This window comes from Sylvia atricapilla, chromosome 13 (genome assembly GCF_009819655.1).
Source record: "Sylvia atricapilla isolate bSylAtr1 chromosome 13, bSylAtr1.pri, whole genome shotgun sequence".
NCBI lineage: Eukaryota > Metazoa > Chordata > Aves > Passeriformes > Sylviidae > Sylvia > Sylvia atricapilla.
This window is the reverse complement of record NC_089152.1, coordinates 16986740-17047673: the sequence shown is the minus strand read 5'-3', so window position 1 is coordinate 17047673 and position 60934 is coordinate 16986740. Positions and strand designations below refer to the sequence as shown.

Below are 60934 nucleotides of genomic sequence, written 5' to 3'. Positions count from 1 at the left end.
CCATTTTGGTGGGTCAGAGCAAGGCACCCAGCCTGGAGCCTGCTGGGACTTCAGCATTCCAGGGAGGAATTGACACTGCAGTGCTTCTCCACCACTTGCTCTCTCCAGCTCCGCAGAGATTCACCTTCCCAACAGCTACCAGCCTCCAAGGGACTCTTCCCAGCTTACATAGCAAAAAAATTCTGTAGAAATTCTACTTTATAAATCAGTTTTGCTGGCAAAGGTCAGCACATCGACTTTCACAGGGGATGCAGGAGATGGGGCTGTTGGCAGCCCTAGAGGTGACCCCCTGGAAAATGGCAGGCTGACAATGGTTATGTCCTAGAGGCAGAGGGTCTGCACAGAGCTCCCCCTCCCCTCTCTGTAGGATTTACTCTCCGGGGCTGGGTGAGAGCAGCCCCACACAGCCCCACACCTTCCAGGAATGTTCCTTCCCACCCAAAACACCTCAAAGCTCCAGGGATCTTCAGCCTCCCCCGATGCCTGCAGCCAGAGGGAGCAGGGGTTGTTTTGTTCTGTTTTCCCCCAGCAATTGACACACACAGTTTACTCTGGATGGCTGCTGACCATAGAACTGACATTTTCACAGCACAATCTGTAACAACCCCGATGTTTCAGACAGTAACACTTAACTTGGAACCCGTTGTTTTATAAATAGAGTTAAAATTGGTTTTTCTCCCTGTGCACCGTTTTATATTTATGTGCATTTAAATTTCATCTTTTTTATTACCCAGTCTCTTCCCTCTTCCCTTCTCCCTTTTGTTCTTTACCTTTTAGCAAACAATATCCCCTGTAAGGATCTCGCCACCTGCCCCAGGGCTACTCCTTCCATCAGGAGCCTTTGCTGAGGGACCTTACCAAATACCTTTGGGAAATCCAGGTGCATGATCCCTGTGGGTTCACCTTGCCCATAAGCCTCCAAATTCCTTCAACAAGTTCCAAGTCTACTCTTAGGGTGTTCTGCTCCTTACCAAACTCCTGTCCAAGCAGGGATAAGATGAGCAATAACAGACCTGTGAAACAGGCACTAGTAGCAAATCCTCTAAATGCACCTAAAGATGAAGAAGGATTTCACCCGGTAAAGAAAGGAAAACACAACTAAGCAAAATAAATGATGCAGAAACTGCACAGCCAAAAGGGCCTTGCTAACAAATATAACAGACCAACCTGAAAATACCCTGGTTCAAAGGCTTTAAAGCAAGGTCCGTTCTGTTTTTTCTTTGCTTTGCATCCAGGTCTGGATTCCTCAGCACAAGAAAGGCATGGAGCAGTTGGAGCAAGTCCAGATATGGCCACAGAGATGCTCTGAGGGCTGGAGCCCCTCTGCTCTGGAACCAGGCTGGGAGAGCTGAGATGTTCACCTGGAGGAGAAAAGGCTCCAGGGAGAGCTCAGAGCCCATTCCAGTGCCTGGAGGGGTTCCAAGAGAAATGGAGAGGGACTGGGGACAAAGGCCTGGAGTGAAAAGACAAGGGGAAATAACTCCCCACTGCCTGAGGACATGGTTAGATTGCATATTGGGAAGATACTCTTCCCTGTGAGGTGGGTAAGGCCTTGCCCAGAGCAGCTGTGGCTGCCCCATCCCAGGAAATGTCCAAAGCCAGTGGAAGGTGTCCCTGCCCACAGCAGAAGTGGGACTGGCTGGGCTTTGAAGGTCCCTTCCAGTCCAAATCATTGTGAGATTTCATTTTTGTACCTTTGGCACTGACTCTGCAGCCCCAAGAAAGGTGGATAGGCTGGCAAGGGAGACTCCAAGCTGTGGAGCTCAGGCTTCCCAGGCCCTGCAAATATCCACCTGGGCAGGCAAATATGTGCTCAAACTGATGGCTCCAATAAAAAACAAATACAAAGAGCAAAAGGCCTCAAATGTCCCTATTTGTCTCCTTCACAGAGCTCCTGGTGCCAATAAAACTCTTAGTAGCAGTTAGGTTGCTTCAGCCTCTTCTTCACCATTTTTCCCAAGCCAGGTCCTGCCACATGCCTGAGGGTCTATTTCTCTTGTTTACAGAGATTAAATCCCTCTGTTACATCCATTCATCCATAGGCAATAACCGTTGTTTATAAAAGATAAAATTTGAAATCTTGCACATCTTGTTTTCAACTCATTTTCAATTTTCATTTAAGCTGTAAATGAGTTGTGGTTTTCCCTGAGGTCTCCCTTTCACTCCACACTGCTGGACATATACAAATAACTGCTCTGCAAGAAGACTTAAGAGAAGAAAATCGTGTTTTCTTCCAGGCAAATCCAGGCCCAGCTCAGAAGTGTCCCTGCCAGAATTATACAGCAGAAATCCGACATCCCAGTTTGAGTGAATCAAGGCTCAGAGAAGTTCATTTCCTCCATATTATTTTTCCTTCAGATCTGTTTCTATGGGGAAAGGGGAGGTTGGAAAACAAAGGTGATACCAAGACGTTCAGCAGAGAGAGATGTAAGTAGGGTTTTTGAATTGTTAAACAGGAGCACAAATAGTCAAAAGATGAGGAGCTGGGCAGAAGGAGCAAGAGACTGAGAGCTCCATCCTGGATCACAGAGGTTCTGAATCACAAAGAGTGAGTTTCTAGCCCATCTCTATTTAAACTGTTCCTCTGTGTGAAGATGTTTATTTCCCTCGAGGTTTAGGGAACTCTGCTAGATCAGGCATCCACAGGATTTGCTAAAACTGAACAAGTGTATGAATTTCCCCATGAGCTGGAGTAGGTTTAACACACAATGTGCTCAACCAGCAGGCCACCACACAGAGGCAGGTCCTGCTCCATGGGGAAGCAGGACTGTGTGAGATGGAGCTGGTGGGTTTTTTACAGAAACTGAGGGATAAGCAGGGATGAGCAAATATGAAGAGGGACTCCCACAGCTGGGCAGATTAAGAACCCACAGCAAAGCCACCCAATTAGGGCAAAATAGAGCCAGCAAGGCAGATTTCTCAGAAAAGCACCTGTGCTCCATAACAATCCAACATGCTCAGGCTGGTGGATCTCCTCTGGCAGAGACCTGTGGCTCCTGAAGGTGAGAATCTGGGTGCAGATGACAAAGGAATGGAAATGTTATGAGGCTGGGGAGATGTAAAAGGGGCAGGAGAATGTTCAACTGGCTCAAAGCACAGTGTGGGTGCTGTTTCTCTTCTCCCAAAGATGAGACAGTCAGATCAGTCACCCACCACACAACTCCCACCCTGAGCTGCTGACACTGCGGGAATACTGCAGGCTGGGCCCTTCTGGCATCACCCCAGTGCACCCTCCTGGAGGATGGAACCAGGACATTCCTCATGTGATTCAGCCACAGAGTCACTGGCACCCTGTGGGTCATACAAACAGCTGCTCTGGCACAGGAGCTATCCCCAAGGCATGTGCTCTAAGCACCTCCTCCCTTCCTTCTCTCCTTCTCTGTTTCCTCTTCTTCTCCTGGCCAACTTTTGGGGTCGTCCTGGGAGCTGCACACTTTGTTTGCATTGTGCATTTCTCCAGCAGAGTGGTCTTTATGCATGGAGCAGGTTTCATCTTGAAGATGCTTCTTGGAAAAAAAATACAGTTGATCTGCTCTGATTTTAAGGGCACGAAAATCACCATGAAATTACCCAATCTTATTAAAGACAGTGGGGAACTGACCATCTGACAAAACCTGAGCCCTGTGAACCCCTGCAAAGCAGTAAGCAGCAACAGAGCTGGATGAACCACCGTGATGCTCATTGCTGTTCAACCAACGACCGTGCATTAAAGCATCATAAATACACAGAAACAGCCTCTGTCTCACGGAGCTCCTGCTTGCAGCACATCACCCCTCACAGCTCACTTCCCAACCATCACGCTCTTGCTTATGCTTATTTAGCTTTGATACAAAAAGAAAATCACCCACCAGAATTCCAGCAGCCATCAGACACAGCCCAGCATGGCTTTGCTACATGAAACAGCTCCTGCCCGTGAAGGAATCCGTGCCCTGGACTGCAGATGTGACTGAACTATAATTAAGCACTGGAATTACTACCAGAAAACCTGCCCTGTCTGGCTGTAACCAACCACAACAGAGATAGGAACAATCAGCCCTGCCAGATTTTTTCCTTCATTTTTTTCTCCTTTATAAACCAGACCTTTCAACACCCACACACTCTACAAGCAAATCCCAATCCTGTGGTGACACAAAGATCTCCATCCATTTCCAAAGCCTCCAGTGTCACTCCCTTTGCTGGAGCTGCCCAGACAGTTTCACCTTTAAAAAAAAGTAGCATAAACTGAAATAAAATATAAACACATCACTTTCTACCATCAACCACCCTGGCTCTCTGGAAGCTCAGCAGTGCTCCAAAACACCTCAGCATCAGCACACAGCCAACCAGAGATCCTGCTCACTCCGTGGCTTTTCTGCTCAGCAAAGCAGAATAAATCTAGTGGGGACAGAGCCAGCAACAACTCTGTGTCATCCTGCCCCCATATCCCCAGTTTCCAGCCTGTGCAGGCTCATCCCCTACACTCCCTCATCCCACTGTGGCAGGAAAGGTGCTGCTGGAAGGCAGGAGGTGATGTGGGAGGTGGCACAGGAGCTGGTGGGTGCTGGAGCTCTGATAAGGTCGACTGCTGAATTATTCTCACCCTAATTGGAGTCAACATTTCACAACTGCAGGTAACGGAACCAAATTCTCAGCTGCACAGAGCTGAAAACAGGCAGAACAGGGCTGCAGAGATGAATTCCCAAATGCCACATGGCAGCCCCTGGTGGTGCCCCATGGTTTAGGGCAATTGTTCCTGTTCTTCAAGCACCTGCAGACCCTGGAGAGACGCCTCTGAAGCTGGGCTGGAGCAGGGGCTCCAGTCACCCTCGCCCAACCACCCTGCATTTTGTAAACACTTCCTGTTCAATTCCTTCACACAGCACCAGGAGAGAGCAGGGCACATCCTCCTGCAAGAGCTCATGTTGGCCCTGTGTCCCCCAGCCCAGGGACTCCTGACACCAGCTGCCACCCTCTGGACACATAATCCTGCCAAAGAGCTGCAGCCTCAGCAGTTTGAGAGCTAAACCATGCTCTGTAATCCTTTGTTTTAGCTTTTTTGGTTAAATTAACTCGGTGACAGGAACACAACTGCTTTTGCACACTCAGAATTTTGGAGAAGGCCTGAAAGGGAGAGGAGAACCTGGAGAGCAGCAGCACTATCAGCAAGTGTTTATGGGGAGGTGTTGATTAGCAGCTTTCAGACAAGCTCAACTCAGCCTTTTGTGTGAGCCCAGGTCTAAAACTCATTTATGCACAAAAGCTTTTTAGGCTCAAGGTGAAGCAGGGACAGACTCAGGCTCCACGTGCAAAGGCAGAAATGCCTCAGGAAGGTGCTCTACAGTGATAGCAGCTCTCAAAGACTCTTTTTTCTCTCAGTGCTGCCTGGGTTTGACTTTTGACAGAACATCCCATCCTTAACTCAAGAATTACAGACTAGCTTTATCCACATTCTCCTCTCAAGTGCTCTAACACTGGGGGCAAGAGATACAGATTTTATTACCATTTTTATTATGAAGTTATGATTACTCAGAGCTACAGGCCCGAGGCTCAGTGCTGGGGGTTGGACCTGTTCAGACTTTGCAGTGCCCTACAGGTGATGTTTGCTTTATCCTACACAGGGAACAAAGTGCCTGGTAACATCAAAACCAGCAAAATGGCACAGTTCACCTCCAGAGATGGGAGAGACCTGACAAACCCAATGAGAGACATATGCAAGAAACTGCAAACAGCCATAAACACCCCATTGGGTTTTGTCCTTGCTTTTCCTGACTGCTTTTGCTTTATACAAGCTGTGTGTGGCTGCAGTGACCATCTGCAATGATTCCTGGAGCAGCTATGGAGAAGAGCTCATAAACTGCAGCGTTGCTGCCTTGCACCTCTTCCCTGGGCTCTTTCTGGCAACACCTCCACCAGCAGGACCACAAGCCTGGATGAGAAGCTCAGAAAAAACAGCTGCTGTACATGGTGACAAGTGGGTTTTTTATTTCTGACCCCAGGGCAGTCTTTAGCTTTCAGGTGAGCTGTGAGATGTGGCCAACTCACAGGACACTTGAAACCCTTTTCCAAAACTAAGCAATTTTTATTATTACATCCTGCTAAATCATCCCTATTCCTCAGCTGTGGGTATTTCCATCTCTACTCCTCTGTTACCTAGTGCCACAATGCACACAGTAATCCTTTGCCATCTTCTACCCCAAACACTTTGCAGTCTTTAGGCAGATTATTTCAGTGTGATTTACAGAAACACAGAAATATTGAATGACCTACAGGTCAGGACAGATTATTCTCCAAAACAGAGGTGAGTGGAGCAGCTGCTACTGCTCTGTGAAGAGAGAACAAGTTAGATGGTGGCTCTAGGACTGAGTGTGTAACAGCAAAGCCCAGGTATCCCCTAGAACCTGGGCAAGGAGGCTGCTCTCATCAGAGCAATCACAAAAAACGTGGCAAGAGGCAAAATCTTTATTCCAGTTCTGAATTGGGAAAAAACCATCATGGCCACAACTCACCAGTGGACAGTCCAGTAAGCACAAGGGAGGGGACACCTGGCCCGGCCAGGCACACACTGAGGACACAGTCCCAGAGGCACTTGGAGAGGAAGCTCAGCTTCAAAGTACAAGCACTAAACATTTTGGCTCAAAATTTTAATATAAAAATTCACTAAAAAGGCTAAAATGTGACAAACCATTGGAAATACTGTGACAAACATTCGCCCTTACGCAGTAAAAACCAAAACAAACCCAAACTGGCAAGAAGCTTTGAAATGCATGCTTTCTTCTTTCTCCTGGTACAGCAGACCATCAGCTACTTTAAACGTTCCTCTAGAAAAATCCATGGCACCTTCACCTCGTAGTTCAGTGTAAGGGGCTACTCTCGATGGACCAGCACAAATAAACCCAGTAAAAAGAGGACTGCATACTGGAAGAGAGAGCAGAGGAGATACAGGAGTTCACACTGACATCTACAGCAGCAAATGTGCAGGGCACAGGGTTCTGCCCATGTTCTCATGGAGGAATTATAGCTGGGGTGGGAAAAGCAGGCAGGAAATAGAAGAGATCTTACCTTAAATTTTGGATAATCGTTCATTAAGATAGTCACTATTCCAATATAGGGCACAAATCTACAAGAATAAAGGTTTTCTTAAAACAAACTATTCCAGGGTACAGAGGAAGAGTCAAGCATCCTGAGGGCTGCAGTCAATGGGCTGGTCACTTCTGTCTCCCTGTCACAGTGGGGCTGAGCGACAACCAGCCCCAGAGTGTGTTTCAGCCTATGTCTGAGTCAGATTTCACTTGCTTGCAAAGGCTGAGCCTCCCAGGACAAATGTGATGACAATTCTGATCAAGTCTGAGCCCATGCTACCCTTACATCTGTGTCCATCCAGCCTCAACATCTCAGGACACAGCTCACAACTTGATGCCTTTGCTTAAGCCAAACTGAAGAACTGAACCCTCCACACTCTCAGGCAGGTCACAAAACCCAGCAGGGACTGCTCAGCACAAGGGGGGAATTTACCAGATGGCTTTTGGGGACAGCAGTGTGAAAAGCCCCACCATTTTCACCTTCACTTACCCTCTTGCTCTTCCTACTACATCCTTCTTCTCCAGCCAGTGCTGCCCCTGTTTGTAGAGCCCTCTGTCATCCACGGCATTGTTGTCTCCCTTTGTCAGAAATTTGATGTCTCCGTTTTGCCTGGGAAAGACAAGACAGCCAGGTAAGGCAGGACAGAAACTTGTTGAAAGCTGTTCTACAACAAGCATGGAGAGACCAGCACAAGGGCACTAGAAGCAACCATGTCCTACAATTCAAGGAGGATAAAAGAGGGAAATTGTGTCAAATGCAGCAGAAAGCAGACGGTTTGGAAAAAAACTGCCATGGGAAGAATGAATTCTGGCCCCAGCCAAGCTTTCCAGCAGAGTTTCAGAACAGAACCAGCACAAGCCATTTCTAGTGCAGGTGCAGCTATTGCCTCCCGGCTTCTGACCCATCTTGTGTTGATGCTTCTCCTGCTTCACACAAATGTTGGATTCTGGTCTCCTTACTACCACACGAAAGGGGAGGTTGGGATTGAAGCACACAGCTCTACTCAGCAGTGGGCAGAAGCAAGCTGAAACTCAGAACTGGTTAGGAAAAGGAGACAGAAAAAAAAATAACAAATAATACCATGATGACACTGCATGAACTCACGATGTGCCTACATCTGGAATGCCCTGGGCAGTGCTGAGCCCCCCAGATCCTTTTCTGCAACGGAGAGAAGAACTGGCTAAAGTTGAGAAATGGTTAACAAGGTCTGGAACTACTTCCATACAAGAAACTACAGACCAGGACTCTTCAACCTGGAAAAGACAGAACTGATGGGAGACAAGACACAGCCCACCACAAATGACAGCAACAATCAAACAGCTTTTCACTGTCTCTTCCAATGCAAGAGGGTAATGGGGCTCAGAAGTAATGGGTTAAAACCAGGCAGAGAAGGTGCTATGCAGAAATAGCCACAGCACAAACCAAACCATGTCTCTCTGAAAAGGTATTTTGGTTGGCAAAAAATTATGTTGGCTCAAAAATTGACCCAATACTCCATGTAAAAGAGGAAATTAAGACTATTCATAAAGAAATAGGCCTTTGTACTTGAAATTGTAACCTTCAGAAAGCAGGGAAATTATCACAACATACTCACTCTAGTCTTTAATTAATCCTGAGATGAATTAATTAGCTTGCCAGAAATGGGATCATGGAGCAGATGACTCTTTGTTTTGACCAGGAAAAAGCTTTACAGATTCTCTCCTAGCCATTCCCATTCAGATGCAGGACAGCAGCCTGTGGCACTGCTCAAGGATTTGCCACTGTCACCTTCCTGTGGCACCTGCAGCCAAGTGCTGAGCAGGAGCATCCTCAGTGCTTGAATCTCAGCTCTGACAGAAATGACAGACTGAATGCAGAACAGCAAATGAGGCAGTTCTTTGGAGCTCAGGCTGTTTTCATCAAGCCTGAACCAACAGGTTCCTTGACAGGAGAAGCTCAGAAAGGAAAAAGGGGAAAACCCCACAACTCTTTCTCCAAAGCACATCTGGCTTGTTGTGTGCAAACAAGAAACACTCCAGGAGCTTAGAGACACTGTCTGGGAAAAGATTAAGATCCCCAAAGGTGCAGATAATGTAGTTTAGCTCTGAAGAGTGATGGTGGAGGAGTGCAGCACCTTATTGAGCAGAGTCAAGGCTCTGTCAGTAACAGTGTGAGAAGCCCGTGGTGCACTTCTCTGCTGTCTGAGTGAAGTCTGGTCTGGCTGTCCTGCCCTAAAACCACTAAGTAAATTTTGACTGCAGACTCTGTGTTAGTAATAAAGAACTAATTCAATTTTGGGGAGAAAAGAAGAACAAAAGGCCAGCAAGTAAAAGACATTTTCTCACTGACATAATATTGATGTGAACTGGGGCCTGAGTTGCCCAAAAATCATACAGAACACTGTTTGTGTTTTCCTGCATTTTGACACTCCTGTCAGCTTCTGCAGAGACTTTTCACTTCCAAACTGGCACTAATAAATTATTCTTTAAGTAGTGAAAGAACTCAAATCCTGCCTTCAGCTCCCAGGTTCAGCCTGCATTATGGGTTTTTCAGTTTATCTCTCCTAATATAAAGACTAGGTTTGTGTTTGGTTGTTTCAGTTAAATGAAATCTGAAATACTGCAAAATGGTTTCACCTTCCCAGGATTGCCACTATGGCCCTGTTACATTTAAACAAAAAATGGTGTTGGATACCCTAATATCTAGAAATAGAACCAGGCAAAAAAAAGAAGGGTGGGCAACATCTGGAGAAAAAATGCTTCACAGAACAGGGGAGGAGAAAAATTGCATTTCACTTGAAAGAGTTCCCACAACATCACAAAAAACGCTTTTGCAACATTAGGTGTCAAATGCAGCCTGTAAACTGACCTTATTTTTAAATCAGTGGTATCAAAGAACAGCACTTTGAGAACTAACACTGCTCAGAGTTCTGGGTACAGAATAAATCTGAATAGCAAAGAATGTGCTTTGCCTACTGGGAGAGGCCTTGTCTGGTTACCTCAGAGCCGGGATTCCAGCTGTGTATTTACATGCACAAGGCTGGTCACCCTTGAGTTGGACCAGACAACTCAAGATATTCCAACAGCTTTGGGAAAGGGACTCTCTCCTCCACACTGATGTCTCGACTAGAGGAATCCTCAGATGTCACCTGGTACAGCTGCAGCTCACACCAGAAAACATTTACTCAGCAGAAACATGCTGGGACCTCAACCAGCTGTTGCTGCTCAGAGATGCTTTGAAGAATCAGGGATTCAGTTCAAGATTCAGTTTTCACTCAAACAACTCACACCGTTGGCTCATATCCCCACAGACTGGCCTGGAGAGGCCACAGGTCCATCCAGCAAAACAGGAAAGCTCATGACTGCAGTGGAAGCCTTGGCTGGAAAACTAAGCCCTGTTCAGCCATGAAACCAATGCCTGCTCCATTCCTTCAGACACACAACCTCCCCAGTGCTGAGAGAAAACAGACTCTGAGGATAACAACACAACTTTCTAGAGAGACAAGAGGCCCTGAGTCTGCATGACAGCAAAGACAGGATCACAGAGACAAGCTCTGAAATAACATGTGCTACACACAAAATACCCTTCTGCCACTGCTGTGCCCCACAAACAAGACTCACTTCCCACACAAACACAGCCATGCTACAGCAGCTTGGGACAGAGAGGATGGCACAAGAGACAGTCAGTGGTGTCAATCTTCCAGTGCCTAAAGGGGCTCCAAGAGAGATGGACAGGGACAAACAAGGGCCCTAAAGTAACAGGACAAGGGGGAATGGCTTCCCACTGCCAGGGTTAGATGGGATATAAGGATTAAATTCCTCCTTGTGAGAGTGGTGAGGCCCTGGCACAGTCTGCCCAGAGAAGTTGTGGCTGCCCCTGAATCCCTGGAAATGTCCAAGGGCAGGCTGGATGGGGCTTGGAGCAATCTGGGATAGTGGAATTTGTCCCTGCCCATGGCAGGGGGTGGAATGAGACTGGGTTTAAGATCCCTCTGTTCCAACCCTAACAACTTCATGATTCTACAGTTTTGAGTGTCCAGGGCACAGGCACAGGCTTGTGCCTTCTGCTGGATGATCTTTACAAGTTAACCAAGTAGGACAGATTTTGTCTGTCTGAAACTTCTGTGTTACTTCCTACAGCACCTGGATATCTACGACTGACATCCCACCCACTTGTTCACCCAAGCAGATGAAGAACACCAGTTAGAAAAACATCATCAGTAGAATCCCCAGAATCTTAACATACTTCTCATGGATTTTCAGGACACGATGGACTATAGGAATTTCCCTTCCTTCTATCCTAAAGACGACTATTTCTCCCACTCTGATTGGATCTTCAATTCGGTTCGTGAGGAACAGGAGATCTCCTCTGTGGAAAGCAGGCTCCATACTCCCACTGAAAAAGAGGAGAGGAACAACTGAACAACATTTAAACACTCGGTACCAGGTCTCAGAGTTCATGGCCCTCTAAGAAAAATCTCACAAGAACCTCATAAGAAAGAGAAGCTGTGGATACCCCATTCCTGGAAGTGTTCAAGGCCAGGCTGAAACCTTGATGAAGAGCTTCTGAGAACACCACCTTGGAGACTGGGCAACTGTGTAACCTCTATTGCAATCAGGTTTTCAATCATCATATTGCCAGCAGTTTGGATCTGTTAGGAAAAGAGCACTGTCTGTACCTGGTGTTACAAGCACATCCAAAAGGAAAAGCTTTTTTAATAAGCAAAAAGCTGATGATAAACACTGTCTTTTGATTTCGGAGCTCACCACTGGCAGGGCAATGCTGGCAGCTCTGTAATGATGGGAAGCTTTTTTTAAATTTAATTTACTTTTTAGAGATAGCTAGATAGATTATCCTCAGGAATAAAGCACTGAAAACATCAGGCTCTTGCATTCTCATCTGAAACAGACAAAGGGACATGCCAAAAATTTGTTACTGTGAGTCATTGCTTTGCCAAATTATCTCATTTCAGGCACCACGACTCAAGTTATTTTTCTTCTGTCTTGTAAATGGCAATTGTTACTAACTACTGATCCTTCCTAATTCCACATAAATAATGCAAAACAGAACAATGAGCTGTAAGTACCACGTGCATTTGTATTTTATCTTCACAGAGCACAGCAGATGCAGTTCAGAACAGCAGATCACATCACTGAAGAGGGGATGTGACCCTGTCCTACTCACTGAGAGGGGCAGAGGGAAACATCTGCCCTGTATTTCACATCAGGAGGGAGCTGTGGTAAGTGGCACTTGGTCATGGCATTGACACCATTTCTACATAATGAACATTGACACAGAAACACAAAGAAAAGGCCAGTGTGGCCTGGAGCAGGTGTAATATCCATGCCAGCATCCAATGGCAGCCCAGGGAATTTGTCCCAGGCAGCAGGAAGGTGGGAGTAACACTGCGGGTACCCACTGCAGAGCACTACTGTAAGGACGTGTGACGCCCAAAACACAGTGACAAAGTGACAACTCCTAAGCTCAGGACCCCCTCTGTAAGGGACAGCCATTAGATCATCACAAATGGTTGGAAGCGACCTTAAAGATCATCCCTTTCCACCCTCTGCCACAGGCTGGGACATCTTCCACTAGACCAGGGTGCTCCAAGCCCTGTTTAACCTGGCCTGGAACACTTCCAGCAATGGGGAGCCACAGCTTCTCTGGGCAACCTATACCAGGGCCTCGTTGCCCTCACAGGGAAGGCTTTCTTCACACTGACCCCTAGCAGTAGGAAAAGGGACATCCTATTGTCCCGTCATACCTGCCCGGGTATAAAGTCCATCTCCCTCTTTTTTACCAGCCCTCTACCAGGCGGCTGACGGAGTGAGGTGAGATGCTCTTTCTACCCACTCCCTCTTCCCTCGCTATTCCCGAGCCTGGATTCCTAAGGCGCCTCTCGCCCGCTGGGCCGTGGCAGGAGCCTCCGTCTGACCCATCCCTATGGAGATCCCCCTCGGGGTCCTGGCGATTCCGCAGCCACGTTAAACCCCCTGGGAGTTTAAGCCCCCGCCTCCCGGGACTGACCTCAGTACCACCACGATGGGACTCTCGCTGCCCGTCACCACCATGAGCCCCTTCCAGATCATGAGGGCTGAGGATACGATCATGCCGAAGTTCAACACCTGGTAGTACAGCTGCGGAGGAAGGGGGTCGGTCAGGCCCCGCCGCCAGAGCACGGCAAGGCGGACCGGCCCCGTCCGCCCGCTCGGCTTTCCCCCCCGGCCCCCCCGGCCCCTCCGGCACCTGCCGCTTGTTCATGCGCCGCACATCGTCCAGAAAATCCAGCGACAGCATCGCCGCCGCCGCCGCCGCCGCCCTCACGGCCCCACTTCCGCTTCCGCCTGTGCGGCCACGTCACCGCCGCTTCCGGCCCGCGCGCGCAGCCGGGGCTCCGGGGCCGGGAGCGCCCAAGGGAGGGCCCCGCGCTCCGACACCAGCTCAGCGCCCACACCCAACAAAACACCCCCTCCAACCGACAGAACACCCATCCGGCCCAAACGCCACATCCAAGCGGTGCCGCACTCGATCCAAAGCTATCCAACCAATGCCCGGTTCCGTCCATCGCTCTTCCAGCGAACACTCCATTCAGCCGACATCCATTGAGCCAAACCCCTCTCCAACCGACACCCATCCACCTGACAGCCCTGACACTTCACACCCCATTCAGCCATCTCATCTACACCCCCATGTGACACCCCACCCAACCAACCCCCCGTTCTACCGACACTGACACTCCCACACCCAACTTTCCTCATCCACCCAACACACCATCCACCATCCAGACGGCTCCAACAGGCCGTGTCCAAGCATCACGAGACCACATGGTGATGAGCCCAAGCAAGGAGATAAATAGTTCTTAAATTATTTAAACATCGTCAGAGTAAACAATAACAAGCGGAGTTCTGGCTCAATAGAATGAAAAAAAAAATAATGGTATAGAAGGTAATTGTATTACACAAAGCATGGGTGTGACAAGGAATGAGGGAGGGAAGAGAGAGTCAATGTGACTACATGGAAAGAAACATCTCCTAAAGGATGGGTAATGCCGAGCCACAGAAGGAGTTATGGAGCTACTGATGGAGCACCAGCCCCTGCTGTGCTGCACGACAGTGGCTCCCACTGGTTCCAACACCTCTGTGGCCTGTGCTCTGCTCCTCTCCCCTCAAAAGGAGCTGTCAGGGAGCCCTGGCACTGGTACATCGGGAGCTCTGGAATAGTTTCAGTCCAGCTGACCCCACTGACGGGATGGGGGATGTTATCCCTTTCTGGTAATGGTGCCAATCTGAGCTCCCCACTGGGATGAGCCACTGAGCACCGGGCCTGGCAACACCCCAGGATGGCTTCCAGCACTGCAACTCCACAGACAAATGGCCAATGTGACCCCAAGAGGACCAGGTCCTCCTAAACACTATACTCACCTAGGAGGACTGAGGCTACAAAATCCTCTTTCAAGGACGATTCAGGTCCAAGACATCTCATTCAACTGCGGTTTTCAAAAGAATGTTGTTATTTGGGCAACTAAAGAATAATCAGCGCAACTTAGAGCTCGAACCCATCCCATGTGACGCAGATCCCAGATCGGCCAGCACGGTCCTGACAAGTGCGTTTGGCTGAGCCAGCGTTATGAGTTAAAATGAGTAACACAAAGGCAGGATGGGGAGAGAAAAAATAAGCCATAAATAGGAGGAGAAAGAAAGGGAGATTGGGAAGGCGAGGCTGGGGCTCTGGGCAGAGGCTGAGGTGGTGGCAGTGCACACTCAAAGGAGGAGAGCTCGTCTGAAGGAAACTGCAGCTGCAAAGTGCTCCTGGATCCTCAGGAGTTGGCCAAGCCCCACTGAGGATTCTGGCCCTGCTTTCCCTTTTCACCTCTCTGGGCTGGCAGAGAGTTAGTGCTTCAGATGCAATGGCAGGGTTGGTTTTGTTTTTTTCTGTTTTAAATTTCCCTTACAAATAGGAGTTAACGGAAAGCAACGTCCATCCCAAGAAATCAACAGAACGTTTCAAAGATTTGCCCCATCCCCACCCTGTATTTTGAGTAGAAATCCCCCAACAAAAAACCCCCAATCAACCAAAAGGGCTTTTTTTTTTTGCTTTTAAGTCTTAAGAGACTTTGAATGATTGTTCTGTGAGGTGCTGTTGGGGCCTTCTGCGCCACACGTCTGACTGTGCTCACAAAAAGCTGAGTCACTTTTGCACTCTTTGTATTTGTTTTCCTCTTCCACTGTAGTGTTCAACTCGCCATTGTAGTCCTCGTGTCCATTCTTACCCATCTCTGTTTGTAACTTCTGCCTTTCATCTTCCTCCTCCTCCTCCTCCTCTTCTTCCTCCTCCTCCTCCTCATCTTTGACTTTATGAACAATGAAGAGGTGTCTGTTCAGAGAGATGTGGGAGGTGTAGCACAGGCCGCAGAACAAGCACTGGAAGGTGGAGCTGTCGGTCTTGTGCCGAGGTATGTGTTCCTGGAACTCAGTCCGGACGTCCGTCTCAAAGCCGCACTTAGCGCATTTCCAAGGCGCTTTCAGTTTTTTGGCTGGCGGTGCATCCAAACCCACAGTGCTCTCTGCCTGACCCAGATCATCTGTTGCCATCCTCTTTGGAGATTTTGCCTTAAAAAAAATAAGATTGAAAAGTTACTTTTTAATTTGAACTCACCGAAGACCAAGTGCTAAAATCCACATGCATGTCTGAAGATGCCTGAGGGCAAAGTCATACCTAGGGATTTCCTATAAACCCATACCTAGGCCATTCCCTTCCCTACCCATTCCCAAACACCTCACCCGGGGCACAGGATTCCAACTGCTGTCCTGTGATGTGAGATGGGAACTCTGGGAGAGGCTGGCTGAGCAGAAACATGATGGGGAAATAGTTTAGAATCAAGGAATCATGGAACGGTTTGCATTGGAAAGGACTTTAAAGCTCATCCAGTTCCACCCCCTGCCATGGGCAGGGACACCTTCCACTATCCCAGATTGCTTCAAGCCCTGTCCAGCCTGGCCTTGGACACTTCCAGGGATGGGGCAGCCATGACCTCTCTGGGTAAAATTTTGGTATGGTGTGGGAAGGAGGAGTCCACAGGAGAGGGACAGCTGAGGGACACGGGAGTGGTCATTAGCCCAGACACTTCTCAGATTGAACATTCTCCCCTCCACTCAGATTTTGTCTTAGTAACTCATCCCCTCCATCTTAGAATCCTGCAGCTTCTTCTCTCATGAGAGTAACTCAAATACGTCCCTGCAGTGATATCCAAAATGTGTATTTTTAAAATAAATGGAGCAAAGAAGCCCATGTAGCCAACCCTCCATCCAAACCAATCCAAAACAAAATCAGTAGAACAATTACATTTGCTACAAGAAATTACACATTCCTACTTAAGACAAATGCAATTCTCATAGGTAATGGATCTAGCAAGTATTTTAAAAGAGAAAATAAATCTTTTATAAACTAGCAGAAAAAATAAGGGAGAAAGAAGAAAAATGTGCCATGCTCATGAATGGGGTACCAGGGGAATACAAGGGTAATAACAAACTTAAATTACGAAACAGACTGAATAAATGTGAGTAAAACAAAGCAAGAAAATATTGAGAAATGCAAGATGCAAATGCATGTTGTCCTGGTGCTGGTGCAGCTGACCCTGACCCCACAAGAGGGAACCAGGCTGGATGGAATTGAGGAAATGAAATCTACTCTATGGATGGGAGGGTTTGACTGGCACAAGGCCACAGCTCAACGTAACACCCCAAATGAACAGCTACTCGCCAAGTACATTTAATTGTACATTTAATTTTCCATGAAAATAGGTATCAGTTACTTCTGCTCTGCTTCTCTCTGGAGCTTTCGCTTTGGCCATCTGGGATAAGTCTGGGTTTTTGATGCCGTGCATGAGGCTGATGTGGTTCTCCAGCATGAATGCATGCGGAAATGTCTGATTTTCATCTGTGCAGTACCTTGGAAATAAAAAAAGGAAGAAAATTTATTAGAGGATTTGCTCTTTGGATTGTGCCAAACCAAGAGGTGTCATTGGAGACAGACTCTGGTGAGTAACGTACCATTAGATTACCAAAGTACACAGCAAAGCATTGTTTTAATAATAAAAGGTTACCATGAGAGAAATCTAGAACAGTTTGGAGTTTGTCACAGTGCTCACGAATGACAGTAGGGCATGTCTTCTTTACAGTGCTGAATAAAAGCAGGGACTAGTGGGGGTCAGGCACCTTGTGACAAATGTCAAAGAGGATAAATGAACAGCATGGAAAATATATGGGAGGACAAGAAAAACCGACTCTGCAATGAGAGAACTATACAGAGAGCTGGTGACTCGTGTGACACCCAGGAGGCCTGTGGCACAACCCAGCCCTGCACCCAGCACTCCCAAGTACCAGGGAGAACCAGCATTACATCCACCAGACTGTATCACAATACAGTTAAAATTCTTGCCAAACTGCTGAAATTCCAACTTTTATACCAACAACCTAGGCAGAAACACCCATGAACATGTCACTTATATGTAACTCTTCATGTTTGAACCTGGCAGGACTCCAGAGCTGCTACAGAGCTGGCTGATACCTCAAAAAGGAGCCATACAGATGTGCCATCTGTACCTTCACCCCTGGATGACTGAGATCTACTGGAATAAGTGCCAGGCCTTGCAGACATATAAACCAGCCCCCCTGAAGTGCACAGAGGGCTCATTAGCAATTGAGAAAGCCAAAGTTGAGTATCTGTGCTCTTCTGGTGCTTGCCAGCACAACATGGTGAAGGTCAGTCAGCTACACATGGACCTGAGCACAGACAAGTGACACCAGAGTCCTCTGAAGTGCCTTAATTGCATCTGAGACAGAGGCAGCATGAGATTAAGGGCAGAGAGGAGCTGCTCTGGGTAACAAAGACATCTTCTAAAAGGATAGAAGAAGATTCCTACTGATCTTCCAGTAACTAGAGGGAAATTAAATAACAGTCAGCAATGATGTTAAAACGCAGACATGCTCATTGAATACTTCTGGGTTTTAACAGGAATTGCTCAGAGGATAAATCAATATTTTATGATGATGGAATTTTTCTTCTGCGTGGAGGAAAGCTGAGGGGTTATTAAGTGCTATTTATCAAAAATAAACATGTTGAAAATCAAGTGTTTCAGACACTTTGTACTTAAGACTTGGAAAAGAAGAGTAACACAATAGTAACTAAGTGAATTATGAAACAAAATACACAATACATCACAATATTCTGCAATTTGCCCTAATTTAGAATTCTTTTCACGTGAGCAGGGAAAGATGCTTGCCTAATCTGAATTACTCCAGTGACAAACATGGCAGGAGGGTGCTCAAGTAAGTCCTCCATCACTGGTTTCTGCCTACAATTTTATCCAAAGCCAGAGACCTAAGCAGGGCAGGGGGAGAAAGGGGAAATCACAGCTGGCAATGTTAGAAGCCAGAGGATGGTCACCTACAAGCAAACATGCTGGAGTGACAAAAATTGTCAGTAATCAGATCCATAACAGATTTTATTCATGCTTCACATGGAAACTCAGGAGGAGAGGGTGACATGAAGTTAAGGCATCAAAACCCCTGAAGAGAGTAACAGGTCAGAGCGGTACAAAATGCCAAACAGGAGGAAGGAAAAGAGACACCAGAACCAGAAGAAACAAGGAGCAGTGGACATGTGATGCCTTACAGAGCACTGAAAAGAGTCAAGGAGGAAGTCAGAGACTGGAGGGTAAGATTTTTAGAGCAGCACTCACAAGCTAAGAGGGATCAAATGGGAGACAAGACAGGAGACCCCAGATCCAAACAAAGAGCAGCTCTTGGAGATGCTGGGACAGTATTTCAAGGAAGAGGTTCCATCTGCAGAGAGCTGTGATTTCAGTGAGTCTACCACTACAATGACTGAAGAGAGCACAACCGCTGTCCAATTAAGACTTCATCACCAGATTATGTGAAGGAGCAACTACAAGCTAGAGAATTAAATGCAACCACAATTTCCTTGGACTGCTAGCTGTGTTTTCTCTGCTGGCATCATCATTGCCCCTGGGGTGAACCAGTGGATCTGCAGCTCTGTGTTGCTCTGAAAAGTAACAAGGTAATGCACAGCAGGCTGGCATAGCCTAAGCTATCAGAAATTTCCACAAAAATCCTTCTTCCCAATAATATCTTATGCTCATTTTGATCCTGAAACATTCCACTTTAAAAACAACTGATCCAGAGAGAACAGATTTACACAGATCAGGTGAATGTAACACCCAAGACCATCACTCACAAACTTAAAGATGAATGAAAGACAACAGGAGCCAACATTCCGTCTCCTCCAGAGGTTCTAAGTCAGAGCAGTTACAAGAAATGGAAAGCTTAGAAGTCCTGGATGAAAAAATGTCTCAGGAATGTATTCTCAGTGGTAATGCCTATGCTGTATCCATTTACTGAAAGCTACTGTGGCTCACTAGATAGTCCAAAGAAATACAGTACTTGAGGAATGTACTTGTACTCTTCAGATGAGGTTTTAGTAACCTGAGTGCAATGAAGTCACAACACATGTCAGAAATGCTTGCATTAAACCAGAATTTTAGATAAATTAGAAAAATCCCCCAACCTACATCACTGCAAACTTCTTTTCCAAGCCAAATGTGCTTTAATCCTGTTTCAAAAAGATGTCTCGAAACGAGATAGGAAGGAATTTTGCACAGTCACTCAGCATACAACTTTCTCTGCAGCACTTACAGAGGTAGATTCATAAGCACTGGGCTTTGTCCTGAACTGAGATTGTATCCACAGTTAAAGTATGTTGACGAGCAAAGATTTCCATTCACCACTGATTTCCATAATTTATCTGAAGTCTCCACATCCATTTTCCAACTTTGAGGTGTGACTTCCCAAGCAATTCCAGCAAGTTCAACTCCATTGCCCTGCAGCCTGTACAGTCAATTCTGCCCTTCTAAAGCAGTGGCAAAATCTGGTTTCTTATTAGGGCTTTACACATCTTTTGCACCCAAGGAGAAGGTGCAAGAGTGATGCATGACCACACCACAAAGCAGTGAAAGACTGGCCCAATATTTTATTGGCTGCTTCACAACAATGCAAAACGTAGATCTTATTTACCCCCTGCAGATATTAAATCACACTTGCCCTTACATTTGCAAAAGACATTCATTGCACAGTCAAAAGCCAAGTCTTATTTTAGCCCCTAAGTCTCTTGTATTTAACGCATTCCTCTCCTCACCTTCCTTCAGTAACTAACAATCTGGAGTAGACAGGAGCAGCAGACAGGAGTTATCACAACTTCCAGAGCTGAAGGATTAGACTGCTGCTGAACAGCAGTTAGCAGAGAGGCGTGGGGTACGTACCAGCAAGTGTAGACTTTCTTTGCTGTGTCGTGGTTGTTGCGGATGTGTCTGCGCAGGCTGTTGGAGGCATTGAACGAGCGCTCACACTGGCGACAGGGGTATCTCTTCATGGACTGGCAGGGCAAGAGAAACAGATTTGAACAGCAGGGACATGGAAGGCACTGACTGGATTCTAATTGTCATGCTCTTCACCTGGACATTATCTCTCAGATGCAAAAAAAAAAACAACAATCCCTTACGTAATATGTAATTCTAGGGATAGAGATCACTGAGATTTTGAGATCCCACTTAGTTTCAGCCCAACAGTTGGGGAATACCAGCACTCATCTTATAAAACTAGGACTACTTCAAGCACATGCTTGATTTTATTGATGTTTTTATCAGGAATTGCATATATGCTTCTCCTGGGGGCTCACTTCACTATTGGACTCTGTGCAGAATTCACTCACTGGAAGGTCCTTTTGGCCCCAGAACCCAGTTAAATACAAGTCCACTTACCCTTCTCACTCCTTGTAATTCAGCACAAGAAAAGGGCAAGACACTAAAAAGCATCACACAGACCCTTCTGTTATCCATGTATGACATCCACATCCTCCTAAAAAAGTCTGTCCTGTAACCAGCTTCCTCCAAAATTTTCCTACAACCCTTTATATAACTTGCATGCACATTCCAGTTAACATCTTCTTAGACTTGTTTAATGAATACATATATGTATTAAACTGAAATATTCGGCCAATTTCCTACTTCTGTGACATCCGAATGGGAAAATCCAGCACGCAGCCTGCCCTCATCCTTATCTCTTGAAGTGAGGACATCATCAAGTGAGACAACCCAGCCCTCCCCAAATCAAGCTAGAAGGACTCAAACACCATGATCCAGATTTCCATTCATGGCTGGGTGACTCAGGATATCAAACAAGAAATTCTGACGCCAAAGTACTGAGAAATCTGGCTGCATACAGCATCTTGGCCCATGTTCTGCCAGCGACAAGGATTAGCTTGACAAAAGTAGGTCATAGCAATGCAAGGCTTGAGCTGGATGAAACACACAAAAAATTGAGATTTGCAGTTCCTGTAACGACAGCCCTGCAAAGGGGCCTGGAATGCAGGAGACTGTCGTTCTTCCCCAGTTCACTAGCTCAAGTATTTCATCCCAGTCCTTACCCTTCCATGATTTCTCTTCATGTGGGACACGTAGGTTTCCCGATCAGGGATCCACTGCGAACATTCCTTGCAAGTCCAACCAGTTCTTCTCAGTCTGGACTTGGATTCAGGATTGTGTCCTTCCACCCTCATATCTTTCCTCGTCAGAGGAGAGGGGGAACTCCCATTGGCTACCAAAAGCTCCTTTGGTGAGGTATGAACCTGGTTCCTTGAAGCCTTCTCAGACTTCTGCCGAAAGTTTGAGAGCTCTTCAGGATTACGGGGGACTCCATGAACACCCTGTATAACAGTAACAGTGAAAATGGATGTAACATTTACATGTAATTAATATTTCGCACCTTTATTTATAAAGAAATACCATCTACTATTTAAATACATAATTTAAATCCCCACTGGCCAAACAACACGTTGTTGTCTTGCTCCTGTATGTTTTCCCATTTCTTCTAGAAGCTGCTGCAGTGCTTCCCCCAACAAGAGATCTTCTCAAGAAACACGAAGCTTCTATTTCTATTTCCTGCATGACAACAGCCACTCCTTGGTGCTGCCTGTTTAGCATTTTGGATGAGCCATGGGAACTCTGGTTAAACAGGGAAGATGTAATGGAAGAGAAATTTCAATTGTCATTATTTCAAGAGCCTAAGCTCTAAAAACACAGAGCTTTGGTAAGCTCTGAATGAAATATTTGCTGGTATCCCAGAGGCTCCAAAGCTGCTTTGTCTTTGCTCAAGGGATGGGAAGAGAAAATGTTTAAGTTTCTCCAAGTCTATTTCCTTCAATTCCTCTCGATCTATTGATATTTACATTTTTCATGGTTCAAAACTTTGCCCCTGACATATAAAATCAAGCATAAAGCCAAGAACCAGCCTTATAAGGAATATGGCTCTAGGCTCTTCAGTTATTCAAGAGGCCAAAATCCAAAAGTCCCCCAAAAGTTATTTTAACAAATAAAATCGAACATAAGGAAAATAATCTAAAAATGAAGAGCTGTGGGAAAGCAAAAGCAAGTAAAACAGCAACATACCAAAGAAACCTCAAGAAACTCCCCCAGGAACAACAACAGTTCATCCACACAAAAGGCTAATTTAGAGGTTTAACTGTGCACAGTAATTAATAATGGGTAAAGTTTCAACACATGAAAGCCCCAGGCGTTTGGAAGTCTTTCTGTGGGTTAGACACCAAACAAACCTCCAAACACAAGGTCTCAGCTGAGAAGTCTGTGTGCTTTCCACCTGGCCAGCTGATGACCACAGAAGCCACGGCACTGCCAACTCCTCAAGAACACAGACACATGACCTTTCTCCTCATCTGGAAATCTCTGGAGTGTTTCAGTGCCCATTGCTCCATTGTTACACCACTGGGGTAAAACAAATGAGGAGCACGGAAAAATGAAGTGATCTCTCTGCAGAATCAACACCACAAAACAGAGCTAACTCCTGCTCTGCAGCACTCTGAACCTGAGGAAGATGAGGAGGCACACAGAGCCTTTATTTTGCATGTAGGCACCCACTAGACAGCACCTCCTAAAAACTCTAGGGCATGAAGGTGACCTCAGAGGAGATGGGGGAGTGCAATTACTACCCTGCCACAACCAGAAAGCCTTCAATTACCTCAGAGGTTAAAGGACAAAGTTTTGGGGTTAAGATCTCGGGGTGCTGATGCACAAAATGCTGCAGGCGGGACCCTGGGATGGGATCTGACAATGACCACAAGGTATCTCAGCTCCAGTTTTTTAGCACTGGGGATGAACAGCTCTTTGAAGGTCCTAACCTTAATCTCAATTTTCCTAGCTATAACACACCAAGATTAGCAATCATCGACTTTGCAGGAGGGCTTCAAATTGTAATTTATTACTGCATGCAAAGCATTTGCAGATTTGCAACATAAAGGCATGGGGGAGAGAGCAAAGAAGGAGTTTTGAATGGGTCTTGCTTTCAGGAATCTAACAAATCTTCTGGCTTTCTCAGTGTTAGTATAAACAAAATAAAGTCACTGATTAAAAAAAAAAATCTTTTTTTTTTTCCTTATCAAAGAGAAAGAAGACTGGAAGCTCTTTCTTCAGAATGCCACTGACAAATTTTCTGAAAGGATTTTCCTGGAGTGTTGTTAGACACTGAACATAAAAACATCCTGAGTAAGATAACAGAAAAATGTAGCCCTTTTACATTTATGAAATAATCAGATCTGTAAGGCTGGTACCTCCAGGGCAATCACTTCTGCCTCTCTCAGTCCCCTCTTGCAGCCTGGTGTGGTTCAGAGCAGCAGGGAATCAGGCTGTTAAATGCCATGTAACCTCCCTCTGAGGTTACAGCTGCAAAGGGGCCAAAGCTCTCCAGGTGAGCCCCCAAAACGGTAGATTCAGTTTTCCCTATATAAATTCAGTAACACTGTAGGCAGAGAATAATTGTTTCTGTCTCCCAACCAAATAAAAGGCTGCCACATGAATGTAATTACTTTCTTTGAGTTTAAGAGGCTAGGGACTCCCCACCCCTGGAAGTGTTCAAGGCCACAATGAACACTGACAGTGCCCCCAGCAACCTGGGACAGTGGAAGGTGGCCCTGCAGGGGGTAGAATGAGATGGGCTTTAGGGTCCCTCCAAACCCAAACCAGTCTGTGACTCTGTGGTTCCATGAAAATAGAAGAGTTAAAAATCAAAGAGATTTACCTGTAAAAGCAAGTTGTCATACAGCTAAAATGCATCTAGATGAAAGGAATGACCTGTATTAAGACCAACTAACACAAACCACTCCACTGACATTTCCAGACCCTGTAAATCACCATAGTCTATATTTTCCACTAAGATATTCCTCAAGAATCTTCCACTTGAACCACTTGCCTCACATGGTTGATGTAAATTCCCCATGAACTCAAAAAACAAGATCTTGTACCAGTAAGGGAGAGAGTTACCTACCTTAACATGCTGCATTAGCTGCTGCTTCTGCATATACACCAGCTGACACTGTGGGCACTTAAACACTCCCACTAACAACTTGCTGGTGTTCTGCTGGAAGTGCTCTTGGAGCAGCTTCTTCTTGTTAAAGACCATCTCGCAAGAGCATTTGTAGATCACCCTTAAACAATTAAAGAAAGTCAATTCAGTCTCTCTGCCTCAAGAAGACAATGTAAAAAGTTATCTCAGCAACTGCAGAAAGGGATGGACTTCTGAGGAGGGCTGAGCTCTCCATGTATTGTCAACACACACCCACGTGGGCAACTGAACCAGTAACTCAGCTGGGAAGAACATCAAAATGCCTCAGGCACATACCACAGCTTGCTAAAAATAAGTTTACTTCTATGCATATGCATAACACTGTGTGTGTGTGAGCACAGACAGATGGGAGCAAACACAAAGCATACCAGCCAGCTACACACTGTTTTCAATCCCACCTTTCCATAGTTCCTCCCTTAAAGCACAGATTTTTGGCACTAGCTCAAGCCTTGGAGGAAAAAGCTACAGAGTGGAAAAATCAGGAGGCTTCTCTAGAGTGATTTTTGGGGGTAACACTGCCTGGGACAACTCTCCTCTTCCCTTCAAGTGCCAGATGCAGCAGTTGCCCTGGAGCCATCTACCAAGAGGTGCCACTGAGGGTCCTGCTGGACAAAGAGGTGACAATTAAGTTCCTTTTATGGATGTTTAGCTCTTGCCTGACCAAACTCCTCTCTTCCTACCCAAGAGACTGTGCTTGTACCAAGGCATGCTCTGGTTTGGAACAGACCCCTGCTGGCAGACAAAGCAGCAGATCATCTTATACAAGGACAGAAACCAAAAATAGAAAAATAAACTGTGAGGGAAAGGGGGAATCCTGGAACCACCCAGTGAAGGAGAAGAAGAGATAAAGCCAAAACACTTACTGAGTAGTCTTGTGAGGCTCTGCTGGGTGCTGGCTGGCCACGTGAGCCATGGTGCTGTCAGCAGACTTGAAGGCCTTCGGGCAAAAAGAACACTTGTGGAAGACTTCGCAGTGTTTCTCGTGGATGTGCACTTTGAGCATGGCCAGGGTCATGAAGACAACTCCACAATGGATGCACCTGGAGAGGAATGACAAAGAGCTGAGTTACAGCCACAGCACCACTTCCATCACACCCATGGATTGGCACAGGTGGAAGGACCAGGCTCTGGTGGGTCCTTCATTTGAGCAGATAAATCTCTTCTATATTAATGTGGAAGAGTCAAGGAGGAATATGATACAGGAATTCCGGCCAGAACTCATAGCTAAATGTTAGCAACAAGCAAACAAGATCTATAAAAGAAACCTTCAGAGACTAAAACAATCCAAAAAAGAATAAAGATGTGTCTCAACAGAATGTCAGCTCTGTACCCATGAAAGCCAATTCTAGCACAGGCACAAGTGAAAGACTGAAGTAGAATTACTTGATGAGATATCCCTGTGGCAAAAAGCAGCACAAATACCAATTAGTCCCCAGTACAAAACAAAGAGAAAGAATATCCAGTTGGAAATATTCAGCAATGGCTACTCCACTGTGCTCCAGAAAATCACAACAGCAAAGATACTGAAAACAGCAACAGAAACACCCAATAAACTGAAAAAGCTCATTAAAATCATTAAGATAGAGGTGCTGCCTAGAAAGTGCTTGTCTGGAAGGGCTGGCTGGGTGCTCAGGTAAGAGAGAGGGAGAAGCAGAAAAGTATTCTCAACAGCTGAAAACAAGGCCAAGAGAGCAGAGCCACCCTGCTGTCCCCAGCCTGCCTCTCCTCCAGACACACACCTGGGACAGGTCTCGCCTAATATTCCCACAAGATGGCAACAATCAGCAGCCTTACTACATTTAACTTCAACACTCCTCCCCAGATCTGCCTGCTGTGCTCTGAGAGATGCCACACTCCGACTTACAAGGGCATGTGAGGATGCAGCCATGTGTCCTCACCTGCCTCGAGCACAGCAGCTGCAGGGTTTGCCATCCCATAGGAGGACCTCTGCTAATATGGGACCAGAACAGCCTCTCCCAAAAGACAACTCCTGTCATTCCATCAAAATGACACCAGTGGAACTCTGCTTAAGCCAGCACTGCATGTGCAGATGTTAGAGCAGGGCCTGGCAATGCAAGGGCCAACCTCGTATTCGTGGGACGTTGGAAATGCACCAGGGATAACCTCACCTTAAAAAGAGGTTTTCCCTTTTTTTCTCTCCTTTCCCTGGGGGCTGTGTCTGCCCACAGCGCTGTTTGGGGCCATGTGCTCAGTGCTGCCACGGCACTGCTGGCACAGATGGACCCCAGCTATCGTGCACTGGAACAACTCCAAGCTTGTATCAAAAACAAACAAGCTGCTGGAATATCCTTCCCTCCGAACCAGCCTCCCAACAGCGTTTAGGAAACAAGCCCAGGCTTTGAAGTTGCACTTCAAAAGATCATTAGGCAGAAGCCAGCCTGAAGGAGCCAAACCCTCTCCCCCAGACTTTTAAGAAAACACAGAATTGCTGTTGCCTTAAATTTCAAGAGGGAAGCAGTGAAGCTGGTGTCACCTTTGGGGAAGCATTAAGACATTCTGCTGGAGTAGTTCTGCCTTCAAGCCTGATCCTCAACCACATGAGGCAGGGGGAGAGAGACTTTCTAGTACAGTAACACCAGGAACCACATTGTTATGGAAGAATAAATACCCCAAGTATAAATGGAAGAACAGATACTAATCCTGGCAGTAAGGAATGACTGGTACATCCAGGAATTTCCAACAGGCTTCCTCCACAAATACTCCCTTGAACTAAAAAGAGATGGTTCTGCCTGATGCTTGATTTTGGGAAGTACTTCATTAAGAATGAGGAATTAAACAAGCACCAACTCAGGGTCAAACGATCACAGGTTAATTTAATTTACAGTAAATGGAAGTCTAAACAACAGCCACACTGTAATTAAGAATCCCAGTGCCAGAAGGACAAGGTCTGATAAACTAATTAGCTGAACGAAGTGGATGAAGGATGTCAAGGGGCTTGCCATGTAATTCCTGCAAATTGCAAATCCTGCTATCATCCCCACCACTGTTGGATCCCTCAGGGCAGGGAGGGTTGGCTGGAAGTTTTGGAAAGCATTCTGTAAGAGGAGATAACAGCTACAAGATGTTGTCTTAACCCTCTGAACGCTTCCTAGGCCATCACCTTCCAGCCCCTCAATTCTCCAAACGGCACAAGCAGAAAAATGAGTCCCAAACGGGTGGAGACAGTTGAAAGGGGCTTGGAAAAAGTGGAGAAGGTGACCCTTGGAGCCAAGAAGAAAGGAGCATTAAGGACAATCTTGTTGAGTATCATTTTTAATTGGAGAAAACCATTCTCATTTTCAGTGCAATCACTAGCTGTGACTCAACTCCAAATGTTGTAGGGCACACAACCATACCCCAAATTTAATTGAAAGCATAAGGGTACGAGCAGAAAAGGAGACAGAATAAGGACTTATTGTAAAACCAAACCCAAACCTATGCTCCAGAAATTCAAGAAAAACAAGGACGTAAAGAGAAGCAGTGAATGTCAAGCTGATCCTTGGAGGGATTAAAAGAATTCCTCAGCTTTTCAGCTCTGCAAGTAAGAAATGTGAAAGAAAAGAATGAAGTCGCTCCGTGACTACAGGGCAGATGCCACAGATTATCTAGATATGGTTCTGCAACCAGTATTTATCTCTTCTGTTTTCAACAATGTCAGTGACATCAGCCCTGCAGCAGAGACAGGCAGGATAACAAGGACAGCACAGCCAGACCTGTCTGGTGGACTCAGCTTTCACAGATGAGCCTCAGTAGATGTGAACTAGAGGAGAAGTTAAAGAAATTCAGCTTTTAGAGTAGCTGGGTAAAGCTAAAAAATCCGTAAGTATAATTTGTGAGCTTTGCCTTTATTTAGATCTTCATTAATGTCCCTGGCAGAGAGAGGAGGTATCTGCTAACAACATCTGTAGTCAGATGGAAGCTCTTGTTGATAGATTCCCAGGTGCCACTCAAGTCCCAAGAACTGCACCAAACCCAAGTTCATTTTCTGACATCTCCATTCCCGTTTTTTCCATCTCAGGGAAAACATTTCTTCCTCCAGCTTTCCTCCTTCCCAGATAAACTCATTTTCAAACAACCCCAGTGTCAAAGCCATTTGATATGTGATGGAATTAATTCTTTGTTGTGGGCTGGGTCTCCTCAAATCAGATCCCACATTAAAAAAAACTTATCTGCATATAATTAAACTCAGAATCAGTTTGTTATGTGTCTCTTGTCTTTACAGTTGAAAGAAAAAGCCCTTGAAAACCTCAGTGTGATTCAGACCAAACCACACAGCAGAGCTTCCTGAATTTGCAGACATCTTAAAAGAACATCTCCATGAGCAGAAATTGCCCTGTTTGTTTGAAATCTCAAGAGTAATGGCAACCAAGAGAAAAAACAGAACTTTAAGGAAACATCACGTGTTAAGAGCTGTGCTACAGCTCGGGTAACCTAAACATGCCAAGGAGGGAAGGCTTGCAGGGAAAAGAAATGTCTTACTACAGCAAGCTGTTTAGTTGGAGAAAAGATATTGTACCACATCTAGAACCTTAGGAGCCTTCTCCACTGTCTCAGCTCATGAGAAATGTTTGGAGAGTTGCAGGGGCATAGAAGGAAATAATCTATGCCCTTCTCATAAAGGCACACATTCTCAGCCCATTACAACTGACATAAATATAAATTCAAGCCTTAAGGAGATTTAAAGGATTAAGATCTGCAATCTTTTTGCTGTAAGTATCAATCCTGAGACATCCAGCTGCAACATGAATTCAATACAAGAGCTTTTCAGCTCAAAGATGCAACAAAATAATGTCTGCTCTCAGAAACCTCCCTTAAATCCAGTTAGTAATTATTTCCCATTTCAAATGTGTTTTGTCATGCAGAAAACCATGCCAGGCTCCAGCTACATCCACTTTCATTTCTGCTGTAAGTAAGACACAGTTCACAGGCACAGAATGTTTTGGGTTGGTTGAAAAGGCTTAAAACTCATCCCACTCACGCCCTGCCAAGAGCAGGGACATCTCCCATTATACCAGGTTGCTCCAAGCCCTGTTCAACCTGGCCTTGAACACTTTCAGGGATGGGTGTCCTGGTTTCAGATGGGACAGAGTTAACTTCTTCTCAGTAGCTGCAGCAGTGCTGTGTTTTGGATTCAGAATGAGAATAACATTGATAACACACTGATGTTTTGGTTTTTTGCTAAGTTGTGTTTATCTCAAGTCAAGGACCTGTTTTTGTGTCTCCTGCTCCGCCAGTGAGAAGGCACACAAAACAAACTGGGAGGGAGCACAGCCAGGACAGAGACAGCCACAACCTCACAAGCACAACCCAACTGCAGAGGTGTAAATCCCAGCTTCCCAGGGAGCCTGAGCTGCACACACCTGAAGCCAACCTTGCGGGAGTAGTGCAGGCAGTTCTCCTTGACGTGGGTCTGGAAGTAGGCGGAGCGGCACACGGCCCCGCACTCGGGGCAGCAGTACGGGGACTTGTGAGCATGGATCCTCTGGTGGGCACAGAAACTGCACTGGTTGGGCAGCATCATCTGGCACACTTGACAGGTCTGATGGAAGAAAGGTCACATTGGTTAGTTATTCTCTGCTTGGGGTTTTTTTCCCCCTCCCAAATTCACCCTAGAAAATTTTCAGGTTTAAGGGAAGCACAGGCATATTCCTCTAACAGCAGCACCACAATGCTCTTTAACTAGTCTCCTTATCATCTTTTCCCAATATGTTCCACAGTTAACCATTCCAAATAAAAGTTCCATATTTAAACCACATCTTCTATGGTTTATTTTATTTATTTTTTTCCCCATAAAAAGAAAAGCAAACTCTTTCTTCTTAGCTCCGATGACGTTCTGAATGCTCAGCACTTTCATTTCCTGACTTAAGGAGAGCACTTTTCTCAACAAGCACCCACCCCACACCAAAACATCACAAAAAAGCAGGAAAATTATAGCCCAACTCCAAACACCTGCTGCTGAAGGCAATCCTGATGCACCTTTCCCATCAAAACCACTGCCATGTCTCTTGCAAAATTTCTTAGTATCAGATGAAATTTTAACTTTCCAAGACCACAGACTTTGTGTTTCCCTTACAGGAACTTCCTGATGACTAGAAATAATGCAAAGTCTCTTTCTCTCCTGTTTCATCCTTAACGAAATCGATTTTTACCCACATGCTTACTATCAAAACCTCTTTGCAGAAGCATCCTTTATTTGACCTGTAAAGTTTTTATGTGAATGTATCATCCCAGTTTCAACAGCTGTCAAACCACTGCTCCCTTTCACAGATGTCTCAACTCTCTGTACTCCTTCAAAGCCCAGGAGCAGCTATTCATCCTCTGTAGGATGCACATTACTGGATGCTTGAGCAGGAGCAGAGCTGGAGCAGATCCCAGCCCACTCTGAGCCCTCCAGGAGCAAAAACTCTTTTCTGATATTTATAATCCTACGCACAATCACTCTTCTGACTTAAGAATGAACAAGAGCACACAGCTAATTATGGATTATCAAATCAAGTAATTTAACTAAATAACTTCTGTGGACTTCACTGCTGGCAGCCAGGGTAGAAACATGGGACAGAAGAGGTCCTAAATCTGACAAAAAAATAGAATAAAATTTATGGCAAATCTCCTTTTCTGTATCATTGCTATTTCCTGCAGCACTTCTGTGATGTTCCACTACATAACATCCATCAGGGAACTGTAAAAACACCTGCAGGTAAGAGAAACCATCACTTACAATGAAATGCAAAGCTATGACAAATTTGAAAAGTTCATGAGGTGGAAGGGAATAAAAAATTAGGCACTCAAAAGTGAAAACTGCAGAAATTGCCAAATACATGAAAAGCTTCAGATGTGATCTGTGATGGGCTGCAACTTAAGTTTAGAGGAGAAACGATTTCTCCAGGAAGGAGAGAAATGAGTGGAAAAACCACGTGGCAGGACCCCCATGTACAAACCCACAGAGAATTAAAGGAAACTCAAGAGCATTTCAAATGCTGCAGAAGTTCCCTAATTTCAGCAAAGAAAAACAGTGCAAATGGGCCGTGGGAATGGGAAATGCCCCCAGGATCTCTCTGCAAGGAGCTGAGCACGACCTTTAATTCTCCAATGCACTCTCAAATCCCCAAGTAAGAGCTACAAGAAGTAAGTAATAGGCAATAAATTAATAGTAAATAAGAGCCGTAATTAATAAGTAAGTAATAAGTAAAAGCAGTTGTATTGTGGTTAAGACATTTTTTTCTAACTGGCTTGAGATTTGCAATGGAAAATTTATCTCCCTGGCTTTGTTAAAATGGGATTCTTCTTGCTGTGATCTCAACTAGTATGCAAGGCAGAGTCAGCACAACCACAAGCTGAAAGCACCTTTGCCCTAGTAACTCAGTGAGAAACACTCTCTCCAGATCCTGCCTTGTCAAAGCCAATTTAGTTTTGATTTTAAGTCAGTTTGAGGCTCACCTCTTCCTCCCCCTCATGTCATACCCACTGCTCTCAAAATCAATCAGCACATGTTTGAAAACCCGAATTTTCACCACTCGGTTTCTTGTGCTGCATCTAAAATATGCCAAACCCACTCAGTATTGGATGAGCTCCACACCTGGGCACTGCTGCCTGGGGATGTCAGAGCAGCAGCTAGCTCCTGTCACCTCCTGTGTTATGTGAAGGGCTCCACAGGGACCAAAACCATGCTAACACACAGCAGAAAAGTTTGGGGACTGTGAGCACGATTGTGGTTATCTACTTTAGCCCTGGCAGAAAGCCTGCCAGAAAGCGTGGACACATGATACAGGAATAAAAAGCGAGACTCGGTGAGGATAAGGCTAAATTAATTCATTGCTCCTGCAGACACCATGGAAGGAGCTGGAAGGATTCCCATACTGCCACCACACATCACAGCAGGGACAGAAACCAGGCCAAGCCTCCAAATTCTGACTGTCACAAAGAAGAGAGATGACACACAAGGATAAACAAGTAAGAACAAGGAAACTCTCATCCTTCAGTTGCATTTCTTCTGGACTTGGGAAAAGTCAATGCAGCTTCTCCCTTCTGGTCACATGGAATAATCTGGGCTCTCCAGAGGAGTCAACAACCACAAGGGTGAGGAAGATCTGAACTGCAACGAGTCAGGCTACCTGGATTTCCAAACAGCTTTGCAACATCCTTCACTACAGGATTTTAAGGAAACTAAGATACCACCACAAAAGAGAAGGAGTTTGCTCGGATAAATAAGTGGTTAGAAGAAAAAAATAAGCAGTCCTTTGACAAAGCAAGGTCCTCAGGAAGTTCTGCTGGCATTTGGGCTCTTCAAAATGACCTCAAAGCATCTGGGAAAGTTAAACAGCAAAGACTGATGATCATAACCCAGTAACTCAGTATGTTACAGATAAGGGCTGACCACGAGGGCTGGCTGCAAAAAGAACATGCAGGGCTGAGGGTAATAAAATGAACCAAGCAAGGAGCATACTAGAGCTGAGGAAGGTTCTAGCAAGAGAAAAAAAATACGTAACTGGTATCTTCCTGCTCACACTCATCCTTTTCTCAACACCTGCAGAAGACACGAGGCCAGACATCCTGCCCAGGAGGATTACAGGAAGTTGGTTCTGCTCTTCCCTTTTGTACCAGGAGCTGCAGCACTTGTCAGGAGCCAACGTGCAGCCACACTGGGCTCCCCACCAAACACTTCATCTTGGACAGGGAGTGGTTCTTCCTTTTGCAACTCTTCTGCTTCATATGAGAAATTATAACTTGGTTCCAGATGTCACATTTTTATCTCTCTCCTAGTTTTCCATGACTTTTCAAAGAAGTCTGGCAGCAATTTGAGACAGTCATTAGTCAGTTATTTCTAAAACATGTTACCAGGACAGGATTGAGTTGTGTAATGTCTGTGTTTTTCATATACTCCCATAGCCTATGCTTTAATCAAGAGTTATTTATTACAAATTTTCTTTAATTCTGGTTTGCCTGCCACATTTCATTTGGGCTTTTCTTCCACAAGTCACATTCACACACAGACAAATGCTCAGAAGCTCAGCCGTTTTGGAATACTTGAGCTGATTCCCATTTTTACTTATTAGCTTCTTCAAAAGGGGGAAAAAATTAAATATTCACAGAGATACAGTGCAGATTGAACAAACACACTACTCAAGAAAAGTTTGTCTGTTGAACCCAACCCTGTGGTCAGAGAGGTGTTTGAAAATCAGGGCATTTATAGTAACACACGGTTTTGCCCCAGACAATGCCTGTGGAAAGGGAACTGGCATGAGCAAAGAAACATTCCAGCAGTTTTAGTCTCTTTGCCTTTCCAGAGCTAAGTGATGGTGAAGAAATCATCATCTACTTAAGAGCTGCCCCCAGACCAAAAGGGTCTACCTTGACATGATCATCGTGGAGCTACAGTTAAAAACCTTTAGGCACCAACCCTATGGCATGGAACCAGGCCTAGGAAAAAGATTCATAAGCCAAATTCTCTCTCAAAAAAAAAAAAAAATTACTAAGGACTCAAAGTTAAACAATCATAGGGGAACAGAAATTGTATTTGCAAACTGTTAATATTTTAAAGAATGCTTGCCCATAACATATTCAAATCAAAATTTACCAGCAGCGCCCTAAAGCCCCAGTTCTTCCCAAATCCAGCCTTTTGCAAGGTATAATTTTTCTGCTTCAGGCAGAGCTGCAGGGGCAGCCAAGGGACCACAGAGATTAGCAGGATCCTCTTGCCATAAAAAAAATAGTGACCAATTACTACTTAAAGTTAACCTTTAACTTCTCAGTAGCTCTCCCTTAGTGCCTGGCTGGGATCAATGCCAGCAACCTGTATCCCTCAGCAGGGATGCTTTGACTGCAGTGGTGCTATGTGCTGACACACCTACATCTCTGCCCCCCTGTGCTCCCCTTCCTGCATCCCTCTGGGATGACTGTTTGTGGGCCACGTTACAGTCAAGCTCCAGATGCTTGGAGGGTTATTTTTTCTTATTTCAGGTTACAGCACTGCTACAGAAGGTTTTACCAAACGTGAGGAGAAGCGGCAGGCAGAGAACTGAATCTGCTGTCGCTGTGATAACTGAACTATACTCCTTCCCAGGTTCTCTCTAAATGAACATGCATCATTGCATTTACATGTTCAATGCATGGGTGAAAAACATCCCCTTCAACAGAAACTCAAGATTATTCATTTCAAGAAGAAAAATCTAAAACCCTCATGTAGAGATTTTATTCTATTTAACCATACCCAAGCACAACAGCTATTGTTATTTCCCTAATTATAGCTGCCTATTTTGTCAGCCTAAGGAGCCAATGCCTCTGAGTGAGCCTGCCTGACCTTCAGCCAAAGGACATGATCACAAGACACCCTTCAATCCCAAACTTCTCCCATCCATTCTCTCTTCTACCTTCAGCTCACCCCCCCCTCATGTCAATTCATCCTCAGTCTCATTGTTGCATCCCACCTCCTGTCATCGACCTTTTGTATCCTTGAACCTCACTAACTCTTCAACGCTCCCAAATCCAGTGTCCTTCCTCAGACCTGCAGCAAGACCAACTCCTACACACGTCTCAGTCATCCCAACACACCAGAATGTTTAAGCTGCAGGCTTCAGTAAGGTGCTCCAGTAAAAACTTATCTCTGGAAACTAAGGCTGTTAAATAAACACAAAATGCATTTTTTGTACATGGAAAAATCCCTGGTTAAAGCATCAGTGTAAATCTAGAAAGTCGACAGCTTAGAGAAACAAAGTGGAATTGCAATGGAAAAATCCACTAGCATCACAGATCTTAGACAATATTGCATCAAATCAGCTTACTTCTGAATTTGCGAAATCTGTAACTCTTTTCTCTTTATGATCTCAGCTGTCATTTCAAGAATTTCAGTTTCCACATCTTTTCTTTTGACCCACTTTACCAGATTTATGTGGCAAGGTTTTGGTTGGGAGGGGCTGTGGGGGTGGCCTCTGTGAGAAGACACCAAAAGCTGCCCCCATGTCAGACACAGAGCTCTGTGATGGACCTGTCACTGGCCAAGACTGAGCCCTTGAGCAGCTCCTTTGGGATAACAGGTTAGGAAAAGGTAAAAAATGCTGTGCAGCACCTGGGAAAGAGGAGTGAGAAGATGTGAAACAGCCCAGATGCCAGAGCAGGCTCCCCTGCACACTGTCATGAATCCATGGTGACACAGGTTGTCCCCTTTTAATCCAAGGAGGATCACACTGGATGTGCCCTGAAGGACACTGCAGCCCATGGAGAGAGCCCTTGCTGGAGCAGGTTTTCTGGCAGGATCTGTGACTCCATGGGAAGCCCACGTTCTTCCAGCCTGTTCCTGAAGGACTGCACCCCACGCAAAGGACCCATCCCAGAGCAGATCCTGAAGAACTTGCAGGACTCATGATGAAGCTGTTCATGACAGACTGTCTCCCACAGGAAGGACCCCATGAAGGAGCAGGGAAGAGTGTGAGGAGGAAGGCTGGGTGGGCATTTGGTTCCAACTAGAAATCTGAACTCCCACTTGCTAAAATGATCACGTAGTGTATTAACTGAGTTTTCACATCCACACTTTCTAGTCACCAGTGTGATCCCATATGCTACATGGGACATGTCTCTTTTCTTACAGCGGTGATGTTAAAGCCTCTACTCTTTCACCCTGCAGGGTTGATTCCTGCCTATCCATGATCACCTCACAGCCTCTCACCTCTGCCTTTTTCTTCTCACCTTGCACCCCAATTTATCTTTCTGGCCTGTCCTTCCCAGAGAGGCAGTGTCCCTCCACACTCACAGCACTCCAGTCATGCAACACATCTCTTTCCTGTGATGCTAACACAACCAGAGTCCTGTACACAGATCATAGAATGGTCTGGGCTGAATGGGACCTTGAAGCTCATCTCATTCCACCCCCTACCATGGGCAGGACACTTTGCACAAGACCAGGTTGCTTCAAGCCCTGTCCAGCCTGGCCTTGAACACCTTCAGGGATGCAGCAGTCTAGATCTTCTCTGGATTGGAGATTGTGTTTATTGCCCGTGGTGTTTGCATCAGCTTCAGACACTTCAGAGAGCACCTTCTCCTCACAGCAGGACTGAGCAGACCATCACCACTACCTGGGCTCTCATTCCCCTGCCTGTCACCCCCAGAGCTCTCCAGTCACAACTCCAGGTTGCCTGGGACAGCATCATAGGTGCCCAGCTGGAAGAAGAATGCAGGAGCAAGGTGAAAGCATACTGGAGAACTTCCTTTTAGTGCCAGCAGACACACCAGCTTCCCAGCCTCATTTCCATCCTACCCAGGACAAGCTCCCTGACTCCAGTTGTCCCCTCCTCCTCACTCTCAGCCCTGGCCCCCAGTTCACAGCCCTGCTCCTTATCCTCTTCCCTCCAGCTGCTCTCAGTCCTCTGGGGGCTGCAGGACCACCAGGGCCGGGCATGGGTCAGTGGGGAAGGAGGAGAGGGTGGGATTCTTGCCTCATGGGTGCCTCAATGGATTTAAGCGGACCATGGAGCCACACCCTGGCTTTTCTTCCTCTCCAGCCTCTCCTCATCCTGATGTTCTGGTTTGCCTTGGGTGCAGGCTCTGCTACCCTGCCACTTTGTCTTCAGTCCCAGCAATCCCTGCCCGGAGCTCCGTTTCCCCAATATGCTTCCATCATAACATCTTCCAACCCTTTGCTCCTACAAAATCCACAGGGAAAAATTCCATATAAAACAAAATCCATCCTCGCTAGTATCTAAGGACTGCATTAATCACTCTTGTTTTGGGACAGGGAGAAAACAGTGTTTTATGGGGCCAAGAGAATTTTTTGCTGATTTTCAACCCTCTTGTTTTCTAAATTAAAACATGAACTTGGAGGGGGGAAGGAAGAGAAAAATAGGAAAAATACAGCTGCTGTCTTTCTTATTTTACTGCTGGGAAATTATCAGGGCAGCATGTGGTTCTACTAGCTCCTGGCAAGTTTTATCCAATAAATTATAAAGCATTGATTTAAGAGAGGGAAGGAAGAAGAACAAGAAAAGGCAGCAATAAAATTGCTTTTAAATTACTCATGTAGGTGGTACATAAACAGGACCCATCACAACTCATTGAAAAATTCTTATTGGACAAAGAAACCCAGAAAAGAACAAAAAAAAAAGTAAGGAGAACAAAAGGTTCAAGAAAATTCAGAGGTCCCGAGTTTATATTTTGTACTTTATTCAAGTTGTTAAGCTACCTTGGTGGATTTTGGGTGGTCAAGTCAAATAAGAAAGGAAAAGAAAAAAAGGATGAAATATCTCTGGTTACCAGTAGATAGACAATTATGCCTGAGAGGGTTAGGAAGTACTTTTAATTCTTGCATATGTTATTGTGCACTGGTCTGTCTTTACCAAGAAAGCAAATAAGCTCTGTCTCAAAACCAGTTTGTGTCTTTTGTTCCGTTACTTCTGCTGCAAAGCTCTTCCAGAATTCATTCCCCTGATGATTACAGACTGTCCTCTGATTTTCTATGTAAATCTATTTCAGTCTGTTCTTGCATCATTATTGCCCCTAAATTTAAAAGCTCTTTTCTACAAAGATCGTATCAGATACAGGATGAGAGTGGATACAGAGGACACTGTAACGGAAAGCACATCCTAAATGCAGGCACCAGGAGCTGCATGGGCTTTGTTCCTCTCCTGTAATTTGAGCCCTGAAAACTGTTGGATGCTGATGAATTGCCCAGAGCAATTCCTGTGAGTACAGGAAGTACTTCTTGTGGGCAGATTTAGTTTCTGGTGGGGGAAAAAAGTGTACTATACTCCATACTCACCTTAATCCTTTGTCTGCTTCAATGGTGAAGGAGACCCACCCTCATTTACCAGGCCTTTTCCAAGCTAAACTCATAAAGGGGTTTTAATTTCCCCTTAAGAGATCATATTTCCATTTCTGGCCATTCTTCCCTCACTTACTCCAGTCTATCCTGATAAACAAAACAATACACTCCTCTCCAGCTCGGTTATTTCTAACAAGAAGGGAGCATTATCACAGCCCTGGCTGGTGCTGCAGATTGACTTAAATCTCCTGCACAATTGTGTCACTTCAGTCATTCAAAGACTTCTCAAGACCAAAAATCCTGCCTTTGGTTTCTTTTCATGCCACTCCTACTCGGTCTTCAAGTTCATCTAGATCCTCCTGTTAAATATCCCTCACTTTCCAATGACTGCTTACTTGATTAGTTTGGTTCAGCAAATTTTTTAACACAGTCATCCTCCAAGGTCTCCTTAACACAATTATTAACTCCACAGATACCCAAAACAGTCCCTGAGGAGACTCATAAAAACCTGATCCCTGTTGCAATTATTTCTGGGAGTTTACCTGATTCTGCTCCAACCTCACAATCCAACTTCTCCAGTATATCCATTCTTCATGCAGTAGTCTAAAACCATCTCAATGAACATCAAGGAGATGAGGATAAACTCATTTCTCTATTCCAAAAATAAAGATTAATTTGGCATAAACTACATCTACTTAAATATCCTTCCCCCCATTGCCCCCCAAAACCTTGCTCTATAATACACCACTCCATCAGATAAAACAGATCTGAAGTTACATGAAACATCTGGTACCATCTCTTCAGCATCTGGACAAGTATAATGCCTACATAGAGAACAGCTTCTGGTTTGAACAAATTCAACCTACCAGCAATTCAAATTCCCATACTGCTTCCTTCTTGCAATTCAGCCATGGAAAAGCAGCACACAAGTCCCATTGAGCAATTTGATTCACAAACTTGTAAAAATTGCAGAATTGGCCTCACTAGTTGCAAAAAAAATGCAAAGTCACTCTGATCCATTAAGATGATCCGTTCAAAACATACATCTAATAAATCCAGTCCTTTATGTTTTTGAAGTGGATTATTCAAGCCTGTAGCCTCCCTGCAAGCCATGGAGATCCCATCCCACCACGGTATTCAGCTGGGAGGAACTGCCTTCATCCTACACATATTCTGCACCAAAATAAACCCTGCCTACTCTGAGCAACTGCAATCATGTACATGTCTAAAAATACAACATTAAGGTCAAGCTCTCCATCATTTTTTTAAAGGTCTTTCCTTTAGAAAACCACAGCACCTTCTCAACCACATCATCATCACCCTCTCTTCCTCCCACTTGCTCCAAATCTCCTCCTTTCCCTGCTGTCCAGACCACATCCCTATCTTTCTTTCTTCCTGCAACAGAACTGTGACCCAGCCATGCCATTCACATTTTGGCCACACCTAGGAAAGTAATTTACCCATTATCCATCCTATTTATGTGGGATTTACCCACAGCCATGTAGGAATGTAGCATCATGTATTTCCCAAGCCATCACCTGGAAGAAAGAGAAAACACAACAATCCCCTTTCAAGCAGCTCTGGGAAACCTGAAAATGTCAGAGTAATTCACAAAGTCATGGTAAGAAATTCCAATTAAAGTCAAAAGTCTTAAGTATCAACACAGGGTAAGTTCTGTCATGGAGCAGAGCCAGCTTAGGCTCTTCCCCCTCTCCAATCCAATCATTCCTGCCTCTTATCACAGGGTGCTCGTCCTTCAGCTTCTGAGTAACTGAAAACATCATACCGAAAAATAAGTCTTTTTCCTGCTATTTCTTTTCTCCATCAACCCTGTTGGATTAGCCCTTCCTTCTTAGCAAAGTGTCACACCAAAGCCACGTCCAAAACAGTTTTGATTTAAAAGCACCATAACTGAGCACTTCAAAGCCTGTTTGGTTTCACAAGTTTGGTTTTACATTGGATGTGCATCCAGATTTGGTGTCATTTAACAGAGAAGCTTCCAAGAACACGGATCAGGAATCACCTGGCTCATTTTCCACAGGTCTGCACCTTGTAGTACGAACCCAGGTGCTGCAGATAAATTGTTTTTACCCTTCTCCTTCAGCTGAAGTTGCTCTTTTCATTAAACATTCATCTACCCTTTCCAAGCATCCTCATTTTTAAGGGACAATCTGGTACCAAACATTTGAATAGTCACAGTTTAAAAGCTTTTGGCCATAATACAAAAGGCACCTGCCTCTGCTACTTCTTGAAGCTCCTCAGAAGGGATAAATGAAGCCATGTCTTTATGTGGAAAGCATCAGTACTTCCTAGTTTCTCAGTGAGGCACAGCAAAGAGTTTGTACCTGAATTTTGAGATGGAATAAGGAATTAAAAAATACAAAAAATTTCGAAATTATCAGAGGGCAGGTTTTTGCTCTCTTTAAGAAAGACGATTGTACCCCATACCACCACCTCTAAACCAGCATTTCAACACAGTGAGATAGACATCAGGTATGGAGGAAGAAATACACAGTATGCAGTTTTTTGTTCACAAAAACTGCACAGAATTATGATAAAACTTTAGATCATTAGTATTTTGAAATCTAGGGATGTGGTTCATAGCCAAGTTTGCCCACAACAATTCATACTACTTGTGCATCTTGACAGATTGTCCCACCACAGCAGTGTGCTGTGGATCAAGCGTGACAACTGGTGTGGACTGTGGTTTTAATTAAATGTACCAGGATGTAAATCAACACCTTCTGCCCTGTGGACATAGTGGTTTTGAACCACTACCAGGGCATTAAAATATGTTCACTACAGGCCATCAATGCCCTCCTCAGCAACGCAATTTCAGAGAATCAGAGAATCCCAGACTGGTTTGGGTTGGAAGGGACCTTGAAGACAATCTTGTTCCACCCCTGCCATGGACAGGGGCACCTTCCACCAGACCAGGTTGTTCTAAGCCCATCCAACCTTACCTTGAACATTATGGGGATGGAGCAGCCACAGCTCCTATGGGCATTCCATGCCAGGGCCTCACTCCATCACAGGGAAGAATTTCTCTACACCCAATTTCTACCAGTGCACCAAAAAAAACAAGTGTCTTGGCACAACTCTGCAGATGGAAACCAGAATTTTTAAACATTTCTACCACGTAAGAAAAGTTTACAAAATCAGTCACTTGATCCTCTCCTGCTTATACCAAAATTTCTTTTTTTTCTGACTAAAACAGAAAGAACAACCCCAGGAATTAACTTAATGCAAGGCAACAGATATTGTCTCGGAAAGGGGTGGCCATGTTCTCCTGTTCCAGGAGTTTATGACACACATTCCAACAGCTTCACCTATGACCTTCTCACACCATGATTAGTAGTATTACATTAATTAATACCCTATATACAAAGCCTTCAGCTTCTCAGATCTGGATACTGCTGGGAGCTACACTGTATTATCTACATGAGACACATGATATGAAGGTCATCCATCCTTTTTCCCTTGGCCAGCTCAGAGAATCAGGGACCCCTATGAGACCACTGAATTCCACCCATCTTTTACCTCTCAGCCCAGTGACACCAAACACCTGGGATCTGGTAAAAGGCAGTGGGATGGTTTCCATCAGCTACTGCTAAATCCAGACACACAATTACAGGCATGGGGCACAAATGCTTATTTCCTTTAGAAATGTAGTAACTTTATTGAAACAGATGTTCTGGGAACAGCATGGAACACCACTGGGCAGCCTGGAGGATAGCAGATATAGTGGAAAAGGACTCTCAGAGCAGTGCATGCATCTTGTGGAGTGTAAGCATGGGAAGATCTAACAGGGAGGAACTGGTTTCAGAAGCTCAAAAGTAGCCTCTTTTTCCAGTGCTTCTCTTCAGAAAAATACCACAAAAATAATCTCACATCTAGCAGAATTACTTGAAATGAGAGGCGTAAACTCTATTCTTGGTTAAGTTACAGAATAAATTATTTGATTACAAGCTAAAAATACTTACTATCACACATTCTTTTCCTCTTTAAGGAGCCCTTGAATTGATAATCCCACAACAGAAATAGGAAGTACATTTTTAATGCCACTGATTAACATTTTAGCTCACTTTGGTGCACTCACTGTATCCCTTCTCCTGGAAGTTTTAATGCCAGACTGCTGACATTTCCTAAAAAAGCATTATAGTTGAAAAATAAGTTCAGGTGTTGACAGAGTGCAGTGCTCACTGACCTGCCTCAGGCAAGAAACCTGATTACATGGTCACACTGATCCCTTTTGGCCTTGCCATTTTTTACGACATCAAAACCATTCAGCCGTAATCAATTTTTTTTGGTGGCTGATCAGTTTAAGATAACAAAGCATCTAAATGGGACCACAGCAACCTCAATACTCCTGCAAGCCATTCAAGTGGCACAGGGAGGCTCTGGAGAGTGCAGGTGCTCTGACAACCACAGCAGAGATGTGGTCATCTTCCCAAAAGATGACATGGAGTCCTGGTTTTTGCAGCCCTTGCATTGGGAGCCAGCTCTTCTGGCAGACACACCGACCTGGAAAACTTTCACCTCATCCAAAGAGATAAGGAGAAAGGAGGCCTCCTCCTCCTCAACTGCTGGTTGGTTAGCACTTAAACAAGACTGATCATGTCTGCCAAAGTAAAAGCCATAAACAAAGCGTATGGTCCTGGTACACAGCAACAATCATTTTTCCTTCACCAGGAGAAACCTAAGCTGGAGTTTAATTTAAGGGGATTCCAACCAGGTCCATAAAGGTGCTGGAGGCCTGAGCAGGGCAGCAGAGGAGGAAGGCAAGAAGCCACTAACAAGACTCTTGAACCCTGCTATGCAATCATGGCACCCACTCACCCTGTACCACCCAAAGGGCAGAAGCAGCCAGAACCAGCCTTTCACCCCACATACCACAGCAGGCCTGTCCAACACACAGCTGACCACACCAACAGAAACAGTAACACCTGATGCACAACGCCTTACACAGAACGTTCTGGCACCAGTTCCAGGAAAGGCAACATTAAACTGTGTCAGATGTCCTCCAGCCACGCTTACAGCACAAAAACCTGATTCAGGTAACGCTCCACTGATCTTCCCCTACAGCTCTTTTGCACTCCTCATCCAAGCAATCTTTCATCTCCATCACCTTTCTTTGATACTCGTGGATCTCCATAGTCTCCTTATTGTGCTCTTTATACTGGCAAAGGGTAGAAAGAAGGCAAGCAAACAACACTAAACATCTCTTCACGCGCACCCGTCAGGGCTCATGTGCATCCCAAATCCTCCCCATAAGCAGTTTTTTAGGCAAAGCAACTCATTTGCCACCACGATGCCTACTTCTCCCCTTGAGGACAATCTCTTTAAACTCGGAGAGATTTAACTAATAACATTAAAATGATGACTTACCAGTCTCTCATTATCTTCTGAGGTTCTCTGGTAATGAGCTGCTAAAGAAGTGTAATCCTGCTCCTGCTTGTTACACTCCAAACACTTAAGTCCATGACGGATTAGCCTCTGTGGGTCCGTGTAGAGAGGCAAGGCTGGCTGAGCATTCGCAGAAATCCCTACCCCACCTCCTGAAGCAGCACTGGACTTAGGTGGAGGAGAGGACGAGAGCAAAGTCTGAGGAGCTGGAGAGACTGAAGAGCTTGTAGGAGAAGGTGAAAACATTTGGTCTACGGAAATCGGTTTCATGAGCAGCTGAGAACACTGCATGATAAATCCTTTGCTCTTATGATCTCGTGCATGTTTAAGCAAGCTACACTTATTAAAAAAAAGGAGCATAGTTGAACACTGAGTGCACATGACTTCGATGTGAACGCTTCGCCTACTATAGTGTTGAGTCAGGCTTTTCTCTAAGGCAAATGAGTCCCCACATTCCAGGCAACAGTACCCAGAGGCAGGTAAATTAATACTAGTGTCAGGCGGGGGGCTAAGGTTTGGAGTATATATCGGCACTGGATTGGCACTGTGTAGCACTTTCTGGAATGCCTCCATGACAATGGGAGCAGCTTTCTTGACTTGGTGCACCAGTGGCACTGACATCTGTGTCACCTGAGGCTGGTTTCGCCTCTGTGCCGACGTCTTCGCTGTAACAGAAGCAGCAACGCTGTGGGGGACCAAGTTGAGATTTGCCAAGTGCACAGCTTTGGGAAGAAGGCTGGAGGTGGTCGTGTTGGATGGCTGTGTCCCAGTACCCTGCTGCTGCCTCTTGACCCCCACTTTTATGGCGCCGCCGCCGCAGTTTGGCAGTGGAGATAAGGACACGGTACATGTGCTGTTTGCAATATCCATTTTCATACTGTCTGAGTAAGGACTCATTGCATTTGACAGCTGGATAGCCACAGCAGCCCCGTTTTTGGTTGAATTCCTGCCAGCCTCACTTTCTATAACTGCACTAGTGTCAGGGGATGGGAAAGATTTGATAAAATCATCGGCAGAAGAGGTTTCGGCAGGTGACTCTTCTGAAAATTTGACCAACTCATCATTTTCTGGCAAAATTCTAGTTACAGTCCTTTTAATTTCACCGGAAGATGTCTTGATAGTCTTTATTCTAACTTTGGGAATAGCTGGTGGAGAGCCAGCTGCCATGGAAGGGGAGCCTTTCCCACTGCTGTCGCTGCACACGCTCCGAGGACTCTCAGGCTGCTTGCCAGCTTTCCTCACCACCTCCAAGGGGCTTCGGGGACTCTTTGGCGACTTGGGCATTTTTGGACTTCCCTTCATCCCATCTTTAAAAGGACCAGGTTCCTTGGTAAAATTTGGCTGATCGCTTTTTGGAACACACACAACCTTTTTGGCCTGAAGAGCTACTAATGCTGCCACACAGGATGACAACTTGGAATGAGCTGGCTTTAGCCTCTGCCGAGGTGGTATTGATGAAGACACGTTTAGCTCAGACACAGATCCCTTGCCATCTCCTAAATTATTGTGAGGGAGGTCTCCAAACACCAAGCCTTCTCCAAGAAAGCTGTTGGTATCTAACAAGTCCTTGCTTGACTCTGCAAACCTGTCCACTGTTCTGTCTTGTTCTCTCCTGCTCATTTCCAGCCGATTCTCTGGCTGGCAGTGGATTTCCATCTTCTGTTCCTTTTTACAATACTGATCAAACATGCTTAACTCAGGCTCTGGCACCTTCCTAAGATGATCTAGGACTGAAGCCCCTGTTGGTACATATATTGAAGGTGGTGGAAAATAGGGAGTTTGGGCATGTTTGGGTTTATCTCCAATACTGTTCTCTTTGAATGTATCTTCTGGTTCAGGGCTGGAAATGGGGCTAAACTGACTAAATGTTGGCAAAGGCTCTGACTTGGACTCGTCCAATTTATCAGAGTAACCTCTCGAGCTGTCACCATTAATAAAAGTTGACTCAAACTTGCCATAATTATGGACTAAAGCATGAGCCTCAGCTGGCAGATCAGAGCCACGAAAGCCATTGTGTAACAGACCAGTTCCAAGGTGATTGCCCTCCTTTTCTGCCTCAAAAGACTCCTGACGACTTGTGTTCTTCACTATCACGCTCACAACCGGCGCATCAGAGGAAGGCAGAGAGTGGGATAAGGACACGTTCTCATCGATGCACATTCCTGATGACTTCAGGTGATTCTCACTCTCCTCCCCAGCTGATGGAATGGTCTCCTTAGCATCGAGACTAGTTGGATCAGGGATGTCAAAAGCGGCCAAGAGGTCATCAAAGTCGGGGGTTTTCATGTCCCCCATGATGAAAGCTACAATCGAAAGCACAAAAAATACTTTGTCAAGTATATTTCCCCCATGGACAAACCTTTTAAGACTCATGTGCATCAACATCTTCTGTGACAAAAATGAGAGTTGCCTAAAGCCCGTGATGTGGGCAGAGCTGCTCCTCAGAGGTGCTTCAAGCAGCATGGTGAGAGACAGCAAACATGCCCTCACCCCAGGATCCCAGAGAACAGAGCTGGTACAGGCATGACCTTTGAAACTACACCAAGCTCATGCAGGTTTTTCAACCTGTCAGGTGCATCAATAATCCAAAACCAGCCAATCTCATGAGCCTCAACAAAAGGTTGTGAAGTGCATTAGCAGAGGGTTTTTTGGTTTTTTTTTGTTTGGCTGGGATTTTTGTAGAGCCAAAAGGCAGCAATCAATGCTGCCTTCTCAACAGATTGTCACTTGGAAGAACTCACTCCTTCCTCAAGGAAGAAAGGCAGGGGCAAACAGGTGGCCCTAGAGACACAGACATGAAAAGTGAGAGGACTTCCTACTCTGAGCAATTTAAATAAGAAAAGTCTTCAGTAAATACTTCAATACAACAGTTCCAAGAAGGGCTATTTGAAACAAGGCAATCCTTAATCAGGATGTGAAGTAAAAACCGCCCAAGGATAGAATAAAGAACTATAGCCAAATCATAAGAAGAAATTGTGTTCCCAGCCAGCTCTTTCTTTCTAAGCTCTTCAGAAAGGATGTGGGGACTTGGAACACTCAACACAGCAACCTACGACAGGAATAATCAAGCTCTGGTGAGATGCATGAAAACTGACAGAATTACTAGAACATGTGTGTTCACTACTGTCAGGGATACTGGATACCAAAATATTTTCAAGTTGGTACAATACAGAGACTTCACAAACGTTTAATGAGTCATTCTTTGAATATATTTTATTTAAACCCCAAATTTATGTGAACTGGTGCATGCTGTACACAGGGGAGGGAAAAAAAAAAAAAAAAGTGTCAATAGAACTAGCAGGGAACCAGTTCCTGCTTGGCAAGGAGCATCTACAGGCAAGGTAAGTCCTGCCACACTTGATCTGGGCTGCAACAACACTGCCAAAGCCAGCAGCAAGCGAGACTGAGGGGGTGGCAGGATTCCAGGACAACGGGGAAGATCTGGGAACAGAGGTGCGGCACAGAGGAGGACCATGGGACAAGGCAGAGGGAGAGAGAGAAGCCATCTGATGCCCTCCCAAAAGGGGCCTGATTTAAGGCTGCTGTTGCTATTGACAATTCAGTTTAGAAGTTTTTCAAGCACCACATTCAAACCAAACAAAGCTCAACCCTTCTGGCCAGGCTGCTGGAATGGGGAAGAACTCCTGGGCCAGGAGAAATCACTTCAGAGTGGAGCACAGGGACACAGTGGTCTTTGAGCTTTAGTTCAGCTGTTCTTCCAGACAAGTCCCAGAGGTGCTGCTTTGGTTAATCTACTGCAAAACACTTTGCAGAGATTTACTTGGCTTAACAGTGGCTTGCTGTGGCTGAACTTGAAACTCATTCTTAAATTAAACCACAAATATGAAGGTCCAAAGAGGGCTATGCAATAATTTACAACCACGTCCCTCAAGGAATCACAGCTGGGCATGAAATCCCTGGAAACCCAAATTATCCACACACTCCACATCCCCAGCACTTGATAAGGACTCTAGAAACAGCATGGATTACTGTAGCTGGCAAAGGCATGGGCCTGAAACTTCCCATTCCTTTGGGTGGGAAAACCTATACCAGCTGGGAGAGAGCTAGGCACCATGCAGCTCCCAAAATTTCTGGCACACAAATCCTTCCGCAAGGAAACCACTTCATTCCATAACCTGGCATGCTTGTGTTCCGTACAGAGAAAAATGAGCGTGCCAATCACTCTTGACCTTCCCCTTCCCACTCTGGAACACCTCTCTGCATCTGTATTTTAAAATGCAAGACAAAATAAATCCCACATATCTGCAGCATTTCAAAATACCCTTTTCTCGGACAAAACACTGCTTTTTCAGAAGCATTTGTGTTCATCTTTGAGTCTTATAAAACACTGTTTTACTGTCTTCACAATCATGAGGGCACAAGTCTCTATCCAAGTATTTCTCCACAAAACTGAATCCTAACCTTGTCATACATAAAGCTACACTTTTTCAGAATAAAGCAAGTTTTGACCTGGATTTTAGAGAAAAAGCATCTTATTGACAGAAGAGATTTTTAAATAACATAAATTTAAACTTTTGACTTAACACAGTTTACCTCTGATCACAGATAAAAAGAAAAGAGATATTAAAGGAAATTATGTAAACTACCTTGTGAGGAAAGCTGAAAATAAAGACCTTTGTCCTTACTCCATCATTCTTGTGCAAAGGACTGAGAACCCAAGCTCAGGATCCAATGAAAACATGGAGGTTGAGATTTGCAAAGCTGTAGAAGAGGTGAATAAAATGAGCAAAGAGGGAGGACTTATGGAGTAAAGAGTGTATTTCAGTGTGCAAACTCAACCTTACTACAGCACATTTCTCCAGGAATGAGGAAACCTAGAAGGCTTCAAGCCCCCCAGAAAACCCTGGGGAAGGATGTGAAAGCTCATGGCCACGTGCTACGGATAAGCTTCAAAGTCAAGGAGAGGCACCACAGGACCCACATCCTGCACTCACTCCACAACAACCTTTTGCTAGCAGTGTTATCTCCAGAGACTTCTGGAGATTGGAAGTAGATGCTCTGCAGCCTTCAAACTAGGAAGGAGGTTTGAGACTGCCACTTAATAGTGAAGCATGAAACCCCAGTTACACCAAGGAAACTGAACACAGAATGGCTTGGACTTGAAGGAACCTTGATGATCACCTAGTTCCAATCCCCTGCTGTAGGGGATTATTTATCATGTACACTGCCATTACCAAATACTGGCAATTCTGCAAAACAACAGTGTACAAGGGAAAACATCTGCCAAGGGCTGCTCAAACCGGGCTGGTGTCTCCGGGAGGGGATGCAGAGACTGCATGACACTGGAATCCCAGGGGAAGGCAGGGATAGCAGGAGCCGAGGAGCGCGGGGAAGGCAGGGGATGGGGGAAGCGGCTGTCAGGGCTGCGGAGAAGGCACGGGGCAGCCGCAGCTGGCGGAGGGCTAAACCGGAGGGCGGCTCAGCGGCAGGAGGGACCCGGGGCTGTAACACCCGTGAAAGTTTCGCCAGCCCGGTGCGGCTCTCGGCGCAAACGGGGCCGCCGGGCCGGGGACTCGTCCGGCCCGTGGCACTCCTACACACGCAGAGACACACACCCACACGCACACGCACACACGCCACCCCCGGCCCACGCCGTCCCCACCCGAGACAAAGGCCGGCCCCGCCGCCCCCCGCGCTGACAGCCCGGCCCGGCCCGGCCCCGCCGCACGTGGGCCGCCCCCCGAACTTAGTTTGTCCCGGCGCCGCCGGGCCGGGCCGGGGCGGGCCGCCGCGGGCACCGCAGCCGATCCGGGGCAGGGACCTGAAGAGCGGGGAGAGAGGTGGCGGCCTGCGGGCCGGAAGAGCCGGTGCGGGCGCGCAGGGCTCGGTGCGCCGGCGGCGGGGCCGCCCGCCCTGCCCGCGGGGCGGCAGCACCGCCCGGCCGCGGGGCCGGCGGGAGGGAGGGAGCGCGGGAGGGCGGAGGGCAGCGGGAGGGGCGGGCCCGGCGCGGCGGGGCCCGGGCGGGCGGGCAGGACTCACCCACGCAGACAGCTCCTCCGGGCCCACCGGGCCCGCGCGGCCTCACCCCGCACCGGGCACCAACGGCCGCAACATGGCGGCGGCGGCGGCGGGTGGGGCCGGGGGCGGGGCGGGGCGGGCCGGGCACAGCGGAACCGCCCCCCCTTCCCTTCCCTTCCCTTCCCTTCCCTTCCCTTCCCTTCCCTTTCCTTCCCTTCCCTTCCCTTCCCTTCCCTTCCCTTCCCTTCCCTTCCCTTCCCTTCCCTTCCCTTCCCTTCCCTTCCCTTCCCTTCCCTTCCCTTCCCTTCCCTTCCCTTCCCTTCCCTTCCCTTCCCTTCCCTTCCCTTCCCTTCCCGGGGACTCTCCACCCCGGCGCTCCGCCCCGCTCCCCTCCGGGAGGCTCCGGGCAGAGCTGTCTGGGGCCCGGCGCTGGTCCCGCCGCCCTGTCACGCCGCCGAGGCCCCGCGGTCCCGCTGCTCTAAGGTTTCCTCAAAACATGTCCCGCGAACGGCCCCCGCTGCAGTCCCCGCTCCTGTCTTCAGCCCTTCCTCGTCCCACACCCACCCTGCTGCGGTTTGCTCACGGTTACGCCGATGGACCCAGTGATCTCACAGAAAGGTGAGGAGCTCCAGGCTGGTGAGCCTCACCCTGATCCCTGGGAAGGCGAAGGAGCCAATAACCCCTGGAGCCGTTTCCAAGCACAGCGAGGACAAGGAGATGTCTGGGATCTGTCAGCACAGGTTACAAAGGGCCTCCATCCCTGACAACCTGATGCCTTCTGCATCGAAATTCCTAGGACGGTAGATTTAGATTTGAAGTAAGGGAGACATTCTTCCCTGTGAGAGTAGTGAGGCCGCCTTGGTTGTGCAGAGTAGCTGTGGCTGCCCCATCCCTGGAAGTGTCTGAGGCCAGGTTGGATGGGGCTTGGAGCACTCTGGGGCAGTGGAAGGTGTCCCTACCCAGGGTCTGGAACAGGATGAACATTGAGGCCCTTTTCAAGCTAAACCAATTCTATGGCAATTTCAGAGGATGAGGAGAGGGTGGTGGATATTGTTTGTTCTCCACCCGTGTCCAGTTCTGGGCTCCTCAGCACAAGGGAGACGGGGACATACTGGAGAGAGGCCAGCAAGGGGCCCTGGAGATGATGAAGTGGTGGAAGCACCTCCACTGTAAGGACAGGCTGAGGGATCCAGGGCTGTTCATCCTCTGGAAGAGCAGACTCAGGGAGGGCTCACCAGTGTCTACAAGTACCTGCATGGAGGGTGCAAAGAGGAAGGAGCCAGGTTCTTCCCAGTGGTGCCCAGTGCCAGGACCGGAGGCCATGGGCACACACTGATACACAGCAGGAAATATTTTTCCCTGTGATGGTAACCACAGGCTGGCACAGGTTACCCAGGGAGGAGATGGATTCTCCATTCTTGGAGGTGTTCAAAAGCAGTCAGGATTTTCTGAGCAGCCAGCATTAGCTGGCCCTGCCTGAGGCTGGACCAGACAACCTCAGGAGTTCGTTTCCAACTTCAAGTTCTCTGGGATGCTGTGAAGCATTTTGTATTGAGGTGTGGCTATGCACATTCCTACTGTAATAAATAAACAGTATTTTTTGAGATTGTCTTCCCATGAACTGACATTTTAACCATCTACTCCCAGTACCAGGTGTACAGCATTGCTCATACTACATTTGTTTCTCATCTAGTTAAATAATTTTTTTTGTCATCATGGGCAAAAAATTTAAAAAATTTTTCTTTCTAACTGACACGTGTAGCTTCCCATCCTTGATTTCTGAACCAGTGTCATTGCTTTTCTCCTTTTGGAAGCAATAGCCAGTTTCCAAAAATGAGCAAAAGGGAGTCACAAAAAGAAAACCTTTTCAAAATTGCAACTGTTACCTGTAATTTTAGCACATGTCTAGGAAAACCTCTAAATTGTATCTAGTAAGAGAGATGATGTTTACTACACAATTTACTAAAAGCTGTCACAGTCCTGAACAAGTTGTAGCTTGATGGAAAGCTGTGGTAATTTGAAGGATTGTGATAATCAAGAAATGTTATGCCAATGGGAATTTAGCTCCATCCCTCCGATGGCCAAGGAGGAGAGACAGCCCTGGAGTGGCTGGGGTCCCTTCCTCAAGACAGCAGAAACACAAAAGGCTCTAAGGAGAGTCTGTGTCTTTCAGCATGACCTAAAAATCATATTCCTTTTCTTTATTTTTAGTCCAGTGTGGTGATTTGACAAATCTGGAAGCAAAACATCTTCCTCGTCTTTGTTTGTCTTTAAAAGTTTAGATTTGTCTCTTTAGGCTTATTTTGTAAAGGTTGTGGAATCCCCACCCCTGGAAATATCCAAGGCTGGACAGGTCCTGGAGCACCCTGATCTAGTAGAAGGTGTCCCTGCCCATGTGGAACGGGATGAGCTTTAAGGTCCCTTCCAACCCAAACCTGTCAGGAATTCTGTGATTTTTTGTGGAAAAGACAATAGCTGTTGATTTAAGGAGACAATGTACAGAGCAGCCCCTCTGCACTTGGGAGGTGCTGAGGCCTGACAGAAACATTGGTGGGACCTTCTGGTGGCAGCTCAGAGAGGGAAGCCCCTGCATGAAATACTCTTAAGCTACATGTTAGACCTTAACTTGTAATTCTTAACCTGCTTGGGATTGTTGGTGCTTGCCTTTTAGCTGGGGGAAATGGTTCTTCCCAGGTGCTAATGTGTTGAAAAGTGTATGGAGGTAGGCAAGCTGGCAAGGACAGTGCGACCCATTTTATTTTTAATAACAAACATGACAAAGTCTTGAGCGTTCATGTCTAAGCAACTGGCAGTTTTCACATCAGCGATTTGTTTGTTTCTGCCAGAGGTCTATGTTGCAGTGAATTACCTGGAGCTGGTTGCAAAACTTGCATATTACAAAACTATAATGAATGTTTCAGAAACTCCAGGGAAGATTTGTTATTGGCGGGGTGAGTACAAATCCCCAGACACAAACATTCCTCTAAGATAACAGCGTAGCCCTTGGTGTTACCTACACACACACACAAAGAGGTGTAACCTAAACCAGAGTAATTAATTACACAGATGTCTTCTGTATACCTTTAAAACCATTTACACCTATCACTTGGGCTTTTTGGGCTCCCTCACTCCCGGGGCCTGCCCTCTGCATTGCTGGTTTTTTCCCTCTTTTTCCTTATTGACACAAATATTGATGAGCTGATGCATCTCTTCAATGAAGATCCCTCTGTACAACCACTGATCCACCATAAACACAGGAAAACCTGCCTCTACTCCACATCCATGCTCATTCAACACAACTTGTAGTGGTTGTGATACTCTTTTGCAGTGATGGAGCCCTGACCTTAAATTCCTGAGTCAAGTCTAGGACAACAAAGTCATGTATCCCAGTGAGTTTGGGAACAGGAATAAGAATGATAATGTGGCAAAATTCCAATAGAGAAGGACTGTTTCATACCCTGACATGCTTCTGAATCCCATTTGTTGGAATTTGGTGGATTCTCAGTTGGAGACATGATGAGGTAGACAGATTTCTTGCAGGGAGGTTGCAGTCAAACCCTGCTGAAATGCCAAGGATGCACGTTGCCCATATCAGCTTTTTCTGGTGCAATACTAAACGTGTTCTATTACTCAACCAGAAGACTGGGAGAATAACTTCCAGACAGCCAGTTTTCTTCACCCATGAGAACTGCAGGCTCCAGTGCAGTATGGCATGCTCCAAGGTCTGGGCAAGCAAGGACCCTTTGTGCAATCCTGTGTGTGGACAGCAGAGCCCCGGGCTCCGTGTCCTTCTGTCCAAGTAGAGCTGATGTGACCATTTGAGGCGCTCCTCGTGATGCTGAACATGAGTGGGATTCACAGTGGCCCCTCTCCTTCTCCAGCTGCCTCCAAACAGACTCACTCCCACACCCCAGACTATGGCAAGAGAACCTTCTCCAGACTCTCTTCTGATGAAGCAGTGTCTCCAGTGGCTGCAGTGTTGGGCCTGGCCCTGGCTCTGCAGTGCCTGGGGAACACCATGATTTCCCCATGCATTTCCCAGCGTGACAAGGGCTTGAGCTGTTCTTGCCTTTGTGCTTCCACTTGCCCCATGAGATGGAAGTGGGACAGCTCTGTGAACAGAGAACTGATCCAGGCTTGTAACTCTCTTCAGGGAAGAAATTAAACTTTGAATGATCCCTCATCATAGAATCATAGACTCATTTTGGCTGGAAAAGCCCACTAAGATCATTGAGTCCAACCATTAATGCAGCTCTGCCATGTTCACCACTAAACCATGTCCCCAGGTGCCACATCCACTTGTGGTTTAAATCCCTCCAGGGGTAGGGACTCCACCACTGCCCTGGGCTGCTGTGCCAGTGCCTGAACATTCTTTCAGTGAAGAAAACTTCCTTAATATCCAACCTAAACCTTCCCTACTGCAACTCAAAGCAATTTCCTTTTGTCATCGTGGGAGCAGAGCCCCACCTGGCTGCCCCCTCCTGTCAGGGAGTTGTGCAGAGACAGAAGATCATCCAGGAGCCTCCTTTTCTCCAGTCTGAGCCACCCCAGCTCCCTCAGCTGCTCCTGGTGCTCCAGCCCCTACTCCAGCTCCATTTCCTTCCATGGACCTGCTCCAGCCCCTCAACATCTTTCTTGTCTTGAGGGGTCCAGAACTGCCCCCAAGATTCAAGTTCAGCTTACACATAGTCTGACCTGTGGTTGTGTGGGGAAAAGTGAAGGCTGAGGTACTTGACTCCCAGGTGAGATCCAGCTGGAGGGAGAGCTGCTGGGATACAGGGACCAGCAGCATCGAGTCACAGACCACATCGCCCCTGGAAACTCTCTGAACTTTGGTAAAAAGTTTAAACAAAGCTTGAAAAAATTGCAGGAAAAATAATTCCATAAAGGTTCTCTGTCTTAAACTGCCAGTAGCACACTCCAAGCAATATCAGTGCAGTTGTAGCTTGAAAAATTTCCCCAAGAAAGCTCAAGAAATTGCTTTGCACACTCTCAAAAACAGGGATAGGACTGTAGATGCTGGCACAAAGTCAGTACATGGTACAGGCATAGCTGAGGGGTGAGTGGAATGTTTTTCCCAACAGGAGGAATAGGCAGCCAGCATGACCATGTTTAAGGTAAGGTAGAAAAGGTCAGTAGATTAAATTCTTCTGCTTCAAATTATCTCACAGAGCTAGCAGAGGCATTTAGGAGAACATATGAATATGTTTCCAGATGTTAAACAAGGATTAAGGGCCACATAGCCCCAGAACAAGGGGCTAATGTACAGAAGCTGGTTACACCACTAGAGTAAGGACAAAACAACTCAGAAATGAGAGCTTCTGGTGCACAGGCCTCTCCCCTCACCCCCAGACCACGCCACTTCATCCCTGGCCCTTACATACTTAAATACCCTTCTTCATGCTTCTGGTTGTTGAAATGTCCTCTGGCACTTTCCCAGGTGCTCACAAGGAGCCCTGCTGATCCTCCCCGTGACGTAGTGAAAAGGTCATGGGGGACTGTGAGGCATCTGAGCAATTTACTGTGCAGCTGGGTGCGAGTGGGGTGGGACCAGCCCCAGGCAGGGTGGCACATGCTGAGGGTTTATCCCACAAGCTGTGCTGAGGAGCTGAATTTTAAACTGTTCCAAATCTGGGGCAGAGGATTTTCTTCATAACGAGGGACAAGAGGATAACTAGGAACCAGAGGATTTTTCTTCTTGCTTTTCAAACCTTCAAGTTTCTAGGAGTCCTACAGGTGAGGCAAAAAAATCCTCTGTGTTTGATTTCCACCCTGTCATATTACTGTCATACTAATGGCATACCAATGCATTTGGATCAGGAGCTGGGATCCACCTGTGTGGCGTCCCAATGCAGGTTCCCCGAGCAAATCAGGGGGTGCTCCAGGGCAGTCTGCTGCTCTCACTCCCTGGGCAATCCTTCCACCAAGCTCTCAGTCAAGGGAAAGACCAGCACCTTGGAAAAACTGCTAAATTTTCAATTTGGTTTTGATTTTGTTAACACAAATGTTTTGCCTTCAACTTTGTGTCTTGCATTGTTTGACACCTGAGGGCAGAGCCCCCCATATCTACTGCAGGGGGATAGATGTAGACAAGCTGGTGCAGCCTCAGCCTCCTACATGTCCTGTGCCTCCTGCATCACCTCTGCCTCCACCTATTTCACCTGCACCTCCCCTTCCTCCTGCATCTCCTCCCCCTCCTGTGTTGCCTCTCATTCCTGCCTTGCCTTTGGCCCTTGGATCACCTTTAGTTCTGCATCCTTTGCCCAGTGGGGCAGCCCAGACTGGTACCACACAGGACACAGTTCCATGCCCCTGTGAAAGCCTTACTGGCTGGAATTAATCAGCAGGAATTACTCCCCTGGAGAGGTCACAGCTGTCAGCCACATGTTGCAGGGCTGCAGCTCCTGAGAAGCAAGGCAATATCAATCTCCTAAATGCTAGAAAGTCGTAGAATCCCAGAATGATTTGGGTTGGAAGGACCTTAAAGCTCATTTTGCTACACCCTCTGTCACAGGCAGGGACACCTTCCATGAGACCAGGCAGCTCCATGCCCCATCAGTGCACATGGTATCATAAGAAGTGCAGGCTTCTGAATACTTTCTGTTCAAACAAAGCTTTGAGAGAAAGGGAAAAAGATAGGAAAATATAAGGGGGTGTGACAAATGGGCTCTTCAGGAAAGGGAAAAAAAAACCAATTGTAAGATTTGTTAAGAGAAAATTCTCTTTATGCCTTAAAAACATGATGGACTGTGCTGAGAAAGCACTGTAATAGCACAGTCAAAAGTCATCTGAAAATGAAGTTTTCCATTGTGGGCCTCCTTTGACCCCATTAACTGCAGACATTAGAGCATTTTCAGGTCCTTTTTTATCCTGTTAGGCATCCATGGGGCCTCAGTTAAGCAGGGCTGTCACTCAGGACACTGAGCAATGGGCTGTGGTGGCTCCGATGTGTCAGCGAAAGATGTTTAACTGTAAGACAAACAAATGTCTCTGGCCTTCAAGAAACAATTTTCCAAAGGTTGAACTCGTATTGACTCATGCCAGCACAGCAGAGAAATGTGCTCAGCCCTCTCATTGCAGCCGACCGGGAAACAGCAGCATTTCCTGTGAGGGAAAAGAGTGGATAGGAGCCAGGAATGAATAAGCAGCCTTATTGCATTGTGGATCATAAAACCTCTTCCTATGAAAGGGCTAAGTAGGGCTTGTTAAAACATTGATGAAGTCGAAGAATAAAATTACAATGAGGTACACAGCATAAAATTATAACCTCCAGGTAGGTACGTAGGTTGAGGTAGGAAGGAAACAGGTAATAAAGGAATTAGCCTCTTTGGGAGGTAGCATATGTCATCTTCTCCTGGAGCATCTTTCCATGTCACAGAATGTCCAGTGAAGAAATCTCTCCTAATATCCAAACTAAACCTCCCCTGGTGCAACTTGAGGCCATTTCCTCTGGTCCTAATGCTATGTTTCACTTTCCCCGAGAAGGATATGCAAGGACCTCAGAAAGAGCTTCTGCACCTCTGCCCATGACACAGGGACCGTGTATGTCTGGGGCAATCTTTTGTTCCAGCCACTGAAGGAAGGTTGCCTGAAGGAAGCCACTGGAGTTTTCTGATGTTTTGGGGGGTTGTGATGTGTTTCTGAAAGTGCTATGGGAGGAGTTGAGATGGGCTGACTGGGCTGATGCTAAATCATGGCAGTGGATGAGCATTAAATAGGGGCTTGCTTTGTCTCATGGAGTGTGTGTTAATTTTGCACAGCCTGGTTTTTGGTAGTGGGGGAGGGCCACAAGGGTGGCTTCTGGAACCTTCCACCGTATCCAATGGAGCCAGTCTCTGATGGCTCTGAAGGTGGATGTGCTGCTGGGCCAGTTAGAGAGGTTGGTAACTCCTCTGTGATGACATATTTAAGAATAAAATCAAAATCCTGCAAGAATTTTCGAATTCGTGGAACTTGTTGGCAATGGTACCTACAAGCAGCAGTTTTTCTTCTAGTCAGAGGAGAAGAGGAAGTGAGAACATGTGAGGGAAAACAACATGGCCACTCCAAGGTCAGTGGAGGAAAGGAGGGGGAGGAGGTGCTTCAAGTGTTGGAGCTGAGATCCCTCTGCAGGCCACGGTTAAGATTGTGTTAAAACATTACTGTCCCCCTGTAATGCACAAAGTCCATGGGGGATGCAGAGATCCACTCACTCCTGTGGGAAAAGTGCTCACACCAGAGCAGGGGGATGTCAGAGAAAGCTGCAGTCTAGTGGGAAATCCAGACAAAGAGAAGAGGCCTCTGCTTCCAGAGAGAGAGAGAGAGAGAGAGAGAGAAGGCCCTTGCTTCCAAACTAAAGCAGCCCAGCCTTAGAGCACTGCAGCCTGTGGACAAATGACCCAGGTCACAGCAGCTTTGGGATGGCTGTTTGCCCATGGGAGGGACCCCACAGCACAGCAGAGACAAGACTCCTCTCCCTGAGCGAACAAAAGATCTTGAGTGACAAACTGAACAAAACTCCCACACCTTGTCTCCTTGTGCTGTTGGTGGGAAAGAAGGAGGGCCTGGGGGGGAAAAGTGGTTCAAAAGCTTATTTTACTTCTCATTATCCTCCTCTGATTGCTAATAAAAAAAATTTGCTTTATGCCTTTAAATTTGAACCTATTTTGCCCTTAGAGTGTTTTTTCTCTCAATCATTATCTCAACTCATGACCCCTTCATTAATTTTTTTCCCCTCTCATCTGCCCAACTCTCTTTAACAACAGAAGATAAGTGAACTACTTCTGTGGGTGCCTGGGGTTTGGCTGGAGTCAAACCCCAACAGAGTGAAAGGCATCCATGACCCAAGGAGCTCCAGACCCTGACAGACACAGGCATGCAGACCACTTAGAAGGATTGACCTTATGCTGTCAATAAATCCTCTCTTCTGCCCAAAATCCTTCCATTTTCCCTCCCAGATTGATTATAATTTTCAGCATGATTTTTGATGTTCTCCATTACATTCTTGGCAGAACTGTCCCAAACCAGTGCAAAGGTGGTTTGAGATCTCTCTAGGTGAGATCTCACTTTTGATGCAAAGTTATTAACTCTGACACTACCATTTCACAAGCAGCAGATGCTTCATTCAAGGGCTATAGCACAAAAGAGCTGAAGAAGTGTGTGTATCCAGAATTAAGGCCCTGGCACAGGCTGTCCCATCCCTGGAAGTGTCCAGTGCCAGGTTGGACAGAGCTTGGAGCAACTTGGGATAGTGAAAGGTGTCTCTGTCCATGGCAGGGGATGAACAAGATGAGCACTAAGGTCCCTTCCAACCCAAACCAGTTTGTGATTGTGATTCACTGAAGTTCAAGTCCAGGCTGGGGCTTCTCCCTGTCCACAGTGGAGCTGGAGTTTGGTCCATGGTTACAGCTGTGGGTCATTCTGCTTCTTCTTGTGATTTTGGCCACCACAGTGAGGCCATGGTGACTCCATGGCTTTCAGGAGAGAGAGACTGGGGGCAGGCAGTGTGAGGGGGAGCCCAGCAGCAATGCCAATGTGATGTCTGTGCAGGTGGGCACCCACCAGGCTGCAGCAGCCCTCAGCAGGCCCAGGAGGGACTCCAGGGGCTCCATAATGCCACCAGTGCACTGAGAAAGACTATCCCCAAACTGGAAATGGTGTGCTAATGATTAAATTGCAGATTTTCCCTAATTAACACAGATGCCAGAGAGACTTTTAAAAAGTATATGAGAAACTCAACAGCTGTTGAATTTGCATAGCCAATATGCATGAAAAAGCCCCATCAGCAAGAGGGTTCTCGGTGTTCCAAGAGGAGTTGCTCTGCACTGTCTCTCACCTCTCAGGCATGACCCTCCAGGGACACCTGCAAAATAACCTCAAAAAATATCTTTGTGTCATTTGTGTCTCCACCCAACACAAGGGATACACCACCTTCTCCGCCTCTTCTCTTGGCTAAACGCTTTTGTATTCCACGGGCAGTGACAACCACCTTCTCTTCCCCCAGTCGCTGTGACAGAGTAAAGCTGCTGTCTCAGCTAACCCGCCCTCCGCTCTCCAGGAACAATTTCTCCTTCCTCTCCAATTACTCAATCCATTAACACAATAAAACTGTGCTTAGAAGGATTTTTCCTTGTGAGAGTGGTGAGACCCTGGCACAGGCTGCCCAGAGAAGTTGTGGCTGCCCCATCCCTGGAAGTGTCCAAGGCCCAGTTAGATGGGATGTGGGTGGAGTTCCCTGCTGAGAACCGATTCTTTGCTGATGTTGCCCTTGTTAGAAATGATGACAGGCTGCCTCTTGCTACCTTGGTGCTCTGCTTTGCTCTGGAAAGCAGGGAGGTTATCAGGCCACCATAAGCTCCCTGCACAACACTGGAGCTGTTTGGGACACAAGGTTTAGCAAAAATCAAAAGCTGGGGAAAAGACCAGCAATAACAAAAAAAAAAAAAAAAAAAAAAAAAAAATTAGAGGAAGTGATGGGCTTGGGAGGAACTTCCCAGGGGACAGAGTGAGTGGAACATTATTTCTGGATCATGAACTGTTTCTTACCCAGCTAGTCAGTCCTGCACGGTGTGGCAAAGGTCCCTCTGGACTGGAGGCTGCAAAGTGGCTGTGCCACACACTGAGCTCCCCCTGTGTGCAGCCTGGCACAGGCTCACAGGCAGGGCCCTCGAGGGAAGGACACGAGCAGGGCCTCAGGGGTTCACTGGTGCTCACTGCTGCACAGACACAGTGCAGGAGCCTGTTGGACCCGTGGGTGCAGCTCCTGACCCTCACACTGCAAAATACACAACGGCATCAAAACTTGCACATCAAACCCTTGCCGGACTCCACCACCCCAGCTCTCCTCCAGACCTCTAAAATCACAGGCACACTTACATTCCTCAGGAAGTTTCCACAAAAAAGCAGTGCAAAGACTTCCCAGAGGATCACCTGAAAAGATGCAGAAGCCTCAAATACCTGAAGGTAAAAGCAGTCATTAAAAAGGCATAAACAAAGGGCATCATGATTGTTTTGCCACGTCTCCAGACTCAAAAGGAGGCTGAAATAACCTTTATATAATCCCATTAGCATTTTCCAGCGAAAACAAGGCATTTTAGGAGGCTGAACAATATCTTTTCTTATCATCCAGAAAGGTTAGAGGTATTTATCTGATTTAATATTTTATAATTTATATGAAGTGACACAGAAGAATAAAGCAGGCAGGCTGAGAGGTGGCTGCAGTGACACAGCAGAAGCCACCCCCTGCTCTTCCAGCAAGGCCCACTGGCCTGGGCATGAGCCAAGTCTGGGAACAACATCC

The 60934-nt window shown here is 46.3% G+C and overlaps 2 protein-coding genes across 6 annotated transcripts; both read right to left on the bottom strand.

Moving 5' to 3' along the window:
* Window positions 1–6424: 6424 nt before the first annotated feature.
* On the bottom strand, window positions 6425–13408 carry SEC11A (SEC11 homolog A, signal peptidase complex subunit). Of its 3 annotated transcripts, XM_066328624.1 has the most exons (6): window positions 13285–13408; window positions 13066–13175; window positions 11284–11433; window positions 7549–7668; window positions 7039–7096; window positions 6425–6894 (listed from the first exon to the last, which is right to left on the bottom strand). In XM_066328624.1, exons 1-6 carry the CDS (start codon window positions 13333–13335, stop codon window positions 6844–6846), a joined length of 540 nt encoding a protein of 179 aa, XP_066184721.1. In that variant the 5' UTR covers window positions 13336–13408; the 3' UTR covers window positions 6425–6843. The 3 variants fall into 3 exon arrangements, with proteins under 3 accessions (XP_066184721.1, XP_066184720.1, XP_066184722.1); XM_066328623.1 differs by having other exon boundaries at window positions 6425–7096; XM_066328625.1 differs by lacking the exon at window positions 7039–7096.
* Window positions 13409–13879: 471 nt separating this feature from the next.
* ZNF592 (zinc finger protein 592) lies at window positions 13880–49793 on the bottom strand. Of its 3 annotated transcripts, none has more exons than XM_066328607.1 (9): window positions 49678–49793; window positions 43660–45980; window positions 29885–30063; window positions 25388–25564; window positions 24447–24606; window positions 21538–21816; window positions 20375–20487; window positions 16805–16985; window positions 13880–15647 (listed from the first exon to the last, which is right to left on the bottom strand). In XM_066328607.1, the coding sequence occupies exons 2-9, from the start codon at window positions 45970–45972 to the stop codon at window positions 15135–15137; spliced, it is 3915 nt and encodes a 1304-aa protein (XP_066184704.1). In that variant the 5' UTR covers window positions 45973–45980; window positions 49678–49793; the 3' UTR covers window positions 13880–15134. The 3 variants fall into 3 exon arrangements, with proteins under 3 accessions (XP_066184704.1, XP_066184705.1, XP_066184706.1); XM_066328608.1 differs by having other exon boundaries at window positions 16817–16985; XM_066328609.1 differs by having other exon boundaries at window positions 16850–16985.
* Between the last annotated feature and the right edge of the window lie 11141 nt (window positions 49794–60934).

Bases quoted from the DNA above. Each gene is read 5' to 3' on its own strand.
- SEC11A (XM_066328623.1), bottom strand. From the start codon at position 13,335: ATGCTGTCGCTGGATTTTCTGGACGATGTGCGGCGCATGAACAAGCGG. The intron at 13,176-13,284 runs GTGCCGGAGGGG...CTTCCTCCGCAG, and splicing joins GGCGCATGAACAAGCGGCAG to CTGTACTACCAGGTGTTGAA. The intron at 11,434-13,065 runs GTCAGTCCCGGG...CCTCTTTTTCAG, and splicing joins CCCATCGTGGTGGTACTGAG to TGGGAGTATGGAGCCTGCTT.
- ZNF592 (XM_066328607.1), bottom strand. From the start codon at position 45,972: ATGGGGGACATGAAAACCCCCGACTTTGATGACCTCTTGGCCGCTTTT. The intron at 16,986-20,374 runs GTACGTACCCCA...TTTATTTCCAAG, and splicing joins AAGAAAGTCTACACTTGCTG to GTACTGCACAGATGAAAATC. The intron at 15,648-16,804 runs GTACTTGGCGAG...ATTTTTTTTAAG, and splicing joins AATTAAATGTACAATTAAAT to GCAAAATCTCCAAAGAGGAT.